General features: G+C 45.6%; 1 protein-coding gene across 1 annotated transcript; it reads left to right on the forward strand.

Moving 5' to 3' along the window:
* The first annotated feature begins 4,529 nt into the window (after nt 1-4,529).
* LOC142486089 (interferon-induced protein with tetratricopeptide repeats 5-like) lies at nt 4,530-17,792 on the forward strand. Its single transcript, XM_075584745.1, has 2 exons — nt 4,530-5,608; nt 14,967-17,792. Exons 1-2 carry the CDS (start codon nt 4,530-4,532, stop codon nt 16,429-16,431), a joined length of 2,544 nt encoding a protein of 847 aa, XP_075440860.1. The 3' UTR covers nt 16,432-17,792.
* Nucleotides 17,793-72,089: the final 54,297 nt, after the last annotated feature.

A 72,089-nucleotide genomic window follows, 5' to 3' on the forward strand; every position in this document is an offset into this window, starting at 1 on the left:
CGGCGCCCTCTTCACAAGCCGCCGAGCCGGTGGCAATGCGATCGCGGCCTTAGCGACGGCCCGATCGCGTCCCCGGCAACCGGCCTGCGCCTCAAAGCAACGCTCTGCTCCCTGCACTGGCCCCCACCCTCGCGAAGTGCCGGCGGGTCCGTCGCAGCCTCCGGCGGCACCCGCTACCACACGGCACTCGCGGAGGGGGGCCAGAAAGTGTGATTTTACCTCAAGGCTTCATTCACCCCCTCGCAGAATCCCAACGACCTCGCTTGGGTAGCAACCATACAGAGTGTTATACAGTGGAAAATACATGGCATAAATCATTTCACATGTAGCATGCATTTTGTCATCAATACTCAATATACTCGTATGGATACCCGAGGCCAGCTGAGTCTCAGAGTGGAGTGCCCCTAACTGATTGGGTGAGGGTATCCCACCGTGACTCCTGTGAGTCTTTTGGAACTCGATATCAGTCTCTTGCAAAAACCCACCGCCTCCCCCTCGCAGAAAAAATAGTAAGGGGTCCGAGGTATTGACCCTTGCCGGACCCTCCGGTTTCGTCTCACGGGAGACAGGGAGGCTCAGTCTCTTGCCTCGGTCCACCACATGGCGAACATAGCGCTCCATCGCGCCCCTGGGAGAGGCCACAACTACCAGAGCGGTCTCAACACAGTCTTTGTCCGCTCCAACCATCCCTTTAACGGTGACACCTTCTGTGGATAGCACAACTTCTTCGGGTAGGCCCGCTTGGAGACTCCTCGCACAGGAGTAAGTGTCGCTCCGGTCCGTTACACCGGATACCTTGATGAGGTCGGATTCATTCCATGATCTGCAGAGATCTTCTGGGGAAGACACCTCCACCAGGACGCGATGACGGGGTGAGCCCATCGCCCGGGTGACCCTACCTTTGGAGTCACCAGGCTCCACGATCACCGGGGAGCTCACACCCGACACCCCTGGGGCAGTCAACTTACCCCTATCATTGTCAGCAGGTACTGATCCCAAGCCTGGGACCGCTGGTACCTCGGTGGTAGGCCGGACTGGCCGTTGCAGGGCACACGGGTCCATCTCATGGTCTGCATCAGTGGTAGTGGTGGGCTCGGTGACCTCACTGGAGTGGTCCGCCGGCAGGCGCATCACCACGCTCGGTTGGTCGCTGGAATCACCACACATGGGCGGGGGTACAAACACCTTACCCTGGGCCTCCGGAATCTGTGGTTCTGGCATCAGTGGTTCCTGCTCGGGAACCGGGTCTGGAACCGACATCTGGAGCTCCGCCTTCAGCGGCTCCGGCTCAGCGTCTAGAAAGTCCATTTGGGCACACGGCCCCTCCACCACCTCCATCGCCGAAGTGGAAGAATTAGTAGCGGCTTCACCCACCTTGGTAGCACCATCAGGCGCATCTTTCTCCGCAGGTTCCGCCATCAGAGGTTCCTGCTCTTCCTTCTCAGGGGAAGAACAATCCATTTCTGCTACAGTGTCCTCCCCCACTGGCAGCTCGGTAGGCTGCGGCAGTTTGGGTTGCAGGAACTGCGCCGCACAGTCAGGATACTCGGGCCCTCTGGTCAGTTCACCAACGGGACACTCACATTCATTCAGACGGCCGTGCAGGCATTCTTCCCCGTCTACCACTGTCATCGTGAGGGCGACGGTTAACTCAGGGGACCCGTCCGTCCAGCCACCCGTCACCTTCCAGTCTCTTAACGCACACGGGCACACCACCATTGGCAAGACTAAATGGGGGGCCCGTACGATTCTATACAGCCAAGGGTGTTTTTCTCGGCATCCCTTGCTTTCCTTACGGGGAACAGAAATGGCTGATTTCTGCTCACGACACTCCCTCCCCCTGGTGGACTCTAGAGGAGGAGCAGCACAGTCTTTTGGGGAATGTTGCGAGATCGGTACTGAGTCACTCACAGTGTGGGGGCGGGGCTTTGGTTTTCCCGCCAGTCCTGGGCAGGGGTTTGCAACATTCTTCTGTGCAGGCTGGCAGTCAGCCGCACACGTGCCATGGTGATTTGGCGGGAGCCGCCATTTTAGGTGGGGCTCACTGTCAAGCTCAATAGGGCTCTCGGTGCAGGCAGATACTGCCAAGTCAGGGTAGATAAAGGGGCACCCATCGGTCGGACCCCCGGGCAGATTTAAGAATTTAGGGCCATCTTCCTCGCTTAGGGTCTGGCCTACATATATCAGGACAGTACTCCATTGGCAGGTGTCATCATAACTTCGCCCTCTGACCCACGTACCCGCTAGTCCAGGGAGCTTCCGAACCTGCGCCTGGACATCTAACAAGGGCACGCCAGCCGGGACTGCCCCCACGGCAACCACTCGGTTAGGAGTCACGTTCACTTTCAAGGCCCATGCGTAGACCTCCTGCTTTGAGAGCACCCACATGGTGGAACAAAAATAGGACACAATTTAGAAAAAAAACATACAGGGCACCCCAGGTCTGATATCTCAGCAGCGCCTCCAAATGTAGCCCTTTTTATGAACCGGCCTGACCCACCCAATCTCACATTGGCCCCTTGTGGTCTAACCGGTCCCTTTCCTTGCGGCACACCTCTTCTAAGGGACTACTGGTAACTGTATCACACCTGTGGCTCCAGGAGATCTGAGCATCCGCTAGCTGGGAGCCTGGGGAAACCCTTACCATTTACCTGGTGCAGCGCCTCCACTTACCCAGGATCCCCGTTATGAAAGATAGCCCTGGGTAAGAAATACAATAACACACGTATGCGATGGAAACAATAACTAACACTTTACTAACACACATATAACACATTACATAACATCATAACCTTATGCAATACTGGAGCACCTTCTGCCCAATGTCTGGTGTTCCCACCCAGTGTCCTGTAATCCCCCACACCCAATGTCCCGTACTCCTACGGAGGTCGTGGGTGACTGCGCATCACTAAATTATCTGTTAGGCCTGTTGGTGCACTTATGTGGAAATACCTTCCGAGCACTCCGATGCTCGGGCCTGCAACACTCTTCTCAAAGGGTCAGACGTGCGATGCATCCGTCTGATCCTTTCCAGGTACTTCTCCAGGACCCCAACGAGGGTCCCACCGCTTCACGGGCACACAACCATCTCACGGTAACAGCAACCGAATCACGGGAACAGCAACCGCCGCTATCCCTGTCTATCCCTAACTAACCCTAACGTGACAGGAACCCTAACCTAGGGCCTGTCCCTGATGAACCGCAACCTGGGGTGGCTTGGGGAAATCTCCTAGGGCCTGCGGAGTAATAACCTGCCCCACTCCCCTAGCTACCCAAGTCCCTAATCCTCCCTAACATATAGCTACTCGCTACTCCTAGATACTAACAGCCTGCAGCCGACACACCGCTCTCACCGTCAGCCTGCAGACATCCACACACGCTGCACACACTGCGCCTAGCACATGCAGCAACACACACACAGCTGGCAATCGTACACCGCCACCTGGATACCCGCAGCAAATAATCCACTGCACACACTCTGTGCCTATTTGCCAGTGCACACAGCACTACTCGCTGTGGCACTGCCAAACCTGCACCTTTCACACCTAAGGGTGACCTCCTTATCTAGGGCCGTCCCTCTTCAGTTACCCCCTGCCCTTACCGGGAATTGGGGCCTGCCTGGGGACCTAAGGAGAACCCTTAGCTGGTGCAGGAGCCACTCGCTCCCTACACCCTTCCTTCTCCTTCCTCTGCTTCTTCCTGACTGACTCATGCAAAGCCCGGGAAATGTATCTCTTTTCCCGGGCTGAGCTTCCTCCAGCCCTATTGGCCACTATCAGGCACCTGGTGCCTGTCTCCCTATGCCTCCTGGGAATTGTAGTTCCCAGGGGGCTGCCTAAGCATTGGGGCCGCGTGCGCACTTGCCTTGCGCATGCGCGAACTCCTTGTAATGGCGGCGCCCTCTTCACAAGCCGCCGAGCCGGTGGCAACGCGATCGCGGCCTTAGCGACGGCCCGATCGCGTCCCCGGCAACCGGCCTGCGCCTTAAAGCAACGCTCTGCTCCCTGCACTGGCCCCCACCCTCGCGAAGTGCCGGCGGGTCCGTCGCAGCCTCCGGCGGCACCCGCTACCACACGGCACTCGCGGAGGGGGGCCAGAAAGTGTGATTTTACCTTGGGGCTACACTAATATAAGCAAAATCAAAGCAGATATAACTGAAAGAAAACAAAAAAAGTTTTTGCGAGATGTGAAAGATTTTGAAGAGGGCAAAATTTTCCGGAAAAAGACGCTCCTTTTCCCCCCACCCTCTGACAAATATCCCTGTACAGGGGAGTCTTCCACGGAGTGGGAAAATAGTGACACAGATTTAGACACAAGTCACGCACCAACCCCATCTGGTTTTTAGAACATCTTGCCCCCCTAAATCCAATCAGAGACGGAAGAGAACAAGGAGAGGGGGCTCAAAATCAAAACCAATTGAGAGACAGGGACCGGTGGGGGTACAGGCCCCAATACAGGGGGAGAGTGTCCAGGAAAAGGAGGTTTCACAGATAATTAATCTATCACACAAAGTTTTGACCCCTGCACATATGTCGGTGCTATCCAAAGGATTGTCTTACTGCCCCACTAATCAGATTAATAAATTCGAGTGTTTCAAGGATCTAAATCTCTTCTCGCGTAAACTACTACTTCATAAATTCCATACTAGACGCGAGAAGAGACTTAATCTTAACACACCCATGGAAGGATATGATCATATGGATCGTATGAACATACGCCTCCTTGGAGACTTACTTAGGGAAAGTGAAAAACCACCAGGGGAAGGCCCTTTCACTAACGTAAGAAACAAATCCAAATTTATGCCTGCTATGGAGACGTGCTCCAATATAGAGGTTTTTACTAGTCTGATTACTAAAGAAATCGAAGAATTACATACGCTAACTATGAAAAAATCCAGTAATATATCAATTAGCGAAATACATGCTCTGAAGGAACTAGAAACAGATACAAACATTATCATAAAACCTTCTGATAAAGGGGGCAATATAGTTATTTTGGATAAATCTAACTACATCCAGGAATGTGCTAATCTACTGAAAGACCCAAAGTGTTACAAGATACTCGATGTAGACCCTACAGACTCTTTTAAAACTAAACTTACTACCATCCTAAAGGAAGGTTTAGAGACCAAAGTGATCACCAAGACCGAATATGAATTTATCCTTATACCTCACCCTAGGATAGCCACATTCTATCACTTACCGAAGGTGCACAAAGGACTATCCCCTCCTCCTGGAAGACCAATTGTGTCAGGTATAGGAAATGTCACCTCAAATGCAAGCATATACCTTGACAAATTTTTACGTCCATTCGTGAGCTCACTTCCATCACATTTGAAAGACACCAAAGATGTTTTGCTTAGAATAGACAATGTACATATCGATGACGACACTTTTTTAGTGGGCCTTGATGTAGTGAACCTATACACAAGTATCCCACATGTAATTGGCCTAGGGGCGGTTAGCTTCTTTTTGAGATCCAGAGATATGGAGGCTAAAATACACAACGCCTTCGTCATCAAGCTCCTAGAATTTGTACTTACAAGCAACTTCTTTATATTCAATGGGAAGTATTATCATCAAATCCAGGGCACGGCCATGGGAACCACGTGTGCCCCCACCTACGCCAACCTATACCTGGGCTGGTGGGAGGAAACCGTGGTTTTTGGCTGTGACCTGGACATGTACGCGGAAAACATTATTATGTGGGTCCGCTACATTGATGATATTCTCATGCTATGGAAGGGCTCACTAGCTCTCTTGCAAGAATTCGTTGCCAAATTGAACAATAACCAATTCAATCTAAAACTCACTATGCAAACGGACAAACATACAATAGACTTTCTGGACATAACCATCTACAAGGACACTGAAGGGTATCTACAAACTACACTGTTTAGAAAACCCACAGCTACCAATAGCATTCTACGGGCAGACAGCCACCACCCCAATCATCTTGTCCAAAACATACCCACAGGACAATTTCTCCGCCTTCGACGCAACTGCTCTACTATGGCAGAATTTGCGAGTAAGGCAGGAGAAATGAGCCAGATGTTCTATGACAGGGGATATAATAAGAATGCAGTCCAGAAATCCCTAAAGAGAGCTAAACACACACAGAGAGATATGCTTCTGACGAAAAACAAAGTGAGACCAGACACCAAAGAAGTCATACGTTTTATTGGCACTTTTAATACTCAGTGGCATGACCTGAGACGTATCTTCACAAAACATTGGCACCTACTCACTGAGGATGAGGATCTGATAGAAGTGTTGAACCCGTCACCAACACTTACATGTAGAAGATCACGCAACCTAAAAGATAGGATGGTACAGAGTCACTACCAACCTATACCCAATAGAACATGGTTAGATCACAAACCGCAGGGATCATTCCCTTGCGGGAAATGCAAGGCATGCGTATACATGCCACCAACTAAATCATTCACAGATAACACAAAAGTAAAAACATTTAAAATCACTGACTTCATAAACTGTAACAGCAAAGGAGTTATATATACCATTACATGTACATGCAACAAAATGTATGTAGGCAAAACCTTTCGCCAGCTGAAAGTGAGAATCCTCGAACACCTGGGGTCCATACGCAACAAACATGACACACCCTTAGCCAGACATTTGAATGGCGTACATGATGGTATTTCTATGAATCTGCGCTTTGCAGGGATAGAATTGGTACCTTTAGGACCGCGTAAGGGTGACTGGAATAGGTTACTCCTACAAAAAGAGTGTAAATGGATATATACATTAAAAACTCTCAGCCCTATAGGTCTGAATGAAGGGTTTATATACTCAACCTTCATCTAACTACTCTATACAGTCAGGGCATAGATTATAACTTACACTCAGCCAGACCGTATTGACCATTCTTTTGGGCGGACTGAACTGCTCGTTATTACTCCTACACCCCTCACATATCCATCTATTGCACTGAACTGTGCAAACACACCTATACACTCCTCCCATTACTAAAATATGGGAACATAATGGTATTATATACTGACCTTTTTGTGATGCGCCAAGGGTATTTACCAACATATACTTACTAAGGATATACTCCTGCCCAATATTAGGGCCACTGATATTATAACAACATAGTCAGCTTAAATATATTTAATAAATAGTAAGACCGCATTGACCCTTTTGGGCGGTCTAAACAGCTAGTGGTCACTCCTACACGGCAAACATACAGATATGCAAATACAGCATGTTTCAACATATCTCTACTTCTGTGGATATAAGGCACTAACAACACAAAGCGTACATAATCCTAATGGGAATAAGTTGATATGGTATGGTCTACATGATAATTAAATAAAATATGTTAACGCAAATCACCTTCAACCACGTCACTCATACAGGGATCTACATACAATACCTAAGTATTCGACTCCAATACTATGCATCGCTAATCAATACAATCGGCTATATAATTAATAGCCACTCAATCAGTTTAATTTAACTGAGGCGGACGACCTAATTGGGTCTTCACGTTTACACTAAAACGCCCACAGCACCGCCCCCAGCAGGTGTATAAATACATACCATAGAGGAGATACGTTACACTCCTCCCCCCTAGAAGAAGCGCCAAGAGGCGTGAAACGATCGTCGGGTGTTAGGCGATGCACAGACTGATGACGTCAGCCGGTTCTTTTCGTGGAGCGTGAGACGGAGCATGAGGCATCCCCGGTGATCTAAGAGCTACAACTCGGATATGGGTGATATACGGCGCACTGTTTATACACCGCATACTCATTAGAGTACTATCCCTCCATCATGAGGAGTATATAAACGAGGGATATTTAGCTGCTATTTGCTCAGTGACGCCAATCTGACAGTCCCTGTGATACAGAGGCTTGTGTGCACATAGGCTAATGTAGCTAGCACACCGCCGAATTACACTATACAGACCTACACTATAGGGTCTATAGGCAGTGTCACTTACATATGGGACCTCCATGATTGTACTGTATATACCCCTAATGCTATATACCCATACACCCCACTGTGTTTGCCGACCTACTCCGTTATCACTTTCTTTAGAGATTTTAGATTACTTTTAAATTAGTTAATTATTTTTTGTTAGATGTGTACCCATTAGTATTTAATAAATAATTTTTTGTTTTGTATTTTAACCTCCTGGTACCCATATGGTCTAATATATATATATATATATATATATAAACCTACACTCGTATAGAGTTATATATCAGTTGAGTGCATACCTATGGGATCTCCTTTTGTTGGTCACCTTTTGACCAATCCTATCCACTTGTTAATAATCCCATGCACCACTTTTTACCCTAGCATTTGATTATTAAGGTGAGCAGTGTTCATACAATCCTTATCTCTAATAGGATAGAAGGAAAGTACTGTCCAACCTATATTTTAAATAGAGTAAAACAAGGCTTTTGTCCTAAAATTTCATTTAGTTAATAGTTCATTTATTTATCATTTTAGGAAAAAGTTCTATGAATCAAATGTCATTGTTGTTATCTTTTTGTCCCAATGAATTAAAGCAGCACACCGCTGTCATGAATATTAAGTACAGGATTTAAACAAATGCTCCCCAGAAAACTAGCTTGTTTCCAAAAGGTTTTAATGTAATTACAGTTAATACATAAGTAACAGTTTCTTTTTTTTCATCAAGCAAAAAGCACAAATCTCATCAATATAATAATAATAATAACTTTATTTCATATAGCATCTTTCTCCCAGTGGGACTCAAATTGCTTCACAGTTACAGTATAGCGCGCGGTACACAGCACAGGAATTTTTGCAGGCACAGGTCCCTGCCCCGTGGAGCTTACAATCTATGATTTTGGTGCCTGAGGCACAGGGAGATAAAGTGACTTGCCCAAGGTCACATGCTGCTGACACCGGGTATTGAACCTGATTATCACTGCAAAATTTTGATAACATACTTCTTATAGGGTGAATCTGGTGTATAATTTGATTAAAAAAATGCATTTTATTGGTGGGCAGCAATGTATTACACAGAGACCAAACATTAACCCATTGAACTGAATAACATTTAGTTCCAAAAACCAACTGCAGGAGAAAAAGGGTTGAGTGATGCTCTGATTAAAATGATTTTTTTTTTACTAAATCTGCATTTTTTACCCAGAAATAGAAGAGATGCCAAATAAAGTGGGGATTGGTCAATTTATTTATAAAAAATGTTTTACCAGGAAGTAATACATTGAGAGCTACCTCGTTACCAAGTATGTCCTGGGCACAGATGTATAACAATACCTGGTTATATTAAAAGAACAGAGGTTATACCATCAATTCACAGACATTTCATGGACAGATAGAGTTGGAAAATTGGGTACAGGGGATAAAGGGCTGGTGAGTTTCAGATTGAAATAGAGAAGCTTTAACATCACCAAACATCAGCAAACGGCTCACACCCTTTAGCTGCCCTTCGCCTGTTCCAAAGGCTGTCCGCCTTTGGGACAACGCAGATGTACACTGAAGGAGTTCAGATGGAATGCAGCTGCGAATTCAAAGTTCTTTGTCCTCTTGGCTCATTAACATTCCAGTGGGTGTGGTTGACATTCCACAAAGTACAAGCAAATGTTAACCCTTAGCACGCTGGTCCTGTGCAGAGGGGAGCAGCTCTTTGGGAGCCCCTTCAAGTGTCCGCATTTGGGGCGACACAGATGTACACTGAAGGGGTTTAGATTGAATGCAGCTACAAATTCATAGTTTTTTGTCCTCTAGGCTCAATAACAAACATGCTTTCTGTACCATATCTTCAGAACACCCCTCCAAGTTGGAATGGCACCAAAAACAAGTCCACATTCCTGAGTTGTAACTGAAATAGCCTAATATAAAAATTCCAAGTGACTCAATATATTGTTATTTTGATTTAGAATAATAACTAAAGCCCCAACAAAACATTTTTAGCAAACAAATGTTTTTAGAAAAGTGTTTTATTTTTGAATTTGAAATCTTTTTTGCTCCCTTAACATATACTTGCTAAAATGTATTGTTTTAAGTAATAATGTTTATTTCTCCAAATAAAAGAAAAAATTATTTTAGCAACTTCCTTTAAAATTTTATTGGGCACAATAAAGACAAATCCCTAAAGAGACATGAATTAAAAAAAAATATGTTACTGCTTCGTTCAGTTGTTTTTTAATTGACATCTCTGTCTGATTTGTACGCATTTTAACCACTGATTATTACTCTTTTCACTAGAATATTACAAAATAATTTGGGACGTCTTCTCCTGAGACATTTTTACACTTTTTGCTTAATTAAAAAAAAGATGCAGCTCTACAATGAATTAGAATTTATACCTGGATTCAATCTGTACTAAAAGACTTCAAAGACGAACCCCTTAGTAACCATCGTGGTCATGTAGCCGTGCATCATGTATGGTGCATCCCGTCATGTCCACCATATTACCTAAAGGATTAATAATACTAATTATGTATATATATCTTTATTTCTATAGCTCCTTCTAGGTACATAGCACTTTACAGCAGTAATACATGTGACATAATATTATAACACAATGCAAATAAGCGCTACATACATAAAACAATAGGAAAGAGTCCCTGCCATGAAGAGCTTACAATCTAAATAGTAAATGGGAGAACTTACAGAGACAGAAGGTGGGAAGTAATTATCTACCGAACTACACATTATATTAGAGAATATGGAATTACCCAGTATACCGAGGCTGCTAACAGGTAGTGCACACACTTTATGGCAACTTGATTGAAGAGAGACCCAGCAATGATTAATGAAACAATAAGCCTCCGGTATTGAAAACAGGGAGTTGGGTAATAGTAAGCCGGATAGAGGTACAGGGGGACACCTCCCTAAGGGGCGCCCCCAAGTAAATCACAGCCCGGCACTAACCGCCTCAATAATCTCCCTGAAATACCGCGTGGAGGTTAGGAGTACTCACGAAAAAGCCGTCCCTGTTGGTGCAGGGAATTCTGCAGCGGCTTCCTCCTCTGGTGTAGCTGGCGTCAGCGTGCTCCTCCGGAAATGATGACACAGGAAGAAGGGGGTAAGATGGTCCGTGGTTCACAGCAACTTCAGCAGCCAACGCATGGATGTCTAAAAAAACTTTATTGATCGCTAGCAGCAAACATCAGGCAACCACTCTAACATGTTTCGTCCAGGCTATGGACTTTTTCAAATAGCCTGGACGAAACATGTTAGAGTGGTTGCCTGATGTTTGCTGCTAGCGATCAATAAAGTTTTTTTAGACATCCATGCGTTGGCTGCTGAAGTTGCTGTGAACCACGGACCATCTTACCCCCTTCTTCCTACCCATTATATTACATGCAATCCCTTATTAACTGTTAAGCCGGTCGGTGTAAGGGTAAGGGTATTCTGCACCCTAGACAAACCTTCAGAACCGCTCCGCCCCCAAACTTTCCGATTCTTATTTTGTTATTATAGCCCCTGTAACAGGGGAGTTATCCCTGTTCAGGTAATGTGCCTCTAATCCAGCAGTGTGGTGGTTAACTGCTGGTAGTCAATTAACAAACACCACCTGCCTGATTAGATGGCTTAGAAAAGCCTGTCTTTTGAGACAGGAAGAGAGACTCCTTAGCTCACACCTGAGCTGAACTTGGAGAAACTTGTCTTGAGCCCTGCCAGAAGAAACAGCAGAGCTGCTTTCAAGACACAGGGGAAACTTCTAAACCTGAATGCTGACAAACCCTGAAGAAAAGGTAGCAACCAGGAACAGAGAAGATTTTCCCTCCAAACCACAAGGAACAGATACTGCACCGACACACTTTATTCGAGCAAATACCCAGTATGTACCTGGCAGATACCTGGAATGCACCGCTCCTCACCTCTGACAAGCCCCGTTGCGTTTGCCTTCCCAGCCTGGGTTCATGCCTGGCTGACGGGCGGCTGATCTGTTAAATGATAATGATTAGGATTTAATAGGCTGCAATGCTTCGCGTGTCTACCAGATGGCATAAATTCATGAATTGTAATGCAGTATATATATATATACTGTGCAGTATTGCAGCAAGCGGGAATAAAATGCTTCAATCCCTGCCTGGAAAATAACCCAATGCACTCGGGCAGAAAACAGTCACAAACCTCAATACACCCGGGTATACCCGAATTCGTGGGACTAGCCGAGCTCAAATAAAGTGTGTCGCCAGTGTAAGACTTTTATTTACAAGACTTTTTATATCTGTTCATTTCATGCTATATGTTTGGGGCTGGGAGACATGCTTATCTAAGGGAGTTGTGAACTGCATAGTATTTCACTAGAAATACTCCCAAGTGAACAGAAGCTTTGTTTACCCATTGTTTGGATGGTTTCCTGATGTTAAGGAAAAGGCGCAATAAAAGGCTTTCACTTTAATCAGTCTCCCTTGCATACCTCTGTGAGCGTCCGCCTACAGCCCCATTCTTACTCACCCTCTCCCCATCCTCTCTTGTCTCACTCCCCCACCTCCTCTATCGTTTCACCCCTCTCCACTCTCTCCCTCCCTCCTCACCTCCCTCATCTCACCCCCATCTCTCACACCCCCTCCAACTCCTCTCTCTCACCCCCTACCCCTCCTCCTCTTCCTCTCTCACCTCGCCTCTTACTCCTCCTCCTATTTCACCATCTCTTCCACTCCTCCTCGCACCCCCCTCCCACTTCTCTTCCTCTGTCATACCCTCCTTTCTCTCAGACCCTCACAATCCTCCTCAATCACCCCCTCCTCCTCAATCACCCCCGCTTCTCTTTCTCAATCACCCCTCTCCTCCTCTTCCTCTCTCACCCCCTCCTCTCACCCCCTACTCATCCTCTCTCACTCCCTCTCGTCCTCTCACCCCCTCCTCCTTTCTCAACCCCTCTTTTTCCTCTTCCTCTCACCCCCGCTCCTTTTCTTCTATCATCCCCTCCTCTTCCTCACTCGCCCACCCTCCTCTTTCTCCCTCACCCCCCTCATTCTCCTCTTCCTGTCACCTCCTCCTTCTCCTCTTTCTCTCTCACCCCCTCCTTTTCATACTCTCACACTCCTCCTCTTCTTCTCTCAGCCTCCTTCTTTTCCTCTTCCTATGTCACTCTCTCCTCTTCTGCCTCTCACCCCTCCTCTTCCTCTACCCCCCCCCCTCCTCTCTCACCCCTCCTCTTAACTACCTGGTTTCTGTGGTCTGAAGTGGAGATGTCAGGAGCAGTACAGCAGAAGAGGAAGATGACGGGTGTTGGTGGGAGAAGAGGACAGAGAATGGCAGGAGCAGAGCAGGGCAGCAGAGGAGGATGTTAGGCAGTGCCTGGAGAAGAGGACCGAGGACCGCAGGAGCAGAGCAGGGTGGCCGGGAGGATCTGGGCACATGCCTCCCCGGCCATCCTCTACCTCCCTGCTCCGCTCCCACTATTCTCTGTCCTTTTCACCCACTGCTGCTTGATTTTCTCCTCTTCTCCCGCTGCTGCCTGCCATTCTCCTCCTCCTCTCCTGCCACCCACTGTCCTCCTCCTCCACCTTTTCCGTCGCCCCCCAAAATGTGCCACCCTAAGTTGCTTAGTGGTTGCACCGGCCCTGCTGCTGAGGCATACAAGGGGTTAACCCTTCTCACCTCGCACAGGGAGGCCTAACCTCTCTCTCTGGGGCACATGCCCCCAGCATCTACTCCCACTATCTCCACCCCTATATACCTAACTATCCTCCATCTAATAATAAGAACGGATTATTAACAAATAATTGCTAATAGGTCTGTAGGCCATTGTAATATATAGATAAGAGGAAAAAACTAAACACGCACACAGACTCACACACATTCACACTTGCACACTCGCACACTCACGTATTTGCTAATTGATGTCCCAAGGAGGGGAAAAAATTGAAAACAAATGTGCTGCAGAACAAAACCTGAATCCGTTGCTTGATGCATAATACCTTTATTTATCAAACGTTTTACCAGGAAGTAATACATTGAGAATTACCTCTCGTTTTCAAGTATGACCACTATGGTTACTTAGCAGTCAATAATACTATGATTTTATAGGTGTATTAATATTTTTTACACTAGCACCAGGTGTGCAATTGGGTTTCTACTCTGCGAATGCACCCTACGGCAGCCAAGGAAAAAATGATTGTGTATCACAGCTCTCCAGGGTTTATTGAATAGCATGACAATTAGGTTTTTTTTGGAGGTGAAAAAACGTCAGCCTCTTTGGAGTTGATTTAGAGAGTTGACACATTTTGTTGATCAGGATCCTCAAATCAAATCCCTATATGCTAATGGTATACTGTATATCTGTGTGTCTGTAACACAAATTCACCACTTGCATGAACTTGTGTGAAAGTTTTGCACGTCTAGTTGAAATATCTATGTGGTTTACATCATGTTATCAAAATGTCCCATTGGATCAGCACTCGCAAAATATGTCAAATAAGATAATGATACTCACATGTTCCTTTTGGTCTCACCAAGTTTCTCCTTTAATGTATCAAAAATAAGCAGTAATACTAACATATATAAGAACACACAAGGAAAGGTAAGTCAGCAGACACTAGTAAATGTGCAAATTAGAGAAACTTTCAAGGCCTCCTCGCCCCTTCGTCAGGCTGTGTCTGTCTGCTGACTTACCTTTCCTTGTGTGTTCTTATATATGTTTGTATTGCTGATGATTTTTGATACATTAAAGAAGAAACTTGGTGAGACCAAAAGTGACACCTGAGTCTATTATTATCTTCTTTGATTTCTTTTTTGAGTGCTAATCCAATATGGTATTTTGTAGTTGTGTGCATCAGCAGTATGGTTGCAGGATCTTAACACCTCTATTTAAGACACATTTGTCCACTGCTAGAGTAGACGGGGAGAGTGCAAGTTTGTTCCATTTTTTTTTACATCATAGTACTTACAGTATTACTGTAAATTCTAGAACTACTGTAGCATGAAATAGCAGCCTCATAGTATAATGCTGTTACAAGCTAATGCCCAATCTCTTTTATTTCTTAGTGAGCTTTTAAAGAGTTCTTTGAAGACCAGCCTCTTGAAGCTGGAGTGCCCTTTTACATGGAAGTCACTGAAAAAGGATTGTGATATTATTAACATGGAAGAGCGGCTTAACGATCAAGTTGAATTTTTAATCACTACACGCAGATACATGATCTACAATTTTTTGGCCTATATAAAACATCTGAAAGGCGAAAATGAGGAAGCCATTGCCCAGCTAGGAATAGCTGAAGAGCATATCCCAAAAACGCAATCTGATGAAAGAGACATTAAATGCGTTGTGACCTATGGTAACTACGCATGGCTGTACTATCATACAAACGAATTAGAAAAGGCTCAGGACTATATTAACAAGGTGGCAACAATTCACAAGAAGTTTGAAACCGCTCTCAGTAGCAATGTCCTGCTTGCTGAGATATACGGTGAACATGGTTGGTGTGTGTTAACGATTTGTGGAGAATACTATGAAAAAGCCAAAGAATGTTTTCAGAAGGCTCTTGAAATCGACCCAGAAAATCCTGAGTGGAACACGGGCTATGCAACTGCAGTGTATCGCTTGGAAGGTTTCAAGGAAACCAAGTGCCCGACTAATGAACTTCTATCACTGGAACTGTTGAAACGTGCCGTGCAGCTAAATCCAAAAGATACAGTGGTCAGGGCTCTTCTTGGTTTGAAACATCAGGATTTTAACCAAGCTGAAGAGGCCAAAAAGTGCATTGAGGAAGCACGTAGACAAACACCAGATTATCCATATCTACTTCGCTATGTTGCAAAATTTTACAGGAGAGAAGGAATGACGAAGGAGGCTCTTGATGTTCTGCAAAAAGCAATACAACTGACTCCCAGCTCTGGATTTCTTCACCACCAGGCAGGTCTTTGTTACAGACAAAATATGATACAACTGAAAAGAGATGCAAAGGCTGCAAAGTTCAATTTTCAACCCACTGGTACCTACACAGAACAAATAAGGGAAATGATTAATTATGCCACATTTTACTTTGAAAAGACTCTGGAGTTGAAACCATCTTTTGTATACGCACACGTTGATCTAGCAAACATGTATACTGACGGAAATCAATTCCAAAAAGCAGAAGAAACATTTCAAAAAGTGCTAAGCATGGAAAATCTCACATGTGAAGAGAAGCAACAAATCCACTACAGTTATGGAGTTTATGAAGAATATCACGGGAAATCCGAATCTGAAGCCATAAGACATTACAAAGAGGTGCTCATGATAAGCATTCAAACCAAAACAAAACAAAAATCTGCATTGAATTTGAACAAGTTGGCTAAAAAAATAATAAAAAGAAATCCGTCAGATGCCACTGGGTTTGCCCTGCTTGGGTTTGTCCATCAGCTGAATGGAGAGAATATGCAAGCAACTGACTGCTATGAAAAAGCCCATGAATGTGATCCTTATAATGAAGAGTACTTGAGTGCTCTTTGTGACATGAGATTGAAAATATGAATTACAGGCTTTGCAACGTGTAAATGAAGAATATGCAAACACTTACATGCATTTCTATATACTTAGTATACAGTGTTATTATATTGTCACACACCGTAATACATACTGCTGTCAAATATATCAGTGGTGGAAGTACCTGAAAACCATAGTGTTGTATAGTGAAGACTGAGATTAATATTGTGTACCACTTATAGATCACAGCACAGCTAACATGCTAAGCACAATGAGAATACACATTTGTTATGGCCACAAAGTTCAAAACAGCAAAAATGTTAATAATCAGCAAATATAGGATCAGGTAATTTAGTGCAGAACAATACAATACAAATACCTGAATTAAGCCACTGAGAGAATTGACAGTTCTTACAGAAAGAAAAACATAATAAAAAGGCCAGGACTCACTACGCGCGGACGCGGGATATCGCACTGTGATCCTGTGTTTGCCATTGATAAGAAAGGAAGTTAACGCCTGATCGCCGTGTGATACGCCAAAAGGGCACGTAGTGAGTCTCCCCCACAGTTAAAGCCCAAACACCCCAAGTGAAAAAAAGTTACTATGCAGCGGTGGTATATTACTCACCCAATAGAATTATAATAATCCCTATATTAATGATAAATACAGTAGTTATTCCAGTCCCATTGCAAAGTTGCAATCTGCGTGCAGATGTATTTGAATGTATATATGGCTGTATGCTCCAGTTGTGGAGGCTTCTTCAATTGCTTAAACTGAAGATAAGGGAGATCCAACGCACGACAGATTTGCTAAATAGAAATTTATTGTGTCAAACAACGTTTCGGCAGTTAGGTCTTTCTCAAGTGACAGGCTTGAGAAAGATCTAATGGTCGAAACGTGTGGCACAATAAATTTCTATTTAGCAAATCCGTTGTGCGTTGGATCTCCCTTATCTTCAGTTCAGATCAGGATCACCAGGACAGGTACCCCTTGACCCAGCAGCACCGCTAATATTGAATGCATTGTTTTGTTTGTGGTGTGCAGCATACAAATTTCTTCTTCAATTGCTTGTCACCAAATGGAAAGGTTAAAACGTTGAGAAAATAATTGCGTAATAAAAAGTTTGCATAATGATTGTAATATGGTTCCTGGATATTGTAATACCTGCTTAAGTGTATTTCTTCCAAAAAGAAAGTCCAGAATTAAAACAGCAAACATTAATTTGCATGATGTTTATATTTGATTGAGAACCATACTAAATTGTATAACTTTAGTATAGCACACACTAAAATCGTCTACAAAATGTAACATTCTTCATATACATGTTTCATGTTATGCAATGTACTGTAGACTTCAAAATGAAATTGACATATCAATTAATGCTTCGTAACAAATGTTTGATGTTAATAAAATGTGTTTGTGTGCTATTTAGTAGTTTGGGTTAATTTGAGAATTCTCATCATGCCTCAGTTTTGCACTCCTCGGGTTCATGGGTCGTTGCCAAAGGGGTTTTCTAGGATACGGTTGAAGGAAAGTGGACTTTGCTGGGGAAGGGAGACAATAAGATACTTTGTCAGGGCAGCAGCTATGATGCACAGTACCATTCCCACTGTCCTGTGGGTATTCCTTGGTGGATGGTTCTTAAACCGAGTACTTGGGCCAATGACTCTTGAGCTCCTACTCCTAATCCTCAAATCACTGCCACAGCCTCATTCCTCCTCTCCCTCACCTGAGCTCCTCCCACAGCGCCATCTTCCTCCAATCAAAGCCCCTATCATCCGGACCCTCCTCGCGCTGCACTCTGCTGGGCACATTTGCTCATACAATGCTAAACTACTTAAATGCTCAGGGAATGGCTCTACAGGAAAATCTCACGGGATGAGTGTGTGCTTAAATCCTGTATGGTCAGGTGCCTGGCAGTGAGAGTATTAATGTGTAGATGCGTGCCTGGCAGTGAGAGTATGAATGTGTGCCTGGCAGTGAGAGTATTAATCTGTGGATGCGTGCCTGGCAGTGAGAGTATGAATGTGTGCCTGGCAGTGAGAGTATGAATGCGTGAATGGGTGCCTGGCAGTGAGAGTATTAATGTGTGGATGTGTGCCATGCAGTTAGAGTATTAATGTGTGGGTGCGTGCCTGGCAGTGAGAGTATTAATGTGTGGATGTGTGCCTGGCAATGAGAGTATTAATGTGTGGATGTGTGGCTGGTAGTGAGAGTATTAATGCGTGAATGCGTGCCTGGCAGTGAGAGTATTAATGCGTGAATGCGTGCCTGGCAGTGAGAGTATTAATGCGTGAATACGTGCCTGGCAGTGAGAGTATTAATATGTGGATGCGTGCCTGGCAGTGAGAGTATTATTTGTGTGGATGCGTTCCTGGCAGTGAGAGTATTAATGCGTGAATGCGTGCCTGGCAGTGAGAGTATTAATGTGTGAATACGTGCCTGGCAGTGAGAGTATTAATATGTGGATGTGTGGCTGGTAGTGAGAGTATTAATGCGTGAATACGTGCCTGGCAGTGAGAGTATTAATGTGTGGATGTGTGGCTGGTAGTGAGAGTATTAATGCGTGAATGCGTGCCTGGCAGTGAGAGTATTAATGCGTGAATGCGTGCCTGGCAGTGAGAGTATTAATGTGTGAATACGTGCCTGGCAGTGAGAGTATTAATATGTGGATGTGTGGCTGGCAGTGAGAGTATGAATGTGTGCCTGTCAGTGAGAGTATTAATGTGTGGATGCGTGCCTGGCAAGCAGTGAGAGTATTAATATGTGGATGCATCCCTGGCAGTGAGAGTATTAATGTGTAGATGTGTGCCTGTCAGTGAGAGTATTAATGTGTGGATGCGTCCCTGGCAATGAGAGTATTAATGTGTGGATGTGTGCCTGGCAGTATCGATGTGTGCCTGTCAGTGAGAGTATTAATGTGTGGATGCGTGCCTGGCAGTGAGAGTATTAATATGTGGATGCGTGCCTTGCAATGAGAGTATTAATATGTGGATGCGTACCTGGCAGTGAGAGTATTAATATGTGGATGTGTACCTGGCAGTGAGAGTATTAATATGTGGTTGCGTGCCTGGCAGTGAGAGTATTAATGTGTGGATGCGTGCCTGGCAGTGAGAGTATTAATATGTGGATGCATCCCTGGCAATGAGAGTATTAATGTGTGGATGTGTGCCTGGCAGTGAGAGTATTAATGTATCGATGTGTGCCTGTCAGTGAGAGTATTAATGTGTGGATGCGTGCCTGGCAGTGAGAGTATTAATATGTGGATGCGTGCCTCGCAATGAGAGCATTAATGTGTGGATACGTGCCTGGCAGTGAGAGTATCAATATGTGGATGCGTGCCTGGCAGTGAGAGTATTAATATGTGGATGCGTGCCTGGCAGTGAGAGTATTAATATGTGAATGCGTGCCTGGCAGTGAGAGTATTAATATGTGGATGCGTGCCTGGCAGTGAGAGTATTAATGTGTGGATGCGTGCCTGGCAAGCAGTGAGAGTATTAATATGTGGATGCATCCCTGGCAGTGAGAGTATTAATGTGTGGATGCGTGGCTGGTAGTGAGAGTATTAATGTGTAGATGTGTGCCTGTCAGTGAGAGTATTAATGTGTGGATGCGTCCCTGGCAATGAGAGTATTAATGTGTGGATGTGTGCCTGGCAGTGAGAGTATTAATGTATCGATGTGTGCCTGTCAGTGAGAGTATTAATGTGTGGATGCGTGCCTGGCAGTGAGAGTATTAATATGTGGATGCGTGCCTCGCAATGAGAGCATTAATGTGTGGATACGTGCCTGGCAGTGAGTGTATTAATATGTGGATGCGTGCCTGGCAGTGAGAGTATTAATATGTGGATGCATACCTGGCAGTGAGAGTATTAATATGTGGATGCGTGCCTGGCAGTGAAAGTATTAATATGTGAATGCGTGCCTGGCAGTGAGAGTATTAATATGTGGATGTGTGCCTGGCAGTGAGAGTGTTAATATGTGGATGCGTACCTGGCAAGCAGTGAGAGTATTAATATGTGGATGCATCCCTGGCAGTGAGAGTATTAATGTGTGGATGCGTGGCTGGTAGTGAGAGTATTAATGTGTAGATGTGTGCCTTCAGTGAGAGTATTAATGTGTGGATACGTGCCTGGCAGTGAGAGTATTATTTGTGTGGATGCGTGCCTGGCAGTGAGAGTATTAATGCGTGAATGCGTGCCTGGCAGTGAGAGTATTAATGCGTGAATACGTGCCTGGCAGTGAGAGTATTAATATGTGGATGTGTGGCTGGTAGTGAGAGTATTAATGCGTGAATACGTGCCTGGCAGTGAGAGTATTAATGTGTGGATGTGTGGCTGTTAGTGAGAGTATTAATGCGTGAATGCGTGCCTGGCAGTGAGAGTATTAATGCGTGAATACGTGCCTGACAGTGAGAGTATTAATATGTGGATGTGTGGCTGGCAGTGAGAGTATGAATGTGTGCCTGTCAGTGAGAGTATTAATGTGTGGATGCGTGCCTGGCAAGCAGTGAGAGTATTAATATGTGGATGCATCCCTGGCAGTGAGAGTATTAATGTGTGGATGCATCCCTGGCAGTGAGAGTATTAATGTGTGGATGCGTCCCTGGCAATGAGAGTATTAATATGTGGATGCGTGCCTCGCAATGAGAGTATTAATGTGTGGATGTGTGCTTGGCAGTGAGAGTATTAATGTATCGATGTGTGCCTGTCAGTGAGAGTATTAATATGTGGATGCGTACCTGGCAGTGAGAGTATTAATATGTGGATGCGTGCCTCGCAATGAGAGTATTAATGTGTGGATGCGTGGCTGGTAGTGAGAGTATTAATATGTGAATGCGTGCCTGGCAGTGAGAGTATTAATATGCGGATGCATGCCTCGCAATGAGAGTATTAATGTGTGGATGCGTACCTGGCAGTGAGAGTATTAATATGTGGATGTGTACCTGGCAGTGAGAGTATTAATATGTGGATGCGTACCTGGCAGTGAGAGTATTAATGTGTGGATGCGTGCCTGGCAATCAGTGAGAGTATTAATATGTGGATGCATCCCTGGCAGTGAGAGTATTAATGTGTGGATGCGTGGCTGGTAGTGAGAGTATTAATGTGTAGATGTGTGCCTGTCAGTGAGAGTATTAATGTGTGGATGCGTCCCTGGCAATGAGAGTATTAATGTGTGGATGCGTGCCTGGCAGTGAGAGTATTAATGTATCGATGTGTGCCTGTCAGTGAGAGTATTAATATGTGGATGCGTACCTGGCAGTGAGAGTATTAATATGTGGATGCGTACCTGGCATAGAGAGTATTAATATGTGGATGTGTACCTGGCAGTGAGAGTATTAATATGTGGATGCGTACCTGGCAGTGAGAGTATTAATGTGTGGATGCGTGCCTGGCAAGCAGTGAGAGTATTAATATGTGGATGCATCCCTGGCAGTGAGAGTATTAATATGTGGATGCATCCCTGGCAGTGAGAGTATTAATGTGTGGATTCATGCCTGGCAGTGAGAGTATTAATGTGTGGATGCGTGGCTGGTAGTGAGAGTATTAATGTGTAGATGTGTGCCTGTCAGTGAGAGTATTAATGTGTGGATGTGTGCCTGGCAGTGAGAGTATTAATGTATCGATGTGTGCCTGTCAGTGAGAGTATTAATGTATCGATGTGTGCCTCGCAATGAGAGCATTAATGTGTGGATACGTGCCTGGCAGTGAGAGTATTAATATGTGGATGCGTGCCTGGCAGTGAGAGTATTAATATGTGGATGCGTACCTGGCAGTGAGAGTATTAATGTGTGGATGCGTGCCTGGCAGTGAAAGTATTAATATGTGAATGCGTGCCTGGCAGTGAGAGTATTAATATGTGAATGCGTGCCTGGCAGTGAGAGTATTAATATGTGGATGCGTGCCTGGCAGTGAGAGTATTAATATGTGGATGCGTACCTGGCAGTGAGAGTATTAATATGTGAATGCGTGCCTGGCAGTGAGAGTATTAATATGTGAATGCGTGGCTGGCAGTGAGAGTATTAATATGTGGATGCGTGCCTGGCAGTGAGAGTATTAATATGTGGATGCGTGCCTGGCAGTGGGAGTATTAATGTGTGGATGCGTGCCTGGCAAGCAGTGAGAGTATTAATATGTGGATGCATCCCTGGCAGTTAGAGTATTAATGTGTGGATGCATGCCTGGCAGTGAGTGTATTAATGTGTGGATGCGTGGCTGGTGTGAGAGTATTAATGTGTAGATGTGTGCCTGTCAGTGAGAGTATTAATGTATCGATGTGTGCCTGGCAGTGAGAGTATTAATGTGTGGATACGTGGCTGGCAGTGAGAGTATTAATATGTGGATGCGTGCCTCGCAATGAGAGCATTAATGTGTGGATACGTGCCTGGCAGTGAGAGTATTAATATGTGGATGCGTGCCTAGCAGTGAGAGTATTAATATGTGGATGCGTACCTGGCAGTGAGAGTATTAATGTGTGGATGCGTGCCTGGCAGTGAAAGTATTAATATGTGAATGCGTGCCTGGCAGTGAGAGTATTAATATGTGAATGCGTGCCTGGCAGTGAGATTATTAATGTGTGGATGCGTGCCTGGCAGTGAAAGTATTAATATGTGAATGCGTGCCTGGCAGTGAGAGTATTAATATGTGAATGCGTGCCTGGCAGTGAGAGTATTAATATGTGGATGCGTGCCTGGCAGTGAGAGTATTAATATGTGGATGTGTGCCTGGCAGTGAGAATATTAATATGTGGATGCGTACCTGGCAGTGAGAGTATTAATGTGTGGATGCGTGCCTGGCAAGCAGTGAGAGTATTAATATGTGGATGCATCCCTGGCAGTGAGAGTATTAATGTGTGGATGCGTGGCTGGTAGTGAGAGTATTAATGTGTAGATGTGTGCCTGTCAGTGAGAGTATTAATGTGTGGATGCGTCCCTGGCAATGAGAGTATTAATGTGTGGATGTGTGCCTGGCAGTGAGAGTATTAATGTATCGATGTGTGCCTGTCAGTGAGAGTATTAATATGTGGATGCGTGACTCGCAATGAGAGCATTAATGTGTGGATACGTGCCTGGCAGTGAGAGTATTAATATGTGGATGCGTGCCTGGCAGTGAGAGTATTAATATGTGGATGCGTACCTGGCAGTGAGAGTATTAATGTGTGGATGCGTGCCTGGCAGTGAAAGTATTAATATGTGAATGCGTGCCTGGCAGTGAGAGTATTAATATGTGAATGCGTGCCTGGCAGTGAGAGTATTAATGTGTGGATGCGTGCCTGGCAGTAAAAGTATTAATATGTGAATGCGTGCCTGGCAGTGAGAGTATTAATATGTGAATGCGTGCCTGGCAGTGAGAGTATTAATATGTGGATGCGTGCCTGGCAGTGAGAGTATTAATATGTGGATGTGTGCCTGGCAGTGAGAATATTAATATGTGGATGCGTACCTGGCAGTGAGAGTATTAATGTGTGGATGCGTGCCTGGCAAGCAGTGAGAGTATTAATATGTGGATGCATCCCTGGCAGTGAGAGTATTAATGTGTGGATGCGTGGCTGGTAGTGAGAGTATTAATGTGTAGATGTGTGCCTGTCAGTGAGAGTATTAATGTGTGGATGCGTCCCTGGCAATGAGAGTATTAATGTGTGGATGTGTGCCTGGCAGTGAGAGTATTAATGTATCGATGTGTGCCTGTCAGTGAGAGTATTAATATGTGGATGCGTGACTCCCAATGAGAGCATTAATGTGTGGATACGTGCCTGGCAGTGAGAGTATTAATATGTGGATGCGTGCCTGGCAGTGAGAGTATTAATGTATCGATGTGTGCCTGTCAGTGAGAGTATTAATATGTGGATGCGTACCTGGCAGTGAGAGTATTAATATGTGGATGTGTGCCTCGCAATGAGAGTATTAATGTGTGGATGTGTGCCTGGCAGTGAGAGTATTAATGTGTGGATACGTGGCTGGCAGTGAGAGTATTAATATGTGGATGCGTGCCTCGCAATGAGAGCATTAATGTGTGGATACGTGCCTGGCAGTGAGAGTATTAATATGTGGATGCGTACCTGGCAGTGAGAGTATTAATGTGTGGATGCGTGCCTGGCAGTGAAAGTATTAATATGTGAATGCGTGCCTGGCAGTGAGAGTATTAATATGTGAATGCGTGCCTGGCAGTGAGAGTATTAATGTGTGGATGCGTGCCTGGCAGTGAAAGTATTAATATGTGAATGCGTGCCTGGCAGTGAGAGTATTAATATGTGAATGCGTGCCTGGCAGTGAGAGTATTAATATGTGGATGCATGCCTGGCAGTGAGAGTATTAATATGTGGATGTGTGCCTGGCAGTGAGAATATTAATATGTGGATGCGTACTGTACCTGGCAGTGAGAGTATTAATGTGTGGATGCGTGCCTGGCAAGCAGTGAGAGTATTAATATGTGGATGCATCCCTGGCAGTGAGAGTATTAATGTGTGGATGCGTGGCTGGTAGTGAGAGTATTAATGTGTAGATGTGTGCCTGTCAGTGAGAGTATTAATGTGTGGATGCGTCCCTGGCAATGAGAGTATTAATGTGTGGATGTGTGCCTGGCAGTGAGAGTATTAATGTATCGATGTGTGCCTGTCAGTGAGAGTATTAATATGTGGATGCGTGACTCGCAATGAGAGCATTAATGTGTGGATACGTGCCTGGCAGTGAGAGTATTAATATGTGGATGCGTGCCTGGCAGTGAGAGTATTAATGTGTGGATGTGTGCTTCGCAGTGAGAGTATTAATGTATCGATGTGTGCCTGTCAGTGAGAGTATTAATATGTGGATGCGTACCTGGCAGTGAGAGTATTAATATGTGGATGCGTGCCTCGCAATGAGAGTATTAATGTGTGGATGCGTGGCTGGTAGTGAGAGTATTAATATGTGGATGCGTGCCTCGCAATGAGAGTATTAATGTGTGGATGCGTACCTGGCAGTGAGAGTATTAATATGTGGATGTGTACCTGGCAGTGAGAGTATTAATATGTGGATGCGTACCTGGCAGTGAGAGTATTAATATGTGGATGCGTGCCTGGCAGTGAGAGTATTAATGTGTGGATGCGTGCCTGGCAAGCAGTGAGAGTATTAATATGTGGATGCATTCCTGGCAGTGAGAGTATTAATGTGTGGATGCGTGGCTGGTAGTGAGAGTATTAATGTGTAGATGTGTGCCTGTCAGGGAGAGTATTAATGTGTGGATGCGTCCCTGGCAATGAGAGTATTAATGTGTGGATGCGTGCCTGGCAGTGAGAGTATTAATGTATCGATGTGTGCCTGTCAGTGAGAGTATTAATATGTGGATGCGTACCTGGCAGTGAGAGTATTAATATGTGGATGCATACCTGGCAGTGAGAGTATTAATATGTGGATGTGTACCTGGCAGTGAGAGTATTAATATGTGGATGCGTACCTGGCAGTGAGAGTATTAATGTGTGGATGCGTGCCTGGCAAGCAGTGAGAATATTAATATGTGGATGCATCCCTGGCAGTGAGAGTATTAATGTGTGGATGCGTGGCTGGCAGTGAGAGTATTAATGTGTAGATGTGTGCCTGTCAGTGAGAGTATTAATGTGTGGATGCGTCCCTGGCAGTGAGAGTATTAAGATGTGGATGCGTGCCTGACAGTGAGAGTATAAATGTGTGGATGTGTGCCTGTCAGTGAGAGTATTAATATGTGGATGCGTGCCTGGCAGTGAGAGTATTAATATGTGGATGCGTACCTGGCAGTGAGAGTATTAATATGTGGATGCGTGCCTGGCAGTGAGAGTATTAATATGTGGATGCGTACCTGGCAGTGAGAGTATTAATATGTGAATGCGTGCCTGGCAGTGAGAGTATTAATATGTGAATGCGTGGCTGGCAGTGAGAGTATTAATATGTGGATGCGTGCCTGGCAGTGAGAGTATTAATATGTGGATGCGTGCCTGGCAGTGAGAGTATTAATATGTGGATGCGTGCCTGGCAGTGAGAGTATTAATGTGTGGATGCGTGCCTGGCAAGCAGTGAGAGTATTAATATGTGGATGCATCCCTGGCAGTGAGAGTATTAATGTGTGGATGCATGCCTGGCAGTGAGAGTATTAATGTGTGGATGCGTGGCTGGTAGTGAGAGTATTAATATGTGGATGCGTGCCTTGCAATGAGAGCATTAATGTGTGGATACGTGCCTGGCAGTGAGAGTATTAATATGTGGATGCGTGCCTTGCAATGAGAGTATTAATATGTGGATGCGTGCCTGGCAGTGAGAGTATTAATATGTGGATGCGTGCCTGGCAGTGAGAGTATTAATATGTGAATGCTTGGCTGGCAGTGAGAGTATTAATATGTGGATGCGTGCCTGGCAGTGAGAGTATTAATATGTGGATGCGTGCCTGGCACTGAGAGTATTAATATGTGGATGCGTGCCTGGCAGTGAGAGTATTAATGTGTGGATGCGTGCCTGGCAAGCAGTGAGAGTATTAATATGTGGATGCATCCCTGGCAGTGAGAGTATTAATGTGTGGATGCATGCCTGGCAGTGAGAGTATTAATGTGTGGATGCGTGGCTGGTAGTGAGAGTATTAATGTGTAGATGTGTGCCTGTCAGTGAGAGTATTAATGTGTGGATGTGTGCCTGGCAGTGAGAGTATTAATGTATCGATGTGTGCCTGTCAGTGAGAGTATTAATGTATCGATGTGTGCCTCGCAATGAGAGCATTAATGTGTGGATACGTGCCTGGCAGTGAGAGTATTAATATGTGGATGCGTGCCTGGCAGTGAGAGTATTAATATGTGGATGCGTACCTGGCAGTGAGAGTATTAATGTGTGGATGCGTGCCTGGCAGTGAAAGTATTAATATGTGAATGCGTGCCTGGCAGTGAGAGTATTAATATTTGAATGCGTGCCTGGCAGTGAGAGTATTAATATGTGGATGCGTGCCTGGCAGTGAGAGTATTAATATGTGGATGCGTACCTGGCAGTGAGAGTATTAATATGTGAATGCGTGCCTGGCAGTGAGAGTATTAATATGTGAATGCGTGGCTGGCAGTGAGAGTATTAATATGTGGATGCGTTCCTGGCAGTGAGAGTATTAATATGTGGATGCGTGCCTGGCAGTGGGAGTATTAATGTGTGGATGCGTGCCTGGCAAGCAGTGAGAGTATTAATATGTGGATGCATCCCTGGCAGTTAGAGTATTAATGTGTGAATGCATGCCTGGCAGTGAGTGTATTAATGTGTGGATGCGTGGCTGGTAGTGAGAATATTAATGTGTAGATGTGTGCCTGTCAGTGAGAGTATTAATGTGTGGATGCGTCCCTGGCAATGAGAGTATTAATGTGTGGATGTGTGCCTGGCAGTGAGAGTATTAATGTATCGATGTGTGCCTGGCAGTGAGAGTATTAATGTGTGGATACGTGGCTGGCAGTGAGAGTATTAATATGTGGATGCGTGCCTCGCAATGAGAGCATTAATGTGTGGATACGTGCCTGGCAGTGAGAGTATTAATATGTGGATGCGTGCCTGGCAGTGAGAGTATTAATATGTGGATGCGTACCTGGCAGTGAGAGTATTAATGTGTGGATGCGTGCCTGGCAGTGAAAGTATTAATATGTGAATGCGTGCCTGGCAGTGAGAGTATTAATATGTGAATGCGTGCCTGGCAGTGAGAGTATTAATGTGTGGGTGCGTGCCTGGCAGTGAAAGTATTAATATGTGAATGCGTGCCTGGCAGTGAGAGTATTAATATGTGAATGCGTGCCTGGCAGTGAGAGTATTAATATGTGGATGCGTGCCTGGCAGTGAGAGTATTAATATGTGGATGTGTGCCTGGCAGTGAGAATATTAATATGTGGATGCGTACCTGGCAGTGAGAGTATTAATGTGTGGATGCGTGCCTGGCAAGCAGTGAGAGTATTAATATGTGGATGCATCCCTGGCAGTGAGAGTATTAATGTGTGGATGCGTGGCTGGTAGTGAGAGTATTAATGTGTAGATGTGTGCCTGTCAGTGAGAGTATTAATGTGTGGATGCGTCCCTGGCAATGAGAGTATTAATGTGTGGATGTGTGCCTGGCAGTGAGAGTATTAATGTATCGATGTGTGCCTGTCAGTGAGAGTATTAATATGTGGATGCGTGACTCGCAATGAGAGCATTAATGTGTGGATACGTGCCTGGCAGTGAGAGTATTAATATGTGGATGCGTGCCTGGCAGTGAGAGTATTAATATGTGGATGCGTACCTGGCAGTGAGAGTATTAATGTGTGGATGCGTGCCTGGCAGTGAAAGTATTAATATGTGAATGCGTGCCTGGCAGTGAGAGTATTAATGTGTGGATGCGTGCCTGGCAGTGAAAGTATTAATATGTGAATGCGTGCCTGGCAGTGAGAGTATTAATATGTGAATGCGTGCCTGGCAGTGAGAGTATTAATATGTGGATGCGTGCCTGGCAGTGAGAGTATTAATATGTGGATGTGTGCCTGGCAGTGAGAATATTAATATGTGTATGCGTACCTGGCAGTGAGAGTATTAATGTGTGGATGCATGCCTGGCAAGCAGTGAGAGTATTAATATGTGGATGCATCCCTGGCAGTGAGAGTATTAATGTGTGGATGCGTGGCTGGTAGTGAGAGTATTAATGTGTAGATGTGTGCCTGTCAGTGAGAGTATTAATGTGTGGATGCGTCCCTGGCAATGAGAGTATTTTGTGTGGATGTTTGCCTGGCAGTGAGAGTATTAATGTATCGATGTGTGCCTGTCAGTGAGAGTATTAATATGTGGATGCGTGACTCCCAATGAGAGCATTAATATGTGGATACGTGCCTGGCAGTGAGAGTATTAATATGTGGATGCTTGCCTGGCAGTGAGAGTATTAATGTATCGATGTGTGCCTGTCAGTGAGAGTATTAATATGTGGATGCGTGCCTGGCAGTGAGAGTATTAATGTATTGATGTGTGCCTGTCAGTGAGAGTATTAATATGTGGATGCGTACCTGGCAGTGAGAGTATTAATATGTGGATGCGTGCCTCGCAATGAGAGTATTAATGTGTGGATGTGTACCTGGCAGTGAGAGTATTAATGTATCGATGTGTGCCTGGTAGTGAGAGTATTAATGTGTGGATACGTGGCTGGCAGTGAGAGTATTAAAATGTGGATGCGTGCCTCGCAATGAGAGCATTAATGTGTGGATACGTGCCTGGCAGTGAGAGTATTAATATGTGGATGCGTTCCTGGCAGTGAGAGTATTAATGTGTGGATGCGTGCCTGGCAGTGAAAGTATTAATATGTGAATGCGTGCCTGGCAGTGAGAGTATTAATATGTGAATGCGTGCCTGGCAGTGAGAGTATTAATGTGTGGATGCGTGCCTGGCAGTGAAAGTATTAATATGTGAATGCGTGCCTGGCAGTGAGAGTATTAATATGTGAATGCATGCCTGGCAGTGAGAGTATTAATATGTGGATGCATGCCTGGCAGTGAGAGTATTAATATGTGGATGTGTGCCTGGCAGTGAGAATATTAATATGTGGATGCGTACCTGGCAGTGAGAGTATTAATGTGTGGATGCGTGCCTGGCAAGCAGTGAGAGTATTAATATGTGGATGCATCCCTGGCAGTGAGAGTATTAATGTGTGGATGCGTGGCTGGTAGTGAGAGTATTAATGTGTAGATGTGTGCCTGTCAGTGAGAGTATTAATGTGTGGATGCGTCCCTGGCAATGAGAGTATTAATGTGTGGATGTGTGCCTGGCAGTGAGAGTATTAATGTATCGATGTGTGCCTGTCAGTGAGAGTATTAATATGTGGATGCGTGACTCGCAATGAGAGCATTAATGTGTGGATACGTGCCTGGCAGTGAGAGTATTTATATGTGGATGCGTGCCTGGCAGTGAGAGTATTAATGTGTGGATGTGTGCTTGGCAGTGAGAGTATTAATGTATCGATGTGTGCCTGTCAGTGAGAGTATTAATATGTGGATGCGTACCTGGCAGTGAGAGTATTAATATGTGGATGCGTGCCTCGCAATGAGAGTATTAATGTGTGGATGCGTGGCTGGTAGTGAGAGTATTAATATGTGAATGCGTGCCTGGCAGTGAGAGTATTAATATGTGGATGCGTGCCTCGCAATGAGAGTATTAATGTGTGGATGCGTACCTGGCAGTGAGAGTATTAATATGTGGATGTGTACCTGGCAGTGAGAGTATTAATATGTGGATGCGTACCTGGCAGTGAGAGTATTAATATGTGGATGCGTGCCTGGCAGTGAGAGTATTAATGTGTGGATGCGTGCCTGGCAAGCAGTGAGAGTATTAATATGTGGATGCATTCCTGGCAGTGAGAGTATTAATGTGTGTTTGCGTGGCTGGTAGTGAGAGTATTAATGTGTAGATGTGTGCCTGTCAGGGAGAGTATTAATGTGTGGATGCGTCCCTGGCAATGAGAGTATTAATGTGTGGATGCGTGCCTGGCAGTGAGAGTATTAATGTATCGATGTGTGCTTGTCAGTGAGAGTATTAATATGTGGATGCGTACCTGGCAGTGAGAGTATTAATATGTGGATGCGTACCTGGCAGTGAGAGTATTAATATGTGGATGTGTACCTGGCAGTGAGAGTATTAATATGTGGATGCGTACCTGGCAGTGAGAGTATTAATGTGTGGATGCGTGCCTGGCAAGCAGTGAGAGTATTAATATGTGGATGCATCCCTGGCAGTGAGAGTATTAAGATGTGGATGCGTGCCTGGCAGTGAGAGTATAAATGTGTGGATGTGTGCCTGTCAGTGAGAGTATTAATATGTGGATGCGTGCCTGGCAGTGAGAGTATTAATATGTGGATGCGTACCTGGCAGTGAGAGTATTAATATGTGGATGCGTGCCTGGCAGTGAGAGTATTAATATGTGGATGCGTACCTGGCAGTGAGAGTATTAATATGTGAATGCGTGCCTGGCAGTGAGAGTATTAATATGTGAATGCGTGGCTGGCAGTGAGAGTATTAATATGTGGATGCGTGCCTGGCAGTGAGAGTATTAATATGTGGATGCGTGCCTGGCAGTGAGAGTATTAATGTGTGGATGCGTGCCTGGCAAGCAGTGAGAGTATTAATATGTGGATGCATCCCTGGCAGTGAGAGTATTAATGTGTGGATGCGTGGCTGGTAGTGAGAGTATTAATGTGTAGATGTGTGCCTGTCAGTGAGAGTATTAATGTGTGGATGTGTCCCTGGCAATGAGAGTATTAATGTGTGGATGTGTGCCTGGCAGTGAGAGTATTAATGTATCGATGTGTGCCTGTCAGTGAGAGTATTAATGTGTGGATGCGTGCCTGGCAGTGAGAGTATTAATATGTGGATGCGTGCCTCGCAATGAGAGCATTAATGTGTGGATACGTGCCTGGCAGTGAGAGTATTAATATGTTGATGCGTGCCTGGCAGTGAGAGTATTAATATGTGGATGCGTACCTGGCAGTGAGAGTATTAATGTGTGGATGCGTGCCTGGCAGTGAAAGTATTAATATGTGAATGCGTGCCTGGCAGTGAGAGTATTAATATGTGAATGCGTGCCTGGCAGTGAGAGTATTAATGTGTGGATGCGTGCCTGGCAGTGAGAGTATTAATATGTGAATGCGTGCCTGGCAGTGAGAGTATTAATATGTGAATGCGTGCCTGGCAGTGAGAGTATTAATATGTGGATGCGTGCCTGGCAGTGAGAGTATTAATATGTAGATTTGTGCCTGGCAGTGAGAGTATTAATATGTGGATACGTACCTGGCAGTGAGAGTATTAATGTGTGGATGCGTGCCTGGCAAGCAGTGAGAGTATTAATATGTGGATGCATCCCTGGCAGTGAGAGTATTAATGTGTGGATGCGTGGCTGGTAGTGAGAGTATTAATGTGTAGATGTGTGCCTGTCAGTGAGAGTATTAATGTGTGGATGCGTCCCTGGCAATGAGAGTATTAATGTGTGGATGTGTGCCTGGCAGTGAGAGTATTAATGTATCGATGTGTGCCTGTCAGTGAGAGTATTAATGTGTGGATGCGTGCCTGGCAGTGAGAGTATTAATATGGGGATGCGTGCCTGGCAGTGAGAGTATTAATATGTGGATGCGTACCTGGCAGTGAGAGTATTAATATGTGGATGCGTGCCTGGCAGTGAGAGTATTAATATGTGAATGCGTGCCTGGCAGTGAGAGTATTAATATGTGGATGCGTGCCTGGCAGTGAGAGTATTTTAATATGTGGATGTGTGCCTGGCAGTGAGAGTATTAATGTTTTGACGCATGCCTAGCAGTGAGAGTATTAATATGTGGATGCGTGCCTGGCTTTGAGAGTATTAATGTGTGGATGCGTCCCTGGCAATGAGAGTATTAATGTGTGGATGTGTGCTTGGCAGTGAGAGTATTAATGTATCGACGTGTGCCTGTCAGTGAGAGTATTAATGTGTGGATGCGTGCCTGGCAGTGAGAGTATTAATATGTGGATGCGTGACTCGCAATGAGAGCATTAATGTGTGGATGTGTGCCTGGCAGTGAGAGTATTAATGTGTGGATGTGTGCCTGGCAGTGAGAGTATTAATATGTGGATGCGTGCCTGGCAGTGAGAGTATTAATATGTGAATACGTGCCTGGCAGTGAGAGTATTAATATGTGAATACGTGCCTGGCAGTGAGAGTATTAATATGTGGATGCGTGCCTGGCAGTGAGAGTATTAATATGTGGATGTGTGCCTGGCAGTAAGAGTATTAATGTTTGGACGCATGCCTAGCAGTGAGAGTATTAATGTGTGGATGCGTGCCTGGCAGTGAGAGTATTAATATGTGGATGCGTCCCTGGCAATGAGAGTATTAATGTGTGGATGTGTGCTTGGCAGTGAGAGTATTAATGTATCGATGTGTGCCTGTCAGTGAGAGTATTAATGTGTGGATGCATGCCTGGCAGTGAGAGTATTAATATGTGGATGCGTGCCTCGCATAGAGAGCATTAATGTGTGGATACGTGCCTGGCAGTGAGAGTATTAATATGTGGATGCGTGCCTGGCAGTGAGAGTATTAATATGTGAATGCGTGCCTGGCAGTGAGAGTATTAATATGTGGATGCGTGCCTGGCAGTGAGAGTATTAATATGTGGATGTGTGCCTGGCAGTAAGAGTATTAATGTTTGGACGCGTGCCTAGCAGTGAGAGTATTAATGTGTGGATGCGTGGCTGGTAGTGAGAGTATTAATGTGTAGATGTGTGCCTGTCAGTGAGAGTATTAATGTGTGGATGCGTCCCTGGCAATGAGAGTATTAATGTGTGGATGTGTGCCTGGCAGTGAGAGTATTAATGTATCGATGTGTGCCTGTCAGTGAGAGTATTAATGTGTGGATGCGTGCCTGGCAGTGAGAGTATTAATATGTGGATGCGTGACTCGCAATGAGAGCATTAATGTGTGGATACGTGCCTGGCAGTGATAGTATTAATATGGGGATGCGTGCCTGGCAGTGAGAGTATTAATATGTGGATGCGTACCTGGCAGTGAGAGTATTAATGTGTGGATGCGTGCCTGGCAAGCAGTGAGAGTATTAATATGTGGATGCATCCCTGGCAGTGAGAGTATTAAGATGTGGATGCGTGCCTGGCAGTGAGAGTATAAATGTGTGGATGTGTGCCTGTCAGTGAGAGTATTAATATGTGGATGCGTGCCTGGCAGTGAGAGTATTAATATGTGGATGCGTACCTGGCAGTGAGAGTATTAATATGTGGATGCGTGCCTGGCAGTGAGAGTATTAATATGTGGATGCGTACCTGGCAGTGAGAGTATTAATATGTGAATGCGTGCCTGGCAGTGAGAGTATTAATATGTGAATGCGTGGCTGGCAGTGAGAGTATTAATATGTGGATGCGTGCCTGGCAGTGAGAGTATTAATATGTGGATGCGTGCCTGGCAGTGAGAGTATTAATGTGTGGATGCGTGCCTGGCAAGCAGTGAGAGTATTAATATGTGGATGCATCCCTGGCAGTGAGAGTATTAATGTGTGGATGCGTGGCTGGTAGTGAGAGTATTAATGTGTAGATGTGTGCCTGTCAGTGAGAGTATTAATGTGTGGATGTGTCCCTGGCAATGAGAGTATTAATGTGTGGATGTGTGCCTGGCAGTGAGAGTATTAATGTATCGATGTGTGCCTGTCAGTGAGAGTATTAATGTGTGGATGCGTGCCTGGCAGTGAGAGTATTAATATGTGGATGCGTGCCTCGCAATGAGAGCATTAATGTGTGGATACGTGCCTGGCAGTGAGAGTATTAATATGTTGATGCGTGCCTGGCAGTGAGAGTATTAATATGTGGATGCGTACCTGGCAGTGAGAGTATTAATGTGTGGATGCGTGCCTGGCAGTGAAAGTATTAATATGTGAATGCGTGCCTGGCAGTGAGAGTATTAATATGTGAATGCGTGCCTGGCAGTGAGAGTATTAATGTGTGGATGCGTGCCTGGCAGTGAGAGTATTAATATGTGAATGCGTGCCTGGCAGTGAGAGTATTAATATGTGAATGCGTGCCTGGCAGTGAGAGTATTAATATGTGGATGCGTGCCTGGCAGTGAGAGTATTAATATGTAGATTTGTGCCTGGCAGTGAGAGTATTAATATGTGGATACGTACCTGGCAGTGAGAGTATTAATGTGTGGATGCGTGCCTGGCAAGCAGTGAGAGTATTAATATGTGGATGCATCCCTGGCAGTGAGAGTATTAATGTGTGGATGCGTGGCTGGTAGTGAGAGTATTAATGTGTGGATGCGTCCCTGGCAATGAGAGTATTAATGTGTGGATGTGTGCCTGGCAGTGAGAGTATTAATGTATCGATGTGTGCCTGTCAGTGAGAGTATTAATGTGTGGATGCGTGCCTGGCAGTGAGAGTATTAATATGGGGATGCGTGCCTGGCAGTGAGAGTATTAATATGTGGATGCGTACCTGGCAGTGAGAGTATTAATATGTGGATGCGTGCCTGGCAGTGAGAGTATTAATATGTGAATGCGTGCCTGGCAGTGAGAGTATTAATATGTGGATGCGTGCCTGGCAGTGAGAGTATTTTAATATGTGGATGTGTGCCTGGCAGTGAGAGTATTAATGTTTTGACGCATGCCTAGCAGTGAGAGTATTAATATGTGGATGCGTGCCTGGCATTGAGAGTATTAATGTGTGGATGCGTCCCTGGCAATGAGAGTATTAATGTGTGGATGTGTGCTTGGCAGTGAGAGTATTAATGTATCGACGTGTGCCTGTCAGTGAGAGTATTAATGTGTGGATGCGTGCCTGGCAGTGAGAGTATTAATATGTGGATGCGTGACTCGCAATGAGAGCATTAATGTGTGGATGTGTGCCTGGCAGTGAGAGTATTAATGTGTGGATGTGTGCCTGGCAGTGAGAGTATTAATATGTGGATGCGTGCCTGGCAGTGAGAGTATTAATATGTGAATACGTGCCTGGCAGTGAGAGTATTAATATGTGGATGCGTGCCTGGCAGTGAGAGTATTAATATGTGGATGTGTGCCTGGCAGTAAGAGTATTAATGTTTGGACGCATGCCTAGCAGTGAGAGTATTAATGTGTGGATGCGTGCCTGGCAGTGAGAGTATTAATATGTGGATGCGTCCCTGGCAATGAGAGTATTAATGTGTGGATGTGTGCTTGGCAGTGAGAGTATTAATGTATCGATGTGTGCCTGTCAGTGAGAGTATTAATGTGTGGATGCATGCCTGGCAGTGAGAGTATTAATATGTGGATGCGTGCCTCGCATAGAGAGCATTAATGTGTGGATACGTGCCTGGCAGTGAGAGTATTAATATGTGGATGCGTGCCTGGCAGTGAGAGTATTAATATGTGAATGCGTGCCTGGCAGTGAGAGTATTAATATGTGGATGCGTGCCTGGCAGTGAGAGTATTAATATGTGGATGTGTGCCTGGCAGTAAGAGTATTAATGTTTGGACGCGTGCCTAGCAGTGAGAGTATTAATGTGTGGATGCGTGGCTGGTAGTGAGAGTATTAATGTGTAGATGTGTGCCTGTCAGTGAGAGTATTAATGTGTGGATGCGTCCCTGGCAATGAGAGTATTAATGTGTGGATGTGTGCCTGGCAGTGAGAGTATTAATGTATCGATGTGTGCCTGTCAGTGAGAGTATTAATGTGTGGATGCGTGCCTGGCAGTGAGAGTATTAATATGTGGATGCGTGACTCGCAATGAGAGCATTAATGTGTGGATACGTGCCTGGCAGTGATAGTATTAATATGGGGATGCGTGCCTGGCAGTGAGAGTATTAATATGTGGATGCGTACCTGGCAGTGAGAGTATTAATATGTGGATGCGTGCCTGGCAGTGAGAGTATTAATATGTGAATGCGTGCCTGGCAGTGAGAGTATTAATATGTGGATGCGTGCCTGGCAGTGAGAGTATTAATATGTGGATGTGTGCCTGGCAGTGAGAGTATTAATGTTTGGACGCATGCCTAGCAGTGAAAGTATTAATATGTGGATGCGTGCCTGGCATTGAGAGTATTAATGTGTGGATGCGTCCCTGGCAATGAGAGTATTAATGTGTGGATGTGTGCCTGGCAGTGAGAGTATTAATATGTGGATGCGTACCTGGCAGTGAGAGTATTAATGTATCGATGTGTGCCTGTCAGTGAGAGTATTAATGTGTGGATGCGTGCCTCGCAATGAGAGCATTAATGTGTGGATACGTGCCTGGCAGTGAGAGTATTAATATGTGGATGCGTGCCTCGCAATGAGAGCATTAATGTGTGGATACGTGCCTGGCAGTGAGAGTATTAATATGTGAATGCGTGCCTGGCAGTGAGAGTATTAACATGTGGATGCGTACCTGGCAGTGAGAGTATTAATATGTGGATGCGTGCCTGGCAGTGAGAGTATTAATATGTGAATGCGTGCCTGGCAGTGAGAGTATTAATATGTGGATGCGTGCCTGGCAGTGAGAGTATTAATATGTGAATGCGTGCCTGGCAGTGAGAGTATTAATGTGTGGATGCGTCCCTGGCAATGAGAGTATTAATGTGTGGATGTGTGCTTGGCAGTGAGAGTATTAATGTATCGATGTGTGCCTGTCAGTGAGAGTATTAATGTGTGGATGCGTGCCTGGCAGTGAGAGTATTAATATGTGGATGCGTGCCTGGCAATGAGAGTATTAATATGTGGATGCGTGCCTGGCAGTGAGAGTATTAATATGTGGATGTGTGCCTGGCAGTAACAGTATTAATGTTTGGACGCATGCCTAGCAGTGAGAGTATTAATATGTGGATGCGTGCCTGGCAGTGAGAGTATTAATGTGTGGATGCGTCCCTGGCAATGAGAGTATTAATGTGTGGATGTGTGCTTGGCAGTGAGAGTATTAATGTATCGATGTGTGCCTGTCAGTGAGAGTATTAATGTGTGGATGCGTGCCTGGCAGTGAGAGTATTAATATGTGGATGCGTGCCTGGCAGTGAGAGTATTAATATGTGGATGCGTACCTGGCAGTGAGAGTATTAATATGTGGATGCATGCCTGGCAGTGAGAGTATTAATGTGTGGGTGCGTGCCTGGCAGTGAGAGTATTAATATGTGGATGTGTGCCTGGCAGTGAGAGTATTAATGTTTGGACGCATGCCTAGCAGTGAGAGTATTAATATGTGGATGCGTGCCTGGCAGTGAGAGTATTAATGCGTGAATACGTGCCTGGCAGTGAGAGTATTAATGCGTGCCTGGCAGTGAGAGTATTAATGTGTGGATGCGTGCCTGGCAGTGAGAGTATTAATATGTGGATGCGTGCCTGGCAGAGAGAGTATTAATGTGTGGATGTGTGGCTGGCAGTGAGAGTATGAATGTGTGCCTGGCAGTGAGAGTATTAATGTGTGGATGCATGCCTGGCAGTGAGAGTATTAATATGCGGATGCATGCCTGGCAGTGAGAGTATTAATGTGTGATGCGTGCCCGGCAGAGAGAGTATTAATGTGTGGATGCGTACCTGACAATGAGAGTATTAATGTGTGGATGCATGCCTGGCAGTGAGAGTATTAATGTGTGGATGCATGCCTGGCAGTGAGAGTATTAATGTGTGGATGCGTGCCTGGCAGTGAGAGTATAAATGTGTGGATGCGTGCCTGGCAGTGAGAGTATAAATGTGTGGATGCGTGCCTGGCAGCGAGAGTATTAATGTGTGGATGCGTGCCTGTCAGTGAGAGTATTAATGTGTGGATGCGTACCTGACAATGAGAGTATTAATGTGTGGATGCATGCCTGGCAGTGAGAGTATTAATGTGTGGATGCATGCCTGGCAGTGAGAGTATTAATGTGTGGATGCGTGCCTGGCAGTGAGAGTATAAATGTGTGGATGCGTGCCTGGCAGTGAGAGTATAAATGTGTGGATGCGTGCCTGGCAGTGAGAGTATTAATGTGTGGATGTGTGCCTGGCAGTGAGAGTATTAATGTGTGGATGCGTGCCTGGCAGTGAGAGTATAAATGTGTGGATGCGTGCCTGGCAGTGAGAGTATTAATGTGTGGATGCGTGCCTGGCAGTGAGAGTATTAATATGTGGATGCGTGCCCGGCAGAGAGAGTATTAATGTGTGGATGTGTGGCTGGCAGTGAGAGTATGAATGTGTGCCTGGCAGTGAGAGTATTAATGTGTGGATGCGTGCCTGGCAGTGAGAGTATTAATGTGTGGGTGCGTGCCTGGCAGTGAGAGTATTAATATGTGGATGTGTGCCTGGCAGTGAGAGTATTAATGTTTGGACGCATGCCTAGCAGTGAGAGTATTAATATGTGGATGCGTGCCTGGCAGTGAGAGTATTAATGCGTGAATACGTGCCTGGCAGTGAGAGTATTAATGCGTGCCTGGCAGTGAGAGTATTAATGTGTGGATGCGTGCCTGGCAGTGAGAGTATTAATATGTGGATGCGTGCCTGGCAGAGAGAGTATTAATGTGTGGATGTGTGGCTGGCAGTGAGAGTATGAATGTGTGCCTGGCAGTGAGAGTATTAATGTGTGGATGCGTGCCTGGCAGTGAGAGTATTAATATGCGGATGCATGCCTGGCAGTGAGAGTATTAATGTGTGATGCGTGCCCGGCAGAGAGAGTATTAATGTGTGGATGCGTACCTGACAATGAGAGTATTAATGTGTGGATGCATGCCTGGCAGTGAGAGTATTAATGTGTGGATGCATGCCTGGCAGTGAGAGTATTAATGTGTGGATGCGTGCCTGGCAGTGAGAGTATAAATGTGTGGATGCGTGCCTGGCAGTGAGAGTATAAATGTGTGGATGCGTGCCTGGCAGTGAGAGTATTAATGTGTGGATGCGTGCCTGTCAGTGAGAGTATTAATGTGTGGATGCGTACCTGACAATGAGAGTATTAATGTGTGGATGCATGCCTGGCAGTGAGAGTATTAATGTGTGGATGCATGCCTGGCAGTGAGAGTATTAATGTGTGGATGCGTGCCTGGCAGTGAGAGTATAAATGTGTGGATGCGTGCCTGGCAGTGAGAGTATAAATGTGTGGATGCGTGCCTGGCAGTGAGAGTATTAATGTGTGGATGTGTGCCTGGCAGTGAGAGTATTAATGTGTGGATGCGTGCCTGGCAGTGAGAGTATAAATGTGTGGATGCGTGCCTGGCAGTGAGAGTATTAATGTGTGGATGCGTGCCTGGCAGTGAGAGTATTAATATGTGGATGCGTGCCCGGCAGAGAGAGTATTAATGTGTGGATGTGTGGCTGGCAGTGAGAGTATGAATGTGTGCCTGGCAGTGAGAGTATTAATGTGTGGATGCGTGCCTGGCAGTGAGAGTATTAATATGCGGATGCATGCCTGGCAGTGAGAGTATTAATGTGTGATGCGTGCCCGGCAGAGAGAGTATTAATGTGTGGATGCGTACCTGACAATGAGAGTATTAATGTGTGGATGCATGCCTGGCAGTGAGAGTATTAATGTGTGGATGCATGCCTGGCAGTGAGAGTATTAATGTGTGGATGCGTGCCTGGCAGTGAGAGTATAAATGTGTGGATGCGTGCCTGGCAGTGAGAGTATAAATGTGTGGATGCGTGCCTGGCAGTGAGAGTATTAATGTGTAGATGTGTGCCTGTCAGTGAGAGTATTAATGTGTGGATGCGTACCTGACAATGAGAGTATTAATGTGTGGATGCATGCCTGGCAGTGAGAGTATTAATGTGTGGATGCATGCCTGGCAGTGAGAGTATTAATGTGTGGATGCATGCCTGGCAGTGAGAGTATTAATGTGTGGATGCGTGCCTGGCAGTGAGAGTATAAATGTGTGGATGCGTGCCTGGCAGTGAGAGTATAAATGTGTGGGTGCGTGCCTGGCAGTGAGAGTATTAATGTGTGGATGTGTGCCTGGCAGTGAGAGTATTAATGTGTGGATGCGTGCCTGGCAGTGAGAGTATTAATGTGTGGATGCATGCCTGGCAGTGAGAGTATTAATGTGTGGATGCATGCCTTGCAGTGAGAGTATTAATGTGTGGATGCGTGCCTGTCAGTGAGAGTATAAATTTGTGGATGCGTGCCTGGCAGTGAGAGTATTAATGTGTGGATGCGTGGCTGGCAGTGAGAGTATTAATGTGTGGATGCGTGCCTGGCAGTGAGAGTATTAATGTGTGGATGCGTGCCTGGCAGTGAGAGTATTAATGTGTGGATGCGTGCCTGGCAGTGGGAGTATTAATGTGTGGATGCGTGCCTGGCAGTGAGAGTATTAATGTGTGGATGCGTGCCTGTCAGTGAGAGTATAAATTTGTGGATGCGTGCCTGGCAGTGAGAGTATTAATGTGTGGATGCGTGCCTGGCAGTGAGAGTATTAATGTGTGGATGCGTGCCTGGCAGTGAGAGTATTAATGTGTGGATGCGTGCCTGGCAGTGAGAGTATTAATGTGTGGATGCGTGCCTGGCAGTGGGAGTATTAATGTGTGGATGCGTGCCTGGCAGTGAGAGTATTAATGTGTGGATGCGTGCCTGGCAGTGAGAGTATTAATGTGTGGATGCGTGCCTGGCAGTGAGAGTATTAATGTGTGGATGCGTGCCCGGCAGAGAGAGTATTAATGTGTGGATGCGTGCCTGGCAGTGAGAGTATTAATGTGTGGATGCGTGCCTGGCAGTGAGAGTATTAATGTGTGGATGCGTGCCCGGCAGAGAGAGTATTAATGTGTGGATGCGTGCCTGGCAGTGAGAGTATTAATGTGTGGATGCGTGCCTGGCAGTGGGAGTATTAATGTGTGGATGCGTGCCTGGCAGTGAGAGTATTAATGTGTGGATGCGTGCCTGGCAGTGAGAGTATTAATGTGTGGATGCATGCCTGGCAGTGAGAGTATTAATGTGTGGATGCGTGCCCGGCAGAGAGAGTATTAATGTGTGGATGCGTGCCTGGCAGTGAGAGTATTAATGTGTGGATGCGTGCCTGGCAGTGAGAGTATTAATGTGTGGATGCGTGCCTGGCAGTGAGAGTATTAATGTGTGGATGCGTGCCTGGCAGTGAGAGTATTAATGTGTGGATGCGTGCCTGGCAGTGAGAGTATTAATGTGTGTATGCGTGCCTGGCAGTGAGAGTATTAATGTGTGGATGCGTGCCTGGCAGTGAGAGTATTAATGTGTGGATGCGTGCCTGGCAGTGAGAGTATTAATGTGTGGATGCGTGCCTGGCAGTGAGAGTATTAATGTGTGGATGCATGCCTGGCAGTGAGAGTATTAATGTGTGGATGTGTGCTTGGCAGTGAGAGTATTAATGTGTGGATGTGTGGCTGGCAGTGAGAGTATGAATGTGTGCCTGGCAGTGAGAGTATTAATGTGTGGATGCATGCCTGGCAGTGAGAGTATTAATGTGTTGATGCATGCCTGGCAGTGAGAGTATTAATGTGTGGATGCATGCCTGGCAGTGAGAGTATAAATGTGTGGATGCGTGCCTGGCAGTGAGAGTATTAATGTGTGGATGCGTGGCTGGCAGTGAGAGTATTAATGTGTGGATGCGTGCCTGGCAGTGAGAGTATTAATGTGTGGATGCATGCCTGGCAGTGAGAGTATTAATGTGTGGATGCGTGCCTGGCAGTGAGAGTATTAATGTGTGGATGCGTGCCTGGCAGTGAGAGTATTAATGTGTGGATGCATGCCTGGCAGTGAGAGTATTAATGTGTGGATGCGTGCCTGGCAGTGAGAGTATTAATGTGTGGATGCGTGCCTGGCAGTGGGAGTATTAATGTGTGGATGCGTGCCTGGCAGTGAGAGTATTAATGTGTGGATGCGTGCCTGGCAGTGAGAGTATTAATGTGTGGATGCGTGCCTGGCAGTGAGAGTATTAATGTGTGGATGCGTGCCCGGCAGAGAGAGTATTAATGTGTGGATGCGTGCCTGGCAGTGAGAGTATTAATGTGTGGATGCGTGCCTGGCAGTGAGAGTATTAATGTGTGGATGCGTGCCCGGCAGAGAGAGTATTAATGTGTGGATGCGTGCCTGGCAGTGAGAGTATTAATGTGTGGATGCGTGCCTGGCAGTGGGAGTATTAATGTGTGGATGCGTGCCTGGCAGTGAGAGTATTAATGTGTGGATGCGTGCCTGGCAGTGAGAGTATTAATGTGTGGATGCGTGCCTGGCAGTGAGAGTATTAATGTGTGGATGCGTGCCCGGCAGAGAGAGTATTAATGTGTGGATGCGTGCCTGGCAGTGAGAGTATTAATGTGTGGATGCGTGCCTCGCAGTGAGAGTATTAATGTGTGGATGCGTGCCTGGCAGTGAGAGTATTAATGTGTGGATGCGTGCCTGGCAGTGAGAGTATTAATGTGTGGATGCGTGCCTGGCAGTGAGAGTATTAATGTGTGGATGCGTGCCTGGCAGTGAGAGTATTAATGTGTGGATGCGTGCCTGGCAGTGAGAGTATTAATGTGTGGATGCGTGCCTGGCAGTCAGAGTATTAATGTGTGGATGCGTGCCTGGCAGTGAGAGTATTAATGTGTGGATGCGTGCCTGGCAGTGAGAGTATTAATGTGTGGATGTGTGCTTGGCAGTGAGAGTATTAATGTGTGGATGTGTGGCTGGCAGTGAGAGTATGAATGTGTGCCTGGCAGTGAGAGTATTAATGTGTGGATGCGTGCCTGGCAGTGAGAGTATTAATGTGTGGATGCGTGCCTGGCAGTGAGAGTATTAATGTGTGGATGCGTGCCTGGCAGTGAGAGTATTAATGTGTGGATGCGTGCCTGGCAGTGAGAGTATTAATGTGTGGATGCGTGCCTGGCAGTGAGAGTATAAATGTGTGGATGCGTGCCTGGCAGTGGGAGAGATATTGTACTGATCGGTTCCTGGAAATGATAGAGTATGGATTGTCATCTGACATTAGGACTGTTAATATATGGAAGGGTACCTGGCTGTCAGAGCATTATTGTCTGGATTTCTCCCTAGGTTACGAGGCCTTGTTTTGGCAATACCAAACTAACATTCCATTTTAAATTTGTGTCAATGGATGTAGCACTGAGCTCTGTGTATGTTTCATGTTCTGTCTCTGGTTTTAATTATTATTTTACATACAGGGTTAAAGCTGCAGTTCAGTCTTTTTTTTTTTTTTTATTTATTTTTTTACTTCAATTGTTTCATGTGTGCAATCTCTAATTACCTAAAGAACTGCATAGCTGCAGGTCAATTCGTTCTCCATGTATTGATCGGCGAAATTTGGTGACATCATTAGAGCTGGCATATGTTTTTCTTCTGCTTCTGTCACTCAGTGGAAGCTCATGAATATTCATGAGCACTCCTGCACTGACATGTGCTAGAGGGAGGGCAGTGCTGACAAAGGGGTGTGCCAGGGCTTGTGACAGGACACGAAGGGGCAGTGCCTTAGCAAATGGCTGTTAAAATAGAATACAAGAAAATTGGTCTTTCAAAGTTGTTTTTTAAAAACAGAAAATGCTAAAAGTTTTTTTCTTATTACAGAACTGATTTATTAAAAAAAACCACACATGCAGGATATTGACTGAACTGCGGCTTTAATACCCCAGGCCCACGGGAGTCCCCGGTGGTCCTGGCGGGTGTCCGCAGGCCCCACAGTGGCCCAGAGAAGGGGTGCACACAGGGTCTGGAGGCCTACGGGTGGTCCCCGTGAGGCGCCGTGGTCCTCCAGGTGGTCTACGCGGGTCACCGTGGGTCCCAAATTGGGTCTCCACAGGTTGGCCCGTGGGTGTCTGGGGGGCCCCGGGTCAGCCCCACAGGTGTCTGAGGGTCCTCGGGTGGTTCCCACGGTGGTCTGGGGGCCCTCAGGTGGTCCCTATGGGTCCGCAGGGCCCTCACAGATGTGGGGCCCCCAGTTCTTCCCCGCAGGTGTCCCCCGTGGACCCGCAGCCTTGTACCCGTGGGAGTCCGGGGAGACCTCAGGTGGTCTCCAGAGGTCCCCGCAGCCCTATGGAACCAACCCTGTATGTAAAAAAATTAACCTGTCCTATACATTTTAATTAATAAATACCCCCCCCCCCCAAACACATACAGTACAGTAATGTGCAAAATAACTATTATCCAGATATGGATAATAGATTATTTGCCCATTATTAAACACGTAAAATAGCATCAATCAAGTAAATAGAGTTATACTTACCCCCTGGCAAGGAGATGGCAGTCCGGTCATCAAACGGGCTCCGTTGGCAAAAGAATACATTTCAAATACTTTCAAATGCCAGTTAACCCCTTAATCACCTTAGCGGTAAATAACCGCCAAAGTAATTAAGGGGTTAACCCACCCTGCACCAATACCAACCCTTCACCCATTCATTTGTACAGTGTGTATATATATACATATATATATACATACACACACCATTATACAGATAAATGGTTAAGGTTTACAGAAAAATCCAGAAATTAAAACATGACATCTCAATCTCCAAACCAGCACATTGCAGTCGAAAATGAAACCAGCAGCTCATTGCAAAATAAATAATCTCTCATCTACCATAAAAAACAGCACAAATACATACAGTATACAGTATACCAAATTCAATCAAACAATTGCATTTTAGTGTGTACATCATGCAATTAATCTATGCATCATGTAACACTATTCCAAATCAATATTAAAAATAAAATAAACAATTACCAACAAGATACAAAAAAATAAGCACGTAAACATAAACATATTTACCATCAATCAAATAATCTAATCAAAAATCAATTACAATCCAATCAAAATCAATTACACAAATCACTATTCAATTCCTAAAACCAAACCATTGGTAAAAAAATTGTACTTCAAAGTAACCACCATCATACAAAATCTATCTACCAAAAAAAAGCCAACATTAAAAAGCAAGCAGCATGGGCAGCAACAAGAACAGGTAAGGACTAATCCATGTAGATTGAAGTCTAGGTTTATAGCACCCTTTAGGAATTCAGGTGTCAATGTCTTTATGCAGTACTTCTATACTGCACACACAGAAGGCTGCACGCCTGGATTCGGAACGCAGAGGAGAGTAGGACCGAGGTCTTCAAGTTAGCTTTCATAGGTAAGGTTTCCTTCGCAAGCCCACTTTTGGCCTATTATAGCTCCCTGCTCCTTTCCTATGTGACTTTCACTGACACCTATGGTGCTGGATGACGGCCTGAGCGCAGGACAGTTTTCTCTTTTGTCAATGTCTTTATGCGCCTGGTTAAGAGCGATTTAAAACAGTATTTCAAGAGGAAGCATTATTTGAACTTCATTCTTCACTCACAGAGAAGGCTGTTCTTAAAAATCTTAGGGAAAATAAGGAATTTTTTTTAAGAAGGCAAATAAGGGTGGAGCACTCGTTGTGCAAAATTATAGTCAATATAAAACTGAGGCAATAAGGCAACTAAACAATCAAGATTGTTAAGTCAAATTAGACCATGACCCCACATTAAAATATCAGATGGAAATCAAAGGAATTTTACAACTTGGATTACATAATCTATGGATAGATGAAGAGACTGTACATTTTCTAACCATGAAAAGCCCTAGACGGCCAGTACTCTATTTATTACTCATAAAGGTTTACATAACCCTCCTGGGAAACCCGTAATTTCAGCAATATGCTCCATTAGCCAACCATTAGCAATATATGTTGACACCTTTTTGCAACCTTTGGTTGTTAAGAGCAGGTCATACTGTATATCCGTGACACCTTTGATTTTTTAGAAAAAAATCGGTCTGTACCACTGAATGGGAGTGATATGGTCATGTAACATTAGATGTAACTAACCTATATACGATCAAACCTCACGACGATGGCTTAAATGTAATTCGTCAGAATTTAACTTCAGCACACAAGATTAATCCACCTATAGACTACATCAGTAGAATAGCAGCAAATGGCGCACAGCCAGGGAAACAGGGAGCCAGGTGTGGAGATAAAAACGTCCTTTTATTCAGCACATAACTGGAAGAATAAAACCCCCCATGGGGACACAAACACTACATGGGGACTACATCATGCTCCTTCTTCATTTTGTTCTGTACAAGAATTATTTTAAATTTGAAAATTCTTTTTATCTACAGATAGCGGGAACTGCCATGGGCAGTAGCATGGCACCATCATATGCTAATCTGTATATGAATAATTTTCAAGAGAGATTTATCTTCATGACAGCATTTTTTGATAAGATACTGTTTTACTGCAGATATATTGACGATCTGTTTTTCCTTTGGAACGATACCTCAGATGAGTTGGTTAAGTTCTTAAACTATCTTGAGGGGCTTGACACAACAGTACACCTCACAAATAGTTGGAGTAAACACTAGATTTCATATCTTGATGTTCTGTTAACATATGAAGGTGGAGTTTTACACACCGACTTATACAGGAAACCAACAGACAGGAATTCTACTCTACATGCGACTAGTTTTCACCCAGAGCGGTTAAAGTACATGTTACCTTTTTCCCCCAAAATTCGGGCCACTCGAATTGTGGATAGAGAACATAAGTTAAAGGCAACTTTACACGATATAGAGGAGAGATTTGTAGAGCGGGACATAAGAGGTCAGAAGTTAGTGCAGCATTTAGTGTTGAACCTAAAAATAGATCTGCATTATCCAAACACGAACGTGTGACTTTCGTTAGTAAATTCACAAAGGCCAGTGGCTTTATTAAAAATACACTTAAAAGACTGGAGAATATTACAGACTGATGAAACTTTTGGTAATATTTGTAAGGAAATCCCTAGGTTCGCATATAAGAGAGGTGAAAACATCAAGGAAATTTTAATTAAAGCTGATAATCCCATGTATTATAGGATGCTATGGCTGTAGCGTATTTAACAGACTAACGACAAGGGACCAATTCCATCATCCTAGGAGTGGTAAATCATACACTATCAAAGATCGCATTACCTGTATCACCAGTTGTATTATATATATGATTAAATGTCCATGAGGACTCTGATATATTGACAAAAGTACCAGAATGCTCAAAACCCGATTCATACTGTAGAGCACAAGAGCAAAAATCGGGCTTCATGCTGAAGATACTGCTCTTATAAAACACTGCTCCGACTTTAGCCACACAGTCTTCTCTCAGGGTAATGGGGATTGAGCATATCATAAAGGCTAAAGCAGGGAAAGATAAGGACGTTTTATTATTACAACGTGAGTCATATTGGATACACACTTTAGACACAGAATATCCTAATGGATTAAATGACTTCTTGTCCCTTAGCTGTTTTATTGAAGATAGATAAACCACATTGCTCCATTGTTGCTGTAACTATGTTTTTATTAGTGATGCTGCCACTGTTTGCTGTTGCTGCTATGGATATATCCATATCTAATTCCTATTTGATTTCGTTATAGCCATTGGATATAATTTGACCACATTTTTAAAGTTTTTTTCACTGGTCACATTAGTTTTTAGTATCCTGGGATAGTCACTTTTTTATCACCTTTGTTTATATAGTCCCCTTTTTTGTTCCTTTGTTTCATGTGCACGGATCGAAAGTGTACTGTATGTTTACATCCAGACGATGATCGCCTCCATTACCAAGGGATACCGGACACCACAGCAGTGAATTACAGTATTGAGGAAGATGTTGGATCAGATAACCCAGATGCCACCAATCGGAGCCATGAAGTGAGATGACGTCATGGAAATCAGGAGACCAAGAGGCATGACACGCAGCGCTAAGGAGCCGTGACATGCAGCGCAAGGATGTTGCGTTCCAGGAGATGACGAGTTTGCGTTCCACAACCAGAGATGGATGATGATGTCAGGGGATCAGGATCACGTGACATTGCGGACATGGGATTGTTTACTGGATGCTCTAGTGGACACTATGTAAATAAGACAGGAGGGGCTCTCTTCACATCAGATAGGATGTCGCCACTGGATAATGAGGAGGTAGCACTACACACGTGTTATATTTAGGTTGAGTGAACAGTGAGTGGTTTACTGCTAGTGAAAACATTTATGTACAGAAAGTCAAAACATTTACAGTAGGATGGTGTACAGAACAGTCAGTCAGGCCTGCACAACTCCAGTCCTCGAGGGCCGCAAACAGGCCCGGTTTTCAGGATAACCTTGAAAACCGGGCCTGTTTGCGGCCCACAAGGACTGGAATTGTGCAGGTCTTGTGTCAGTAAAAAAAATTATTTTTTAATAAAATTTAAAACACGCAACATCTCCTTTATTAAAGTACAGAAAGTCAAAATATTTACAGTGGGATGGTGTACAGTAAGTCAGGCTTGCACAACTCCAGTCCTCAAAGCCCGCAGACAGGCCCAGTTTTATCCTGAAAACCAGGCCTGTTTGCGGCCCTCGAGGACTGGAGTTGTGCAGGTCTTGTGTAAGTAAAAACATTTCTTTATTAATACACGTCAAAACAAGCAACAAGTCAAAAAATAAACAACAGATGAACAGTCATGCAAATTCGATCCCCACCAGATTGTCCTTCCAGTGCCGATGTCTTGTATGACGCAAAATGCCATTAATATAGTCTCGAACGATTTTCATTAAAGGATCTGAAATTAGAAAATAGCGCCGCAATTCCTCCACAATTTTCAGAAAACGCCCTTTTTTCGCGATTTCCTTCGTAGTTTACATTTTTGGCCCACGCGCAGTACACCAGGTAGGACACGTGGTGCTTAAAAATTAACATGCCATACTTCTGGGGTAAACCAGCACTCATCCCCCTATAATTCTACCTGAGTGCCGGTGGCAGCTCGCGCAGGATGATGTCGGTCACCGTATCGATGCAAGCGTATGTAGGTTGGATTCTGGGAGCGGGTGTGCTTGTGGCGGCAGGCGAGGGTAGGTTGTCTGGGAGGAAGCTTTCCTCCTGTCTTGGTCGGCGTGTTGTCTCCTGCCGCAGTTTTGACGGGGTTGTCATGTTATCCTCATCAACGGCATACATGTACACAAATTCTTCTGGTGGAGGGGGTGCGCTTGGTGTTGGAAGGTGGTCGAAGGTCCCATTCATCCCATCCATGCCACCCTCTTACTCCGGAGTCAGGGATACAGGGGCATGAACACCGAGCAAATTATGTATCCCCGTTATGTCAGTCTCTATCTTCTCCATCCGTTGATCCATCTTCTCCATCGTTGATCCATCTTCTCCATTCGTTGATCCATCTTCTCCATCCGTTGATCCATCTTCTCCATCCGTTGATCCATATTTAGCATGGTCTCTAAAAGAAGATCTATCTTTACCAGCATAGTAGAGTTCCCGGGGATATCGACACTTAACCCATACAGTATGCGGTCTAACGAGCTGGTTTTTGTGCATGGGGTGCTGTAGACATCTGGGTAGATGGGTGCTATGGAGGATGAGATGGGGGTTCCCTGGAGAGAAGCGGCAGCGTCGGCGAAGAAGGATGGAGGTGGTGACCTGTGGATTTCTGGGAGAGAAGCGGCAACGTGGTCGAAGAGGGATGGAGAAAGTGACCTGTGGATTTCCGGGCGAGAAGCGGCAGAGTCGTCTAAGCGTAATGGAGAAAGTGACCCATGGATTTCCGGGAGACCAGCGGCAGCGTCGTGGACAAGTAGTGGAGAATATGGGCTGTAGATTTCTGGGAGAGCAGCGGCAGAGACGTCGAAGCGTAACCGAGGAAGTGGCCTGCGGGTTCTCTGGGTTGGCTGCCATTTGTTTTGCAGTGAGTGTATGAATATGAAACCTTCCAGCAGCGGCGGGAAGAAAAGCGGAGCACTGCCCGAAAAATGAAGCAGGATGAAAGCGTAGGTGGTGACTACAAAATGTTTATTTGAACAGACGAATGTGGCTGATGGATCCTCTAACGCGTTTCAGCCCTAAAGCCTTTTTCAAAGAGTGATCCATCAGCATACGGGAGACATTGATATAGGCAAATGAATCCAAAACACCTGTACCAATTAGGAATCAGGTGAAGTGGGTCCCTGCCTAATAATCATGTGTGAACAGATAAAAACCGTTTAAAAACAATGCTCACAATGCATCACAAAATCACAATACATGTGCATTAATGAATAAACATCAAGTGGTTGGAATAGACAATATGAGTTCATAAACATAACATATGACTAAACATAACATATGAATGAACCTAGATGATATCAACAGTATGATGTATAGATGTGATGGTTGTCAAGCAAGATATTAAAAATGCAAAATAAAATAAACAGCTGTCTGTAATAAAGCATTTTGTTTAAGTGTGTTATTCATGAATGAATATAGAGATCTCTGTTCAGCGAATGAATACAACATGAGGAGGACGAGAAAAGCAAGAAAACAACATACTGTTAGGGAAGAACATATGTATGGATATCTGAGCTGTATGTAAAAATGGATCTATATGAATATATGATGGAGAACCAAAGAGCAAAGATGAGGAGGGGAAGAAGAAGGGAGGGGAAAGGAAAGGGAGGGGGAGAGGAAGAAAGAGGGGAAGGGAAGGGGGAAGAAGAGGGGGAGAGGGAAGAGGGGGGGGGGAAGGGGGAGGGGGGAGGGGGAAAAAGAGGGGGGGGTGGGGAGGGGGGAGAGGGAAAGGGGGGAAAAGAAGGGATGGGGAGGGAAAAGGGAAGGTAAGGGGAAAGGGAAAGAGGGAAAAGAAGGGGGAAAGGGGGACAGGGAAGGGGAAAGGAAAAGGTGAAAAATGAAAGGGAATGAACAGACATGAATAATGTTAATCTGACACGAAATATATATTAATCTGACAAAAAATGTTGCAATTCCCAATCAACATTGAGGCCATGCGGTTGCAGTGTGTCTAACAAAAAGATCCACTGCATCTCCAGTTTGTTTAATCTCTTAAGTCGATCGCCCCCTCTAATGTTGATGGGAATATGGGCCACTCCAAAGAATCTAAAGTTCTTAAGACCACCATTTGGACAGGATGTAAAGTGTTTCGAAACAGGGTGAAACATGTCTTTTTTCATTATTAATCTTATATGTTCAGATATCCTGATGTATAATGGACGAATTGTCCTACCAACATATTTGGCGTTGCAACCACACCTAATTACGTACACCACATAGCTTGTGTGACAGTTGATTAATGTGGAGATTCTAAACTTAGACACTGTGGAAACTGTCATTATCCTTTTGGTGGGTGTTGCGTACTGACAACACTTACAGAATCCACATTTGAAAAACCCTTTGGGTATGTTGGTAATTTTAGCTGTAGGTGAAGACTGAAAAAGACTTTTGGAAAGGGATGTAGCTAGAGTATTTGCTCTTTTGAATGCAAATCTTGGTCTCTCTACATAAGGTTCCAAGTCTGGGTCAAGTTTCAACACATTCCAATGTTTGGATATGATGTGTTGAGTTTGTGGGGCCTGTCTGCTGAATTTTGTTATAAACAAAGGATTGTCTTTAAATGTATTTTTATTCAGCAGTTTTGTGTTTATTTTCTTTTTTCTTAGCAACATGTTCCTGTCAGAACAGTCAGCATGTGTGAAAGCCTGTTTGATGTCTATACTTGAATAACCTCTTTCTTCAAATTTGAGGGTTACATTTTCAGAGTGTTGGAGAAATTTGTCTTGGTCTGAGCAGAGTCTCTTATAGCGTAAGAATTGCCCCTTAGGTATGCCGCGGATCATAGATCTAGGATGGCAGCTCTTGGCATATAAATATGAATTCCTTGAGTGGGGTTTAGTATAAATGTCCGTGGAAATGGCAGAGTCTGGATCACCATGGAGTGTCACATCTAGAAAATTGATATTGTGAGGATCAGTGTTATAAGTAAATTGGAGATTAATGTCATTAGTGTTTAGAGTGTCAATAAAAGTGTGTAGTGTGAAAAGATCCCCATCCCAAATGAAAACCAGGTCATCAATATATCTTTTGTAGAAGATAATATTGGAACGGTAGGTATTAGTTTCACCGAAAATGTGAGTGCTTTCCCATAAACCCATAAAAAGATTGGCATATGAGGGCGCAAATGACGTCCCCATAGCCGTGCCTTGTGTCTGAAGAAAAAAGAGTGAATCAAATAAAAAATAATTGTGTGTCAATAGAAACAAAATGGAGTCATTGATGAAAGTGATTTGTGCCGTGGAAAGAGAGGATAGTTCTAAATAGTGATAAATAGCTTTGAGGCCGTGTTCATGTGCAATGATAGTGTATAATGATGTGACATCCATGGTGACCCATCTGAAACTCTCCTTCCACACAATATTCTCCAACTCAATGAGTAGAGCAGTTGTGTCCTGTAAAAAGGATGGAAGTTGTTGTACAATAGGCTGCAGAAAATGATCTACTTAGCAAGAAACACCATCTCCCAAAGAACCAATACTGGAGACAATGGGTCACCCCGGAGGGTTCTCCAGCGATTTGTGTATCTTTGGGAGATGGTGAAAAATCGGTGTGATGGGGGATTCACAACTGAGATATTTCCTCTCTTTATTGCTTAGGACCTGTAAGACATCTCCAAGTTCCAGGAGTTGTTCTAACTCAACAAGAAACCTTTGTGGGGTCTGTTCTCAACCTAGTATAGAAGGTGGTGTCACTTAATAATCTAATGGCTTCATTCCTGTATTTAATGGATGATTGTACAATAATAGCCCCGCCTTTATCGGCATTCTTCATTACAATTGAACGGTCATTCTTAAGGGATTCTAAGTCCACCTTTTCTTGTTTGGTTAAATTATTTGTTGTATGAGATGACCCTGGAAATGAAAAGCCCTTGGCTAATAGTCTAAGGTCTCTGTCAACCAGGCATTCAAATGTAGAGATACATGACCCTTTAGAGCTGTTAGGAATGAAAGATGAACGGATTTTCAATCCTGAGTCAATGTGACCAAAAAAAAGGGGGGTCAATAGAAATGTCTGTGTGGCATTCATCATGGAGTGTTTGCATGTCCACGTTAAAAGTGTGTTCTTTATAAGAACATATTGCTTGAGTAGGTGATGTGTTGCTAAGTGTTGTAGTATCAACAGTTGAGTTTAATGTATTTTGACCTTTCTTGGAAAATAGTTTCTTAAGCGCTAACTTGTGCGTGTATTTTTGGAGATCTATGATGGTATTAAAGAGATCAAAATTCTCTTGGGGTGCAAAATTTAACCCCTTGTTGAGAAGGACAATTTGTTGTGGGGTAAGTGGAGTGTCAGAGATATTTATGATGTTACTAAGGGAGGGATCTAGGAGTATTTTTTCCTCTTGTTGTCTGATCCTGATGTTCTCTCTGCTCTTTTTCCCCCTTCTGCACCCTTTATGTTTTTTGACGGTAGATATTGTGTATTTGGGGGATTGGATTTGGATTTATCCTCTTTGTGACTAGTAATATATGTACTTTTGAAATACCCATCTTCAGAGTCTCTGTTATCTTTAATGCTTTGTTTAGAAAAGGACACTGATGGTCTGTCCATATTGTCTGAAGAGTCTGTATCCAGACTAGACCTTCGATCTGTATATGGGGATTTCAAAATTGATCTTGTAGTCTGTTTTTGATTGGAATGGTCACTATCAGACATTTTGCGAGGCGTAGAGTGAAACATAGCTCTAGGCCTCTCAGAATCTCTGTTATGACCCAATCTTTCCCAAGAATACACCTGGTTCCTCTCATAATCTGCTTTGTCCCTAAAGAATTTTTCTTGTTTTTTAGAAACTACACCCTTTTCCATTTGCTCTATATTTTGTAAGAGGATTTTATCGTTATGGAGAAAACGATCCATATCACAAAATTTATGTAATTCTTTTTTGAGTATATCAATTTCAGTTGTAAGGGACTTTTTTTCTTTCACCTTATACCGTACAATCAATTGCATAAGATCATTTGAGCAAGTGTCCAGTATTTTCCTCCAGTGCAATTCGAACTCCTTATCTGGAAAGCCAAATGAGGGCATCTTCTTTACACGTAATCCTCTAGGGATTCGTTTAACCCTTAAATAGTTCTCTAGTGATGTAATGTCCCAGAAAATTCTAATATCTTGCGTCAATAGCTTCTCCAGTTTTACAAAATGATCGATAAGATCTGTCGCATTGTCACATGTGATGTTTGCAGAAGATTCATCAAATAAATGTAACGCTCTTTTTGCTCTCTCAGAGTTATTTCCGCATTTCTGCACATAACTGGTAGCAATGTCAGTAGTCCCTTTCCCCTTACCTTCCCTTTTCCCTCCCCATCCCTTCTTTTCCCCCCTTTCCCTCTCCCCCCCCTCCCCACCCCCCCCTCTTTTTCCCCCTCCCCCCTCCCCCTTCCCCCCCCTCTTCCCTCTCCCCCTCTTCTTCCCCCTTCCCTTCCCCTCCTTCTTCCTCTCCCCCTCCCTTTCCTTTCCCCTCCCTTCTTCTTCCCCTCCTCATCTTTGCTCTTTGGTTCTCCATCATATATTCATATAGATCCATTTTTACATACAGCTCAGATATCCATACAGATGTTCTTCCCTAACAGTATGTTGTTTTCTTGCTTTTCTCGTCCTCCTCATGTTGTATTCATTCGCTGCACAGAGATCTCTATATTCATTCATGAATAACACACTTAAACAAAATGCTTTATTACAGACAGCTGTTTATTTTATTTTGCATTTTTAATATCTTGCTTGACAACCATCACATCTATACATCATACTGTTGATATCATCTAGGTTCATTCATATGTTATGTTTAGTCATATGTTATGTTTCTGAACTCATATTGTCTATTCCAACCACTTGATGTTTATTCATTTATGCACATGTATTGTGATTTTGTGATGCATTGTGAGCATTGTTTTTAAACGTTTTTTTATCTGTTCACACATGATTATTAGGCAGGGACCCACTTCACCTGATTCCTAATTGGTACAGGTGTTTTGGATTCATTTGCCTATATCAATGTCTCCCGTATGCTGATGGATCACTCTTTGACAAAGGCTTTAGGGCTGAAACGCGTTAGAGGATCCATCAGCCACATTCGTCTGTTCATATAAACATTTTGTAGTCACCACCTACGCTTTCATCCTGCTTCATTTTTCGGGCAGTGCTCCGCTTTTCTTCCCGCCGCTGCTGGAAGGTTTCATATGCTGTTGCTTGCTGGATCGCACGCCGAGTACTCGCTGCACACGCACAGGAGAGGGGGGGCCCCGCCGGTCACGTGATCTTCCCGTCACACGCTGTAGCAGAGACAGCACCTTACTACAGAGACCAGGAGCCAAGCTGAGACGCGGAGCTCATCGGTCCACAGCTACCCACTAAGGAGGAGAACACCGCCGGTCGCGAGACCACCCCAGGTGATATTTAGTCACTAGAGGGTTGGCGGTGCAACGCTTCGGATACCGCTTACCGGATGAGGACATCATTTTCCCCCCAACCGTGAGTGCTTGCAACACCTGGTGCCCTTAGGTGGGCCAGTTGCTTTTTACAATATACAGCCTACTTTATACACACTCACTGCAGTGAGTACTACATTGACTCTGAGGCACCTTTATGGACATTTCATTGCCTGGTTTCAGCTTGCTATACCAGGTTGCTCGAGTCACTTATATGTGGGACTATTATATATAGAATTATATCTATTCATCAGACAGACTACCCACATTAACAGCAGGGTTGGTGGTGACTGTTTTTATTTTTGAAATGTATATCTCACTAAGATTTCTCTGAATAATTTTTTGAAGTGTTCTCAATTGAGAGTTAATTAAGATGGATGATGAGCAAGATTCCACTACTGACATTGCTACCAGTTATGTGCAGAAATGCAGAAATAACTCTGAGAGAGCAAAAAGAGCGTTACATTTATTTGATGAATCTTCTGCAAACATCACATGTGACAATGCGACAGATCTTATCGATCATTTTGTAAAACTGGAGAAGCTATTGACGCAAGATATTAGAATTTTCTGGGACATTACATCACTAGAGAACTATTTAAGGGTTAAACGAATCCCTAGAGGATTACGTGTAAAGAAGATGCCCTCATTTGGCTTTCCAGATAAGGAGTTCGAATTGCACTGGAGGAAAATACTGGACACTTGCTCAAATGATCTTATGCAATTGATTGTACGGTATAAGATGAAAGAAAGAAAGTCCCTTACAACTGAAATTGATATACTCAAAAAAGAATTACATACATTTTGTGATATGGATCGTTTTCCCCATAACGATAAAATCCTCTTACAAAATATAGAGCAAATGGAAAAGGGTGTAGTTTCTAAAAAAACAACAAAAATTCTTTAGGGACAAAGCAGATTATGAGAGGAACCAGGTGTATTCTTGGGAAAGATTGGGTCTTAACAGAGATTCTGAGAGGCCTAGAGCTATGTTTCACTCTACGCCTCGCAAAATGTCTGATAGTGACCATTCCAATCAAAAACAGACTACAAGATCAATTTTGAAATCCCCATATACAGATCGAAGGTCTAGTCTGGATACAGACTCTTCAGACAATATGGACAGACCATCAGTGTCCTTTTCTAAACAAAGCATTAAAGATAACAGAGACTCTGAAGATGGGTATTTCAAAAGTACATATATTACTAGTCACAAAGAGGATAAATCCAAATCCAATCCCCCAAATACACAATATCTACCGTCAAAAAACGTAAAGGGTACAGAAGGGGGAAAAAGAGCAGAGAGAACATCAGGATCAGACAACAAGAGGAAATAATACTCCTAGATCCCTCCCTTAGTAACATCATAAATATCTCTGACACTCCACTCACCCCACAACAAATTGTCCTTCTCAACAAGGGGTTACATTTTGCACCCCAAGAGAATTTTGATCTCTTTAATACCATCATAGATCTCCAAAAATACACGCGCAAGTTAGCGCTTAAGAAACTATTTTCCAAGAAAGGTCAAAATACATTAAACTCAACTGTTGATACTACAACACTTAGCAACACATCACCTACTCAAGCAATATGTTCTTTTAAAGAACACACTTTTAACGTGGACATGCAAACACTCCATGATGAATGCCGCACAGACATTTCTATTGACCCCCCTTTTTTTTGGTCACATTGACTCAGGATTGAAAATCCGTTCATCTTTCATTCCTAACAGCTCTAAAGGGTCATGTATCTCTACATTTGAATGCCTGGTTGACAGAGACCTTAGACTATTAGCCAAGGGCTTTTCATTTCCAGGGTCATCTCATACAACAAATAATTTAACGAAACAAGAAAAGGTGGACTTAGAATCCCTTAAGAATGACCGTTCAATTGTAATGAAGAATGCCGATAAAGGCGGGGCTATTATTGTACAATCATCCATTAAATACAGGAATGAAGCCATTAGATTATTAAGTGACACCACCTTCTATACTAGGTTGAGAACAGACCCCACAAAGAGGTTTCTTGTTGAGTTAGAACAACTCCTGGAACTTGGAGATGTCTTACAGGTCCTAAGCAATAAAGAGAGGAAATATCTCAGTTGTGAATCCCCCATCACACCGATTTTTCACCATCTCCCAAAGATACACAAATCACTGGAGAACCCTCCGGGGCGACCCATTGTCTCCAGTATTGGTTCTTTGGGAGATGGTGTTTCTCGCTACGTAGATCATTTTCTGCAGCCTATTGTACAACAACTTCCATCCTTTTTACAGGACACAACTGCTCTACTCATTGAGTTGGAGAATATTGTGTGGAAGGAGAGTTTCAGATGGGTCACCATGGATGTCACATCATTATACACTATCATTGCACATGAACACGGCCTCAAAGCTATTTATCACTATTTAGAACTATCCTCTCTTTCCACGGCACAAATCACTTTCATCAATGACTCCATTTTGTTTCTATTGACACACAATTATTTTTTATTTGATTCACTCTTTTTTCTTCAGACACAAGGCACGGCTATGGGGACGTCATTTGCGCCCTCATATGCCAATCTTTTTATGGGTTTATGGGAAAGCACTCACATTTTCGGTGAAACTAATACCTACCGTTCCAATATTATCTTCTACAAAAGATATATTGATGACCTGGTTTTCATTTGGGATGGGGATCTTTTCACACTACACACTTTTATTGACACTCTAAACACTAATGACATTAATCTCCAATTTACTTATAACACTGATCCTCACAATATCAATTTTCTAGATGTGACACTCCATGGTGATCCAGACTCTGCCATTTCCATGGACATTTATACTAAACCCCACTCAAGGAATTCATATTTATATGCCAAGAGCTGCCATCCTAGATCTATGATCCGCGGCATACCTAAGGGGCAATTCTTACGCTATAAGAGACTCTGCTCAGACCAAGACAAATTTCTCCAACACTCTGAAAATGTAACCCTCAAATTTGAAGAAAGAGGTTATTCAAGTATAGACATCAAACAGGCTTTCACACATGCTGACTGTTCTGACAGGAACATGTTGCTAAGAAAAAAGAAAAAAAACACAAAACTGCTGAATAAAAATACATTTAAAGACAATCCTTTGTTTATAACAAAATTCAGCAGACAGGCCCCACAAATTCAACACATCATATCCAAACATTGGAATGTGTTGAAACTTGACCCAGACTTGGAACCTTATGTAGAGAGACCAAGATTTGCATTCAAAAGAGCAAATACTCTAGCTACATCCCTTTCCAAAAGTCTTTTTCAGTCTTCACCTACAGCTAAAATTACCAACATACCCAAAGGGTTTTTCAAATGTGGATTCTGTAAGTGTTGTCAGTACGCAACACCCACCAAAAGGATAATGACAGTTTCCACAGTGTCTAAGTTTAGAATCTCCACATTAATCAACTGTCACACGAGTTATGTGGTGTACGTAATTAGGTGTGGTTGCAACGCCAAATATGTTGGTAGGACAATTCGTCCATTATACATCAGGATATCTGAACATATAAGATTAATAATGAAAAAAGACATGTTTCACCCTGTTTCGAAACACTTTACATCCTGTCCAAATGGTGGTCTTAAGAACTTTAGATTCTTTGGAGTGGCCCATATTCCCATCAACATTAGAGGGGGCGATCGATTTAAGAGATTAAACAAACTGGAGATGCAGTGGATCTTTTTGTTAGACACACTGCAACCGCATGGCCTCAATGTTGATTGGGAATTGCAACATTTTTTGTCAGATTAATATATATTTCGTGTCAGATTAACATTATTCATGTCTGTTCATTCCCTTTCATTTTTCACCTTTTCCTTTCCCCTTCCCTGTCCCCCTTTCCCCCTTCTTTTCCCTCTTTCCCTTTCCCCTTACCTTCCCTTTTCCCTCCCCATCCCTTCTTTTCCCCCCTTTCCCTCTCCCCCCCTCCCCACCCCCCCCTCTTTTTCCCCCTCCCCCCTCCCCCTTCAACCCCCACTTCCCTCTCCCCCTCTTCTTCCCCCTTCCCTTCCCCTCCTTCTTCCTCTCCCCCTCCCTTTCCTTTCCCCTCCCTTCTTCTTCCCCTCCTCATGTTTGCTCTTTGGTTCTCATCATATATTCATATAGATCCATTTTTACATACAGCTCAGATATCCATACATATGTTCTTCCCTAACAGTATGTTGTTTTCTTGCTTTTCTCATCCTCCTCATGTTGTATTCATTCGCTGAACAGAGATCTCTATATTCATTCATGAATAACACACTTAAACAAAATGCTTTATTACAAACAGCTGTTTATTTTATTTTGCATTTTTAATATCTTGCTTGACAACCATCACATCTATACATCATACTGTTGATATCATCTAGGTTCATTCATATGTTATGTTTAGTCATATGTTATGTTTATGAACTCATATTGTCTATTCCAACCACTTGATGTTTATTCATTTATGCACATGTATTGTGATTTTGTGATGCATTGTGAGCATTGTTTTTAAACGTTTTTTTATCTGTTCACACATGATTATTAGGCAGGGACCCACTTCACCTGATTCCTAATTGGTACAGGTGTTTTGGATTCATTTGCCTATATCAATGTCTCCCGTATGCTGATGGATCACTCTTTGACAAAGGCTTTAGGGCTGAAACGCGTTAGAGGATCCATCAGCCACATTCGTCTGTTCAAATAAACATTTTGTAGTCACCACCTACGCTTTCATCCTGCTTCATTTTTCGGGCAGTGCTCCGCTTTTCTTCCCGCCGCTGCTGGAAGGTTTCATATGCTGTTGCTTGCCGGATCGCATGCCGAGTACTCGCTGCACACGCACAGGAGAGGGGGGGCCCCGCCGGTCACGTGATCTTCCCGTCACACGCTGTAGCAGAGACAGCGCCTTACTACAGAGACCAGGAGCCAAGCTGAGACGCGGAGCTCATCGGTCCACAGCTACCCACTAAGGAGGAGAACACCGCCGGTCGCGAGACCACCCCAGGTGATATTTAGTCACTAGAGGGTTGGCGGTGCAACGTTTCGGATACCGCTTACCGGATGAGGACATCATTTTCCCCCCAACCGTGAGTGCTTGCAACACCTGGTGCCCTTAGGTGGGCCAGTTGCTTTTTACAATATACAGCCTACTTTATACACACTCACTGCAGTGAGTACTACATTGACTCTGAGGCACCTTTATGGACATTTCATTGTCTGGTTTCAGCTTGCAGTGAGTGTACATCACCGAATTTCTTCTTGACATAATAAGGCTTACGTGTATTAAAACCGTTAGCCTTTGGGGTCAGCAGAAGGCTTTCTTTATTAGCCTTAGCCTGTCGCTTTGGCCTTGGCTTGGAAACGGCTGCCACCTTTTGCTTTTTCTGTGTGATAGGCACAGCAGAGGCGAGTGGCTTCCTGCGTCCATAGATTCGGGGTTGATCCATGGAAGCAGATGGCACAATGCAGTATCTGGACAAGGGCAAGTTCAGATACAGATCATTGAGTGGTGGGCTATGCAGTGTGTAACCTTTTATGCATGGCGACGAGGTACAGGTGTTAAAAGTGGGCGTACTCTAATGTGAGTCATTAAAGTATAAATTCACCATCCATTTTGTGGATTCACTGCACATTGAATACACATCGACTAATCATTGAATATACATTCTTGTGCTTGTATTTCTTTCAACTCGCAGCTATGCCTGTTAAGAAGATTTAAAAGGATCTCAGCATGAGAATTAAGGAGATGTACACGAGCGGACAACGAATTGCAGATATCAAACGCTGGTTAGCTGCTTCTAGCCTCGTTGTGCCATCAACCACCGTGTGCTATCATGCACACGGAAAAACCAAACAACGCACGAGGACACCAACGGTAACTAACGCGTAAGTATATTTATATAACTTTATAATACAGTATATCTATTATTGTTTATATTGCTGCATATTAATATAACTATATAGTATAGATCTATCTAATTGTATAGTTATTTAGGTATATTTATATAACTACAGTATATAATACAGTATATCTATTATTGTTTATATTGCTGCATATTAATAGAACTATATAGTATAAATCTATCTCATTTTATAGTTATTTCGGTATATTTATATAACTACAGTATATATTACAGTATATCTATTATTGTTTATATTGCTGCATATTAATAGAACTATATAGTATAGATCTATCTAATTTTATAGTTATTTAGGTATATTTATATAACTACAGTATATAATACAGTATATCTATTATTGTTTATATTGCTGCTTATTAATATAACTATATAGTATAGATCTATCTAATTTTATAGTTATTTCGGTATATTTATATAACTATAGTATATAATACAGTATATCTATTATTGTTTATATTGCTACATATTAATATAACTATATAGTATAGATCTATCTAACATTATGGTTAGTTCTGTTTATATCTATTACTATATAATTTAGTATATCTATCTATTATTGTTTATATTGCTGCATCTATAATTGTTTACTGTAAATGATGTGCTGTACTTGTGGCCTACTGCACTGTAACTTACCGGATTGTTGTTTTTCTGTACATTGTAGGGAGAAACTCTTCTGGTCGACAAAATAAGTGAAGAGAATGATGAGAAGAGTGCATTAAGGGTCAAATACACTCTGCTGCAAAATCACAATCTCACTGTATCCGAGACCAGCATAAAGAAGATGAGATGCAGAATTGGATGGAAATATGGACATGTGAGGTTAGTATTGGACAGTACAGGAGGTTAAAGTGTTGTTTAAGAAACTGTACTGTACCTATAAAATTATTCCTTGTCATTACAGAGCGTACCCTATGATAAGGGACGTTAACAAGATCAAGAGAGTGGTCCAGACCCAGGCATGGATCGACAGTGGACAAACTTTCCAGGATTGCATCTTCACTGACAAGTCTACTGTATCGCTGGAGAGATTTGCCACCTTTGCATTCCACAAAAAAGGTCACATATCTATGAAGCCACGTCCAAAACACCCAGTGAAGATGCATGTGTGGGGTGCCATCTCTAGGCGTGGACCAGGATGCATTGTCATCTTTGAAGGTAAAATAAGTCACACGCTTTTGCCTTATGCACTGTACTGTACTAGTGTGCAGTTTTTTTAGCACTTTTCTTTTCGTTATAGGAATCATGAATAAAACTTTTTTCCAAGAGCAAATTGTGCCTGAGATTGTGGAATACATCCCACGTGAGTTCCCAGATGGTCACCATTTCTACAAGGACAACGATCCGAAGCACACCGCATCAACAGCGCATATTCTTGAGCGCGGTATCAACTGGGTGAAGACGCCAGCGGAGTAAGTGCGGTAACCGTGTCTCATTTTTGCCCACTGTTTTTACTGTGTACTTGTAACGAACGGGGAGTCACGCCGCTCTCGGCGTGCTCCTCACTTACCCGCAGCTCTGCCAGGGCCTCCCGCGCCTCACACGGATCCCTCCTCTGGGACGCCGATCCCCGTCTCCTTGCGCGCGCGCACGTCAGTCCTTCTCTTCTGCTCTCGGTTCTGGACGCATGCCCGGTCACGCACCTGCAGGCGCAGACACACAGAGGCGCTGCCACACGGAGGTGCACCAGCCTCTTAAAGGCACATTACCCATTTCCAATGCTGCAATCAAATGCAGTCTTACTACTGGGCTCTATAGCTCCTCCTCCAGGAGCCCTTCTGGACCTATCCCTGTTACAGCCTGGCCCATCCACACACCCCCACCTGGCTACACTGCCATTGGATCCTCTCACCTATATATACCTGGCAGGTTCACTGACTCATCAGCTGAGCATAGAACCAGTTGTTCTCATCACTCTCTGCCTCCCAAGTCCTGTCCTGTCATGTCTTGTTTTGCAGTCTTCCTCGTGTGCCGAACTGGCTTTCTCTACGACTCTCCGCACCTCTGGTATCCTGAACTTGGCATACAGCAATACGACTCTCCGCACCTCTGGCACCCCGAACTCGGCAAACGGTAAAATGATTACGTCTCTCTCTCTAACCCTGGACTTGGCTACAGCACCCTCTTCCATCTGTACCTCTCCTGCCCCGACTCGAACTCCCAGACCACTCTACTCTCAAGACGTGCCCTCGTGGGTGGCGTTATATCCTATCCCACCTCAGCACCGCGGTCCCGCCTCGTTTGTAGTGAGCTCGACCTGACATTATGCTCAGCCCAACAAACATGGACCCCGCTGAGGTAGAGCGTACTTTAAATTTTCACTCGAATCTCTTCACCAGGCTAGAGACTTATCTGGAACAAAATGATAGGCGGATGGATTTGCTTCAGTAGAGCCTTCATTCCCTTACCGTTCAAGCCCGAGCTTCCAGTCTGGGACCTTCACCAATGGCCTCTACATCCTCCGCAACAGTCTTTGCATCTCCTCCGTCTGCTATGGAACCCCGCATTCTTGCCCCTAACCGCTATGCTGGGGACCCCCAAGGATGTAGGGGTTTCCTTAATCAATGTTTTATCCAATTTCAACTCTCTCCCTCTCGTTTTGCCTCCTCAACTTCTAAGGTCGCCTATATCGTGGCTCTTCTCTCCGAAGAGGCACTGGCCTGGGCCTCCCCCATTTGGGAACAACAATCGCCCATCACCCAGGACATCGACCGCTTCGCCCGTGAGTTCCGAAGGGTCTTTGACACACCTAGACGGCAGTTAACGGCAGCTTCCTCTCTCCACCATATAACCCAGGCAGATCGCTCCGTCGCCCGGTACGCTGTGGAGTTCCGCACCCTTGCTGCCGAGACGGGATAGAACAATGAATTACTATCTTCTGCGTTCTGGCAGGGCCTGTCGGAGTCCCTAAAGGATGAGCTGGTGGCGCGGGAACGTCCCACTGACCTAGAGGATTTGATCGACCTTTGCATTCGGGTGGACCAGCGTCTGCAGGAGCGGAGGACTGAACGATCTCGTAATCGTCAACGGGTTTTAGGGCCTCTCGCCCCATCGTTCGTGCCTCTAGCATCTCTCCCTGTGGACATCCCGGAACCAATGCAATTGGGAGGGAATAAGCTGTCCGCTGCCGAGAAACAACGCCGGCGCAGTGCAGGTCTCTGTATGTACTGTGGCAATTCCGGTCACTTGGTGCCACAGTGTCCCCACAAGCCGGGAAATGCCAAATCCCAATGAGATCCCGGGGAGTCTCGTTGGGAACACTACCTCTCTCCCCCATCATCAAGGATATCCTTCCCACCAGGATCCTACTGCCAGTGACGCTGTCTGGAGAGGGGTTTCATACTCAAGCACTGGCATTCCTGGACTCCGGCTCCGCAGGCAATTTCATCGATCAAGCCTTTGCTAGACAGAACAATATTCCACTTACCAGCAAAAGGATTCCAGTGGGCCTGGAGGCCATTGATGGTCGACCTCTACAGCCGGCCTTCATCACCCTACAGACGGTGCCTCTCCTACTACAGTTCGTCAGGGTTCATACGGAGACCATTACCCTAGATGTCATCCACACTCCCTCCGTCGAGTTGATTCTGGGCCTTCCGTGGCTTCAATTTCATAATCCTCACATCGACTGGACCAACCGGGAACCCATCCAGTGGGGTGCTCAATGTGCCCGGACCTGTACCAGGCGGTGTCAGAAGGTTGGAGGTTTGCGCACCCTGCCAGAGGAGGTCAACTCCTTGCCTACGGTATATTTGGAATTCTGCGATGTGTTCGACAAAGCACGATCCGAGGTACTGCCCCCGCACCGACCTTTCGACTGTCCGATCGACCTCCTGCCAGGGGCAGTTCTTCCCAGGGGGCGATCCTATCCACTCTCTCTCCCAGAGACTAAGGCCATGAAAACTTACATTGTGGAGAATTTGGAGAGGGGTTTCATCCGAAAATCTTCTTCCCCAGTTGGAGCGGGCTTCTTTTTTGTAAAGAAAAAGGATGGGTCTCTTCATCCATGCATCGATTGCCGAGGCTTGAATAACATCACGCGCAAAAACCGCTACCCGCTGCCATGGGCGTCCGCAGGGGGGGCAAGAGGGGGTGCTTGCCCCCCCTGGATCCTGGGCTGCGAACAGCGGGGGACAGAGGGCACTGGCGTGACAGGATTTAGCACGCTCACGATGTGCAAGAAAGCGCGCGCGTATCTTCCCTGCTTCCCCCCCCCCCCACCTGGGACCCCCCTTCCTCCCCCCGAGCCCACTCATAGCCGCTCGCGGCACTTCCTGTGCCTGCTGCTAGTGAGCGCGTGACTGTCCATGACACAGAATCTTCCCGCTCCTCTACTGGTGGCTGCGCAGTGTCCCCCCTTCTTCCCCGGGTCTCCGTGGCTGCCCACCCGCCCAGGGTGATAGTAGGTAGGTGCATGGGTGCGGCCGCCAGGGGGGGGAGGAGTTGCCTCCTGTCCTGTTGCTCCCTCCTGTCCTGGTGCTCCCTCCTGTCCTGGTGCTCCCTCCTGTCCTGGTGCTCCGCTCCCTCCTGCCCTGGTGCTCCCTCCTGTCCTGGTGCTCCGCTCCCTCCTGCCCTGGTGCTCCGCTCCCTCCTGCCCTGGTGCTCCGCTCCCTCCTGTCCTGGTGCTCCCTCCTGCCCTGGTGCTCCGCTCCCTCCTGCCCTGGTGTTCCGCTCCCTCCTGCCCTGGTGCTCCGCTCCCTCCTGCCCTGGTGCTCCCTCCTGTCCTGGTGCTCCGCTCCCTCCTGTCCTGGTGCTCCCTCCTGCCCTGGTGCTCTGCTCCCTCCTGCCCTGGTGCTCTGCTCCCTCCTGTCCTGGTGCTCCCTCCTGCCCTGGTGCTCCGCTCCCTCCTGCCCTGGTGCTCCGCTCCCTCCTGCCCTGGTGCTCCGCTCCCTCCTGTCCTGGTGCTCCCTCCTGCCCTGGTGCTCCGCTCCCTCCTGCCCTGGTGCTCCCTCCTGCCCTGGTGCTCCCTCCTGCCCTGGTGCTCCGCTCCCTCCTGTCCTGGTGCTCCCTCCTGCCCTGGTGCTCCGCTCCCTCCTCTCCTGGTGCTCCCTCCTGTCCTGGTGCTCCACTCCCTCCTGTCCTGGTGCTCCCTCCTGTCCTGGTGCTCCGCTCCCTCCTGCCCTGGTGCTCCCTCCTGCCCTGGTGCTCCGCTCCCTCCTGTCCTGGTGCTCCCTCCTGTCCTGGTGCTCCGCTCCCTCCTGCCCTGGTGCTCCCTCCTGCCCTGGTGCTCCGCTCCCTCCTGTCCTGGTGCTCCGCTCCCTCCTGTCCTGGTGCTCCGCTCCCTCCTGCCCTGGTGCTCCCTCCTGCCCTGGTGCTCCGCTCCCTCCTGCCCTGGTGCTCCCTCCTGTCCTGGTGCTCCGCTCCCTCCTGTCCTGGTGCTCCCTCCTGCCCTGGTGCTCTGCTCCCTCCTGCCCTGGTGCTCTGCTCCCTCCTGTCCTGGTGCTCCCTCCTGCCCTGGTGCTCCGCTCCCTCCTGCCCTGGTGCTCCGCTCCCTCCTGCCCTGGTGCTCCGCTCCCTCCTGTCCTGGTGCTCCCTCCTGCCCTGGTGCTCTGCTCCCTCCTGCCCTGGTGCTCCCTCCTGCCCTGGTGCTCCCTCCTGCCCTGGTGCTCCGCTCCCTCCTGTCCTGGTGCTCCCTCCTGCCCTGGTGCTCCGCTTCCTCCTCTCCTGACGCAGAATCTTCCCGCTCCTCTACTGGTGGCTGCGCAGTGTCCCCCCTTCTTCCCCGGGTCTCCGTGGCTGCCCACCCGCCCAGGGTGATAGGAGGTAGGTGCATGGGTGCGGCCGCCAGGGGGGGGAGGAGTTGCCTCCTGTCCTGTTGCTCCCTCCTGTCCTGGTGCTCCCTCCTGTCCTGGTGCTCCCTCCTGTCCTGGTGCTCCGCTCCCTCCTGCCCTGGTGCTCCCTCCTGTCCTGGTGCTCCGTTCCCTCCTGCCCTGGTGCTCCCTCCTGCCCTGGTGCTCCGCTCCCTCCTGCCCTGGTGCTCCCTCATGTCCTGGTGCTCCCTCCTGTCCTGGTGCTCCCTCCTGCCCTGGTGCTCCGCTCCCTCCTGACCTGGTGCTCCCTCCTGCCCTGGTGCTCCGCTCCCTCCTGCCCTGGTGCTCCCTCCTGCCCTGGTGCTCCCTCCTGTCCTGGTGCTCCGCTCCCTCCTGCCCTGGTGCTCCCATCCCCCGTCCCCTTGGTGTGGGAGATGAGTGCGGGGGCGGGTAGTGGTGATGCACTTCTGGCTGGTCGGATCGCCGGCCTTCCCCCCCCCTCCTGTCCCCAGGCACTTACATCCGGCGCTGCATCTCTTGCTCCACTTTGTGTGTGTGTCTGTCTGAGGCGTGTGTGTGTGTGTGTGTGTGTGTGTGTGTGTGTGTGTGTGTGTGTGTGTGTGTGTGTGTGTGTGTGTGTCTGAGGCTGTGTGTGTGTGTGTGTCTGAGGCTGTGTGTGTGTGTCTGTCTGAGGCGTGTGTGTGTGTGTCTGAGGCTGTGTGTGTGTGTGTGTGTCTGAGGCTGTGTGTGTGTGTGTGTGTGTGTGTGTGTGTGTGTGTGTGTGTGTGTGTGTGTGTGTGTGTGTGTGTGTGTGTGTGTGTGTGTGTGTGTGTGTCTGAGGCTGTGTGTGTGTGTGTGTGTGTGTGTGTGTGTGTGTGTGTGTGTGTGTGTGTGTGTGTGTGTGTGTCTGTGTCTGAGGCTGTGTGTGTGTGTGTGTGTGTCTGAGGCATGTGTGTGTGTGCCTGAGGCTGTGTGTGTGTGCCTGAGGCTGTGTGTGTGTGTGTGTGTGTGTGTGTGTGTGTGTGTGTGTGTGTGTGTGTGTGTGTGTGTGTGTGTGTGTGTGTGTGTGTGTGTGTGTGTGTGTGTGTGTGTGTGTGTGTGTGTTTGTGTGTGTGTGTGTGTGTGTGTGTCTGAGAGAGGGAGAGTCTGAGAGAGGGAGAGTCTGAGAGAGTCTGAGAGAGGGAGAGTCTGAGAGAGTCTGAGAGAGTCTGAGAGAGTGAGAGGGAGAGTCTGAGAGAGTGAGAGGGAGAGTCTGAGAGAGTGAGAGGGAGAGTCTGAGAGAGTGAGAGGGAGAGTCTGAGAGACTGAGAGGAAGAGTCTGAGAGACTGAGAGGGAGAGACTGAGAGACTGAGAGGGAGAGACTGAGAGGGAGAGACTGAGAGGGAGAGACTGAGAGGGAGAGTCTGAGAGGGAGAGTCTGAGAGGGAGAGTCTGAGAGGGAGAGACTGAGAGGGAGAGTCTGAGAGGGAGAGTCTGAGAGGGAGAGTCTGAGAGGGAGAGACTGAGAGGGAGAGTCTGAGAGGGAGAGTGTGTGTGTTTGTGTCTGTCTGTCTGTGAATGAATAAAGACACCAACCCACAGTCACCCACCCACCCAAGTGTCAGTCACCCACCCCGTCACCCACACCCCCCCACACCCACTCTCTCTCTGTCTAGTTAAAATTATGCCCCCCCTGAAAACATTTCTGCGGACGCCCATGCCCGCTGCCTTTGATTTCGCTGTTCGACCGCCTGCAAGGGGCAACCATTTTTTCCAAATTGGACTTAAGGGGCGCCTACAATTTGGTTAGGATACGTGAGGGGGACGAGTGGAAAACTGCATTTAACACCCATGACGGCCATTATGAATACCTGGTCATGCCGTTTGGCCTGTGCAACGCACCAGCAGTCTTTCAGGACTTTGTCAATGAAATTTTCCGGGACATTCTTAACAAGTTTCTCATTGTTTACCTAGACGACATCCTAATCTTTTCTAAATCCGTCCAGGAACACATTAAACACGTTCAGCAGGTGCTGTTACGCCTCCGGGAGAACCATCTCTTTGCGAAATTGGAAAAATGCCAATTCCATCTGAAGTCCGTGGCGTTCCTGGGATACATTATCTCTGACTCCGGGTTCACTATGGATCCAGCGAAACTAAAAGCCATCCTGGACTGGCCCCGTCCAACCACCCTTAAAGCCGTGCAACGCTGTTTAGGTTTTGCTAACTACTACCGTTGCTTCATTTGCAATTTTTCCACCACGGTATCTCCCATCACCGCTCTAACCAAGAAAGGTGCTGATCCCGCTTCATGGTCCGAATTCGCCATCCGGGCATTTAATCTCCTCAAGAAGGCGTTCGTGTCTGCCCCGATCCTCACCCACCCAGACCCTAATATTCCATTTACCCTGGAAGTGGATGCCTCTGACATCGGGGCTGGCGCCATTCTGTCCCAAAGGACTTCCCCCTTAGCCAGATTACACCCATGTGCCTTCTTTTCTAAAAAAAATTCTTCCGCAGAACGGAATTATGACGTCGGGAACCGGGAGCTCTTGGCTATCAAGTTGGCGTTGGAGGAATGGAGACACCTCTTAGAAGGTACGGAAATTCCCATAACCATCCTCTCAGACCATAAGAACCTCCTCTACTTAGAAGGGGCATGTCGATTGAACTCTTGACAAGCCCGCTGGGCGTTATTCTTCTCTCGGTTCAATTACTTCATCTCCTTCGTTCCAGGCTCCAAAAACCTGAAGGCGGATGCCCTGTCTCGACAGTTCCTTGCAGAGGATAGTTCTGAAGAGCGGCTAGAGACGATAATTCCCTCCAAATTTATCGTATCCGCCAACTGGTTCGATATCCTGGACAAGATCCGATCCGAGCAATCACAGTCGCCTATGGGGCTCAAGGTTCCAGAGGGAAGGCTCTACACTGCACCACAACATCAGAAGAGAGTCCTCGAGTGGTGCCATTCCTCTAAATCGGCAGGACACCCAGGGATACGGAAGACCAATGACCTTGTCCAGCGAACCTTCTGGTGGCCAAGGATGTCTAAAGATGTGGAAGAGTTTGTAAAGGCGTGTGGTACATGTGCTCGCAACAAAGTACCCCGGGTCAGACCAGCAGGCCTTCTTCTTCCATTACCCATCCCAGATCGGCCTTGGAACCATATTTCTATGGATTTTATCGTAGAGCTCCCAACCTCCAAAGGGATGAATACTATTCTCGTGGTAATTGACCGCTTTTCCAAGCAGACGCACCTTGTTCCATTAAAAGGCCTTCCAAATTCATCCAGGCTTGCGGACGTTTTCATTCAGGAAATCTTTCGTCTCCATGGAGTGCCATCTACCATCGTTTCAGACCGAGGGTCGCAATTCGTGTCAAAATTTTGGCGAGCCTTTTCTCTAAAATTGGGCATTTCATTACAATTCTTCTCTGGATACCACCCACAGACCAATGGGCAGACGGAGAGAGCAACCAAAACCTGGAACAATACCTTCAATGTTTCATTACCAATACACAGGATGACTGGGTGGATCTGCTTCCTTGGGCCGAGTTTGCTCTCAACTCCCTTCGTAATGACTCCACTCAAGAATCTCCCTTCTTTATAAATTTTGGCTTTCATCCCTCCCGCTTACCCTTCTCCTCCCTATCCTCGGGGGTTCCACCGGTCGACAAACGTATCTCCCGCCTGAAGGACTTATGGAGGACGATTCAGGAAAACTTGAAGGTGGCTACTGGGAGACAGAAACTCCAAGCAGATCGCCTCCGACGCCAGGTTCCAGAATTTGCTCCAGGAGACAGGGTATGGCTTTCTTCCAGGAATATATGTCTAAAGGTTCCTACTATGAAGCTGGCACCCAAGTTCCTCGGTCCCTTTTCCATGCTTAGGAGGATTAATCCTGTGACTTATCATCTGCGCCTTCCACCTTCTATGAAGATTCCTCCGATCTTTCATATATCCTTGCTAAAACCAGCATTTCAGAGTCCTCGTTTTTCCAAGACCACTTCTCCTCCATTCCCTCTGCTGATCCAAGGCCAACAGGAGTACGAGGTCCAGTTTATCCTGGATTCTAGGATCTCCAGAGGAGGAGTACAGTACCTGGTCCACTGGACGGGGTTCGGACCTGAGGAACGCTCGTGGGTTCCCCACCGAGATCTCCACGCGCCTCGACTCGTCCAGGCTTTCCACCATAGGAATCCCTCCAAGCCATGTCATGGACGCCCGGAGGTCGCCCCTGAAGGGGGGGTACTGTAACAAACGAGGAGTCACACCGCTCTCGGCGTGCTCCTCACTTACCCACAGCTCTGCCAGGGCCTCCCGCGCCTCACACGGATCCCTCCTCAGGACGCCGATCCCCGTCTCCTCTGCGCGCGCGCACGTCAGTCCTCCTCTTCTGCTCTCGG

This window comes from Ascaphus truei, unplaced genomic scaffold (genome assembly GCF_040206685.1).
Source record: "Ascaphus truei isolate aAscTru1 unplaced genomic scaffold, aAscTru1.hap1 HAP1_SCAFFOLD_730, whole genome shotgun sequence".
NCBI lineage: Eukaryota > Metazoa > Chordata > Amphibia > Anura > Ascaphidae > Ascaphus > Ascaphus truei.

Bases quoted from the DNA above. Each gene is read 5' to 3' on its own strand.
- LOC142486089 (XM_075584745.1), top strand. From the start codon at position 4,530: ATGTCGGTGCTATCCAAAGGATTGTCTTACTGCCCCACTAATCAGATT. The intron at 5,609-14,966 runs GTGTGCCCCCAC...TTTATTTCTTAG, and splicing joins GGCACGGCCATGGGAACCAC to TGAGCTTTTAAAGAGTTCTT.